Raw genomic sequence first — 60,948 nt, 5'->3', positions numbered from 1 at the left:
ACACGTTCCTGCTGTGTGTCCATGAGAGGTGTGGTCAGTCCTGCTGGGCAGGGAGCGTAATCCCGCTGCTTCTGCCTCTCTGTCCATCTCGTGCCTCTCCATCTCCTCCTGCCTCTCCATCTCAGCACCTCTGCAGTGAGGTGTGAGCTCACCTGGTGATCACCTGGTGACTTTGGGACATGCCCTGCCCATGTTGCCTCGTCCATTGGTCCCCAAGCTCGTGTCCCATTGGTCACCAAAGCACATCCACCCAAACTGTCTCTGTCCATGTTCTCCATGTTCCCTCAGCTCCTGTCCAGGCACGAAGGCCACTGCTCGCCGTGGCCTGCACCACATCCCTCACCTCTCCTTCTTAGAATCATGGAATATCCTCAGGTGGGAGGCACCCAGAAAGATCATTCAGTCCAGCTCCTGGCCCTGCCCAGGACACCCTCAACAATCCCACCCTGTGCCTGGCAGCGCTGTCCAAACACTCCTGGAGCTCTGGCAGCCTCAGGGCTGTGCCCATTCCCTGGGGAGCCTGGGCAGTGCCCAGCACCCTCTGGGGGAAGAACCTTTCCTGAGATCCAACCTAAACCTCCCCAGGCACATCTTCTGCCATTCCTTTGGGTCCTTGATTCCCCCATCCTCTCCACTGTTCTGTGCTTGGGAAGGAATGTTACCTGTTGTTACCTGCTCAGTGCCACCCCCTGCCCCCTCTATCCCACTGCCTGCTCCCTGCAAGGACCCCTTTTTAGGACAACTTTGTGAGAGGAGGTTTAGAAGGCAGGGAGGAAATGAGATACAGAATGAGTAATAAGAAACCTTTAAGAGTAAAAGACTCTGGGGTCAGGCAGACACTGGTGAGTGCTGGGAACAATTTCACCTTCTTTCAGCATTAGCAAAATGAAAATAACTTGTTATGGCTGGGATTCGAGATCAACAAGTTCCAAAGCCTTTACCCTTTTCACAAGTTTCCCATGTGGTGTGCAACCCCTTAGTCCTTTTAACTCAGTAAACTAATTCTTGGGGTTTTTTTCTTCCTGGAATAAGCGGGACGGTGTGTAGGGAAATACTCCCAGCTCTGCATCCAGAAACTTTTCTGGCACTTGCAGATTGTCTGCAATTCTATTCTGGAAGGACCGTCATAAGCAGGAGATGTGCACTGGGATTTCCCAAAACACAACTGCCAGGAGTTTTCACCCAGGAAATTTAAGAGGCTTTGTTGTTTTACCGGCTATTGGGGATTTTTGACAGCCTGTTCAAAGAGGATTCTGTATGGGGGCCCAACAAACTGCTGAGGGGGCAGAGATGAGGATTCTGCTCACAGGCACAGCAAACCCTCCCATCCCAGGCCGTGGGGGCTGGGACATGGGTCCCTGAGGAGCTGGGCTGCCAGGCAGTCCCCTGGCACTCCCCTCTGAGTGGGATGCTCCAGGGTGCATCCCATGGACCGGTGGGGCCGGCTGGGATGCACATCATGTGGCTGGAGGTTCACTCAGGCTGCTTAGTCCAGGTTTACACCCAAAGGAGAGAAGAAGTCCCTTTTGCAGGCAGGGGATGAAGTGCTATTGCCTTCCTCCTTTGTCCTGTGGCTGCTCCAAGGGAGCCCTCCTAATGTGAGACCTGCCTCTCTGCTCTGAGTCCTGCCCCATATTCCCAGCCCTGCAGAAGTCAGGGTAGTCCTGGCTCATCTCTCCCCGAGCCCGGCTTGCTCAAGGTGGGGAGACATTGGGCTGGTGGCAGAGCGGGCACTTCTGTCATCCTGGGATGAGCTGTGCTGCTATTGCAATCCTTGATGGTGGCTGCCAAGACATGACCTATGGGACACTTCAAAACCCATGCAGAACTTAACCCCATAATCCTTCCAAGAGTTAAAGCAGCAGCTGGGGCTGATATTTCTATCTTACATCAGATTATCCTGAGTAATTTACTTGGACATGACACTGAACAACTGTGCTAAAAGCAGGGAGAGAAGGTGGTTTGGGAATACAGCCTTCCTTGGCAGACTAAGCTGCTATGTGATCAGACAGGAATCATATCAAGAAATCCGAAGCCGAATTCACCATCTGTTCCCGCCAGCCCCGGAATGCATCTGACCCCTGCAAACCTCCGCAGGGCTGGCACCGACAGGGTGTGGGGGGGAGCCGAGGCGGCGGCTCCACGCAGGGCTCTGCAGGTGCTCCGCAGGTCCAGACTGCCACCTCCAGGCACACAGAGCTCGCAGAGCCTCCCTTCCTAATGACACAGCCAAATCGGGCCCGGGCAGCTGCAAAGGAAATGCTTCCGAGATGAGTTACTGGAAGCCTGGGGTAATGCTGGGTGTCAGTAGACAAGAAAAGCTGTTTTACCAGGGAAAGACCAGCTGCCAGCGGTGCAAGATGGGATAAAATTCTCTTGGGGGACATTTAAGAAGGTGTGAACATCCTGTGGGCTGTTTTGGTACAGGAAGGGGTTTATCTGCTGGTGTATATGAACCAGGGTGTCCATCACCTCTCCTTGGATGGAAGACTTTGCCTCTAGACCAACCCCTTCCCCAGGATCCTCTTCCCAAGGATCCCTGGGTGCCAGCCCTGGCCCCAGCCTGGCCAGATGGGAGTGCAGGAGGTCTGGAAACATGGCTCTGTGTCCTGGAGAAGTGTCCCCAGTGATGGGCCTCTGCCAGGACTGCAACTTCATGGCAATTTCTTTAAAAATGACGCAACTGTGCCTCATCTTCCTGAGGCTGTGAGCAGGGTGATGCCCTGGGTGTGGTGCTCACAGGCTTTGACAAAGTGATGCTGTAGTGGCTGTGGGCCCCTCCCCACACAAAGCCATGCACCGCAGCCTGGCTGAGTGCCGCTGCCACTGCCGCTGCCCCTGCTCCTGCCTGGGGAAGGAGCCAGGCACCAGCATCATCCATCCTTCCAAATGTTTGGGTCTGAGAAATGTAAGAAAACTTTGTACATTTTGCACAATGTGGACACTGGCTTTATTAATAACTGAAATAAAGTAGTGAAATGTGCGTCCTCAGTGAACAGTGACAGGTCCCAGCATGCCCAGGCTGTCTCACTGTGCACTGTGCTCTGGACCATGAGCAAGGTATGATGTGGTTGCTGTCCCTGTCTGTATGAAGTGATGAGGGTCTGAGCAGAACCTGCACAAGTATGTGCACTGCACAGGCACCTGGAGGGGCAGGATGACCTTCAGAGATTCCTTCTAACCATATTTATCAGGGAATGGTTTGGGTTGGAAGGCACCTTAAAGCCCATCTTGTTCCCACCCCCTGCCATGGGCAGGGACACCTTCCTCTGTCCCAAGCTGCTCCAAGCCCTGTCCAACCTGGCCTTGGGCATTTCCAGGGATGGGGCAGCCACAGCTGCTCTGGATAAAGGAGAAGGGTCTGGGAGAGAGAGTTGTAGGGATGGGAAATGTAAATACAGAAATGGGGTGAAGGTGAAGGGGAATGCAGAGCACAGGACTTGTAAGCTCAACCCTCAGCACAGGGGACACTGACCAGGAGCAGCTTGTCCAGCCTAGGGGCCGGTGCTTCTGGAAAGGGGCACGGGAGAGAGCGGTGAGAGGGGGGACCATGAAGAAGGAAGCTCTGGCTGGGCAGGCAGGATAACCTGACAGTGTGCAGGCAGGCTGGGGTAGGACAGAGCCCCGGGCAGCCGGGCTGGCCTTTCCTCACCTGCGGGATGGGGAGCGGGCTGGGGCAGTGAATGGTCACCTCCATCCTTGAAGCGTGGCAAAGGCAGGGAGCATGCGAGCAGGCAGTGACGGGCTTAGAGCCTACCCCACACTGTGCTGTGGGACCATTTTGCTTTTATAGGGCGTTTACTGAAAACAGTGCTTGCTTTGTCCTGAGACTCATTTGCTGGTAAATCCTTCACGGAAGGGCAGCTGGAACACTGCTAAACACCCACAGGAAGAGTTTTGCAAGCCCACCTACAACATACTTCAGCTCAGACTTCAGGACATGAGGGCTGAGGTTTTACTGGTTGGGTTTTTTGGTGTTAATTTTTCTTTAAAAAAAAAAAAAAATCTGCATTTCCAGAAGAAGGTAAGGCTGAGTCTAGGAAAACCTGCAAGAGACCCCCGAGGTTCAGAGGAGCCTTTGCACACAAGATGTCCTACATGAGATGCTCCTACACAGCAGTGACGTGGTGGTTTTGGGAAGTCCTCTCCCAGCCACAGCACCCCTTCCTTGGGAGCCTACAAACATCCTCTTGGCTCTTCCCTGTCCCTGTGGGCCCATCCCATGGATACTCCTGCTTTGCAGGGAAGCATCCTTCATGTGTGGGAGGCTTTCTGGAGCAAGGGAGGTGGTGACTAGCTGAGCATCCCAGTGCTGGCCCCCCCAAAGCAGCTGCGGTGTCCCCCATTCTCACTGCAAGTGGTGACAGCTCTGTGCAGCCCAATGACAATAACAGGCAAGGAGATGGATCACGGAAAGAGGGGTTTTTATTGTCCAGGAGGAAGTGCACACTCTGAACATAAAAGGCAAACCCTGCCCCACCATCCCCACAGCCAGGAGCAGCCCAGTGACCCCATGCTGCAGGATCTGACTCATGAACCACCTGGAAAGGGGCCATCTGGCAGCTCCCAGCCTCAGATCCTGCATCCCACCTGACTGGGGTTGCCCAGCAAACCCCAAGGACACAGGTGTGGCGCTGGTCTGACCTCTGCTCTCACCAGTGTGTCCATGACGGAGTCCCAAATGTTGGGAAGAGAGGACAGGGCCAGCACCCAGCCCCCTGTGCTGCAGGGCTTGTGTGAGCTCTGTCACGTGCTGGCTGCGGGGAGGGAGTGTGCCAGGGCTGAGTGCAGGACGAAGGGTGCAATACAAATGAAACAACACATTGCATCTATCCCCCTTACAAAAAGCTTCCATAGGAAGAAGTAAAGTGCCCGCCGTAGTCAGAGAATCCATCAGGACACAAGCGCCCTGCATGGAAAGCCAAGCCAGCCCTGGAAAGGCTGGTTTAGCCAGAATTATTGCAGCTGAGAAATGGCTTTAACCCGCCCCCCACCCCCCTTGTGCCCAAACAGGCCTGGCAGGAACAGCCCTCAGGCCAGATCCCGCCAGCACCCGTATTGGAGTGATGCTGGGTGTGCTGTGCCCGTGCGAAGGACAAGGTGCTGTGGGCCAGGCTGGACCCCGGCAGGGAGCATGGCTCCCTCCAGTCCCTCTCCCCTCCTGTCACCCCCCAGCCCAGCCATGCTCCCAGCAGACATTTTTTTGCAGTGAGTTCAGCCCCACAACTGAGGCTTCTGTGCTTTGAGACCATTTTGTGTACTTAACATCCTATTTCAGTAAAACAGTTCCCAAACCCATAGAAAATTGTATTTACACCAAAAGAAACTCCCAGCCCACAGCCTGCCCTGCTCCCCAGTTCATCTGTACCTTGGCATCCAGCTCAGCCTCTTGGACCAGCTCCACACATCTTTGGAGGCCACTGCTGAGCACCAGGCAAGCTCACCCAGAGAAATGCTCCTGTGGAGGACAGACCACCCTCCCAGACACTGGGGTCACCACCAGTGAGATCCTCTGTGCCTGGAGCCCCTGCCCTCAGCCACAGGATGCTGTGATTGAAGCTGGAAATGCTGTCAAGACCCTTCCTCTGCAGGTGACCCTGCAGCTCTGGGCACTGGCAGCCAGGTGATAGCACAGCTCTTGGGTTTCTCTAGGACAATATAAGAACAAAGAATTGTTTCTCTGTCCCTCCATCATGGGAGATGGGAGCATACTCTCCCATTCCTCTCTGTTCTGGGGGAGGCCAGGACAATTCTGCTGGCAGAGAAACCTGAGCTTGCGGCCCTAGAAAACATGCCTGGGCTGCCTGGAGGGCTGTGCTGGATCTGGGGAAGAGTAGTGCTGGTGGGTTAAAGAGGGGGAGAGTGTCCTGCAGCACTCCAGGGCTTCTTGAGGCTCCAGGTAGAAGGCCCTGGACAACTCTCCTCCAAGCTCGGAAGTATGGTCTGAAGGCAGACCCAGCTGTTCCTGGCACTGCCACCTTGTACTCTGTCCCCTGCCCTCCTGCTCTTGGTAGAGGTGGACCATGAAGTCACCTTCAGGCTGGTGCAGTTCAGGAGGTCCAGGCTGGAGTACGCTGGGAGGTACCGGAAGCTGCTGTGTGCAGCCTGTGGAGCCCTGCTAGTTCAAGATCCAAGGAACTCCCCAGCTGCCTGATCCAAAGGAGTTGTGTGCCATGGCAAGCCCAGTCCCACTGCTCCTGGTTATTGCTGATGTGTCTGATACCCCTCCACCTGCAGGAGCAGCTGGACCATCCCACTGGGTGGTGGGGTTGCCTCCTGTCCTGCATAGTTGTGTGGAGACCCCCAGTCCCACAGGGAAAGAGCAGAGTCATGATGTGTCCCCAGCCCACTTGGAAGGCTGCTCCCCCCTTCAGGTGGGGGAAGGAGGCAACAGGACCACCAAGGTATTTGGAATACCATGTTTCCACCAACGCTGAAATCAAAGAGATGCTGGCAGGGCTCCAGCTCCTGGTGCCCCTGTTCCTGCTCACCACCCTGCTGCCCCTTTGCCAGGGTAAGTGTTAAGGAATGCCTGATGTGGCTCTGCAGAGCTTGTGGTCAGAGATGCCTCCTGGGGCCGTTTGTGTTCAGCAGCTGGGATCTCATGGCCTGGATGCTGCTCAAGATCTTCTTCTGGTGGCCCATCATGGTGATTCCCAGGCTCCGAACATCCCTGGAGAACAAAAACACTGTCAAAGACACCTGTGCCAGGCCCCAGGGAGACAACTGCACCCCATGGACCAGCCCAGGAACCTGTGCCTGGCTCTTCTCCACTTGTCCATCAGCACAAGGCTGGTCCTGACGGGGGTCCATGGGCATCCTCCCAGGGACAGAGAGACTGCCATTCCCTTGGGCACGTCCTCCTGACAAGGCCACTGTGACAGCCCTATGGGGAGCAGGATCACTCCTGACAGGCTGGCAGGTGACAAGATCGATGCTCTGAAATTGGATTCAGTTTTAGTGAGATGCCCTCAGATAACCCAGTCAGAAAGATGGATGGATAATGAGCCTTCCCCATTCAAAAGATTCTCTGATGTGCATGAGAAACAGGGATCACTATCAGCTCAATCCCAGAGCAAAGGCCCCATGTACAGCCCCCGATCGATGCAGACGACAACCCTCTGTCTGTGTCTCTCTGTCTTCCCTTTCACTGCCACAGGAACCACTGTCCAGCAGCTCCATGCCTTTGGACAGGGAACAAGGCTCCTTAGAGGCTGCAGAGGTTGTTGCCAGCCCTGTCACTACTGGTAACAGCACGGGATGGGGGATGTAAGCAGGCATAAGGGTAGGAGCTGGTATAGTTGCCTTCTTTTCTGGTACCGCTTGGATGCTCCACCTTGGAAACTCCCTAGACAGGTGGGAGATCAAGTTCCTCACAGCAGGAGGGTAGTGAGACAGATCTTAACCCACCCTTGGTCATGTGTTAATGACCTTCCAGTGATGCCTCCCTGCTGGCTGCACTGAGCAGGGAACCAGTCCTGTGCATGGGGTCTGGCAAAGCTCCAAGGTAATGCCCAGCTATTATGTTTTCCCAGTGATCCCAGAGAAGTTGCACAGGGTAGCACGGCCACACTCTGGTCCAGAGAGGCCTTTTGCAGGGGAAACAAAGATGAGAAGCACAGGGAGACAGCAACCTCCCGCCTGACCCTGCTGTGACCAGGAGGTTGGATTAGGTGACCTCCTGGAGCACCTTGCAACCTGACTTACCTCCTATGGGCCTATGGTGACATTGGAGAGCCACCACAGAGCACTGGAGGTGACTTGGTGCTCACAGCCTCTCAGTACAACTCCCACACCTTCCCTCAAAGCTCAGCACAGCCTTGGACATTGTCCCAAATCTCAACACCGTTTGCCTAGAGATACGTATGGGGCACCAGGGACCAACTAGAATGAGCCAGCCAAGGCAGGACGGTCACTGTTTGGGGCTAGTGGTTTGGTGCAGGGACACCCAGCCACGCCCTGCTACTCACTCGATGTTCATGCGCATAACCATGCCCAGGGAGGAGTACCCAGCCATGGCAAAGTTCTCCCGGTAGTGCCCCAGTCGGATGGAGTCCAGCCAGTCCTCCACAGTCAAGCAGCTGGTCAGGTCGAGGAGACCCCTGTCCAAGCGTGTCTGGGTGAACCTGGGAGCAGGACAGAAGGGGTTAGACAGAAAGGTTGGTCCAAGGTGACCAGGCTGTGAGGGCCACCTGAATGCACCTATAGAATCAGGAAAACATTAAGGCTGGAAAAGCCCTCTAAGATCATTAACTCCAACTGTTGACTCAGCGCTGCCAGGGCTACCACTAAACCATGTCCCCAAGTGCCACATCCACACCTCCAGGGATGGTGACTTCACCACTGCCCTGGGCAGCCTGTGCCAGGGCCTGACCTCCCTTTTCATGAAAAAAATTTCCCTAATTTTAAACCTAAACTTCCCTTGGTGCAACTTGAGGCTGTTTCCTCTTGTCCTGTCCCTCATTCCCTGGGACCAGAGGCCAACTGCTGCCTCGCTGCCCCCTCCTCTCAGGGAGTTGTGCAGAGCCACAGGGTCCCCCCTGAGCCTCCTTTTCCCCAGGCTGAGCCCCGTTCCCAGCTCCCTCAGCCGCTCCTGGTGCTCCAGCCCCTTCCCCAGCTCTGTTCCCTTCTCTGGACATGCTCCAGCCCCTCCATGTCTTTCTTGTCGTGAAGAGCCCAGAACTGCCCCAGGATTCAAGGTGGGGACTCACCAGTGCCCAGCACAGGGAGGCAGTCACTGCCCTGGTCCTGCTGGCCACACTATTCCTGATCCAGGCCAGATGCCGTTGGCCTCTTGCCCACCTGGGCACACAGCTGTGACCCTGCAGATCCTGCAGAGCAGGACAGAGAGAGCCTTCACAGGCAGGTAAAGGCAGGGATGCTGCTGCATGGGCAGGGATGCTGCTGCATGGGCACTGCTGCACTTCCTTGGCCTTGGCATGGGGGTGCCATGGAGGGAGCAGGGGGCTGAAGTGCAGAAGTTCCTCACTACCCACCGCTACCTATGCCCACGGGCCCTGTGTGTGTCCATGGTCCCAAGGGCAGCCATTGGTGCCACAGCCAGTCAGAAATAGCCCTTATTCCTGCAACCCACGTGCCCTGCCCAGTATCAGTCATCAGCCCCTGCTCACACAGGGGTCAGGGAGCCCTCACCTGTTCACGGTGCCCATGCACTTGAGATTGTCAGGGTTGCGGATCAGCTTGTCCAGGATGCCCACAATCTGGGAGAAGCGAGGCCTCTCGCTGCGGTCCTTCTGCCAGCAGTCCAGCATGAGCTGGTGCAGGGTGGTGGGGCAGCCCATGGGGGCAGGCAGGCGGTAGCCTTCCTCCACAGAGTTAATGACCTGGAAGGAAGCCACATGCTGCAGTGGAGCTGCACCCCCATCCCGCTCCCAGCCCCCGATGGGAAGATCCGTGAGAGCTGCTGGGGCCATGGGATGGGGAGCAGAGGGCTGGGCACAAGCTTTGTGCTAAACAACAACTGAATGTCTGCATGCAGGCTCTAAGCAGAGCTGGCAGCAGGCTGGACACCACACACGTACAGGAAATCAATGCTATGACAGCAGAGTTATTTAGTGGTGCTGTGGCCTAAAATATTGCAGCTTCCCTCCAGCAGACAAGCCACGAGGGCTGCACTCACACTCAGTTGTTCTACAGCCAGGGCGTGGCACTGGTCGGCAAGGCTGGAGGAAACCCTGCTTGAAGGAATTGTGTGGAGGAGGTAGTGTAAGCCACTGCATTCATGCCCTGCTGTCACCAAAGCCACCACAAAATAAAAAGAAACCTAGGAAGAGAGGGGAGTCCCAGCACAGGGGGAGATTTATAGAACTCATAGGTTAAAAAAGGAGTCCTGTGATTCTGCAGAGCCAAAATACTCATTTTACTCATTTACTGCCTCCTTTTGGAAATTTTGCCCTCAGGTTGTGGTCAGGATTATAACCTACATTCCCCTTCAGATTTTATACTACTCTTCAGGTGAGAGTGGCTCCACACAACTCAGACAAGCCCAAAGCCTACAGCTGGGTGGGGCTAGCCTGAGGCTGTCAGCAACCTCACCTGGGCACTGGAAGGGATGGATGCCCAGCACTGGGACTGGCAGGCTGGTGCAGTGCGGCTGCAGGGATCCTAGGGAAGCCCTAACCCCTTCCAGGGACTCGGAAAGGTGGCACAATGTGCGGAATCTCTCCAGCCAGCAGAAAGGCAGGACTAGGGACAGCCACGGTGCACACAGGCAGCGTGGCAGCGACCTCCCTGCCTGCATTCATACCAGGCACTTGAGTCAGTGTCCCCAGGACGGGGCAGGACTGAGAAGGGCCAGCAGGTAGGTCAATGACCAGTGAGCTCCGGTCACTCCTGGGAGCCACGGGACTGCAAAGGCAAAGGCTGTGCAGTGCAGAGATGGACTGCTGTCCCCACAGAGGGGACGTGCACCCTGTGCACAGCCCTGTGGGGATGTGAGGAGAGGCAAGAGCTGATCCTTGGGGCCCTGTTCCCAGCCCCCCACCACGCTGGCCTGGGGAGGGCAGGAGGAGGGGCAGGTTTGGCAGCACTCACGTCCCGGTTGGTCATGTTCCAGTAGGGCCGCTCGCCGTAGGCCAGCACCTCCCACATGACTATTCCATAGCTCCACACATCACTGGCTGAGGAGAACTTGCGGTATGCGATGGCCTCGGGAGCCGTCCAGCGGATGGGGATCTTCCCCCCCTGGAAAAGTGAGTGAGAGTGGAGGCTCAGAGCAGGCAGGGCTCAGCATCCTGAGCTCTGCAGCTAGGACAGCTGTTGGACAAGCAATAAGCTGAGGTGGCGTCTTATGGGAAGGACTGAGGAGGCAGTGTGCACAAGATAAGCCCAAAGGTGTGTGTGAAGGACGACTTCAAGGTGTTTCCAGCAGAGCAGGGAGAACACTGTGCTCTTTTACAAGGTCTTCATGGACAATTTGGTCCCCCAGTGCTCAAGAGACAAGGAATTCACAGTGATGAAGAGGACCCCTGGGCTACCAGAGTACACAAGCACAGAGCTGACCCTGGGTGCAAGCAGAGAACCTGACTTGAGCAGACAGGGAGAGTGATGGGATGTGCTCCCTGTCCTTCCCTGCTTTGACAGGCAAACACCGAAAAAGAAGACGCATTCAATTAAAGGACCATGCTGACAAAAATCAGCAATGTATGGACCAAGAATGCTTTTAAGCTGGAAATGTGGTTGCCAGACATCTGAAGAGGAAAGTTGCAGTATAGGGGACATTGGCTGGGCTTCCCAGAGCATCTGGGGCAGGAATGGTGTGTCTGGGATCACCTTCCAGGGATACCTGTATAGGGAGAGTTGCCTCTACCTCTACCCAGCTCTGCCTGCCCTGGCACATGCCTTGATAAGGACTGAAGATGAACAACGTGTCTCTTGGGAGAGTCCCTTGGGGGAAGCAATCTCCTGAGCACGTTGAAGACAACACAGGAGGAACACAAGTTGCTGAACACAACAGAAACCTCATTTGAAGGGTACCCTGACTGAGACCTCACCAGAGATCCTGACTCTGGCACTGCCTCCTTGTGGTTCAGCTCCACCCACACTATACATTATCCAGTCTTCCTCCACAGCAACCAGCTCTGGTGGGTTTCACTGCACTGAGGTGCCTCAAAGCAGCAGAAACCAAGCAGCAGGAACCTCCCCCAAAGTTAAATTATCTGGAATGCCCTGCTACTTCTTGAGATACCAGAGGGAGCAGGTGAGTGCATGGACACACAAACAGTGAGCCCCTCTGGCTCAGCTTCTCCACTTTGCTGAAGCCATGAAGAGCACGAAGGCCACGTTCGTCAGGCTGGGCCATGGTGCACTCATCCCTCAGAGCTGCAGCTGCTCTGGGACATGCTCGGCATCAGCTACCCCAAAGGAACCTGAAGCCCTTTCTGCTTCTGTAGTCTTGGTCTTTCTGAGAAATGATGCTTGGAATCCTCAGCTACAGCTCCAAACTGGCCTCCATCAGGAACAGTCTGTCCTCCAGATATGTGCCAGGGGAGCACACTAATTCTTTTCATGGAGAGAGAAGAGCAAAAAGAGTTCATTTTATTTAACATATTCTATGTATTTCATGAAAATGTGTTTCATTTTGCTTCTGATGACCTCCCATGGAGGAGAACATCAAGCTCCAGAGCTGCCAGGTTGGCTAGAAAAATCTCAACATGGCTTCACAGACAAAAGTGTCCTGCATGAAATAAAAACACAGGTTGCAAAATCAATTCCCACCTTTTCCACATCCATGAATGAGGCAGTCACATGGAAAAACCAGTGTGTGGCCACAATGCTGAAGGGTAGACCAGAACACCCCCCTACGGATTGACGGGTCTAGGACAACTGAAGAGCGGATGGAGCTACACAGCCTAGGGAAGGACTCCAACAGGGACACGTAAGCCACACGTGCCCATGGGAGCAGTTGGTTGGGGATGTTTGATAACTCCCCGCCCTCCCATCCTGCTGCTCTTTGTTCACTGCACACTCAGTTCTGGGATGTCCCTGTGCGAAGGACAACGCTCAGGACCTCTTTGGGTTTGAGCTCTTGGCCCAGATGTCAGCAGGAGGTGACATCACCATTCCTGCCCTACCTGTATTGGCTTGAGTCTCTGACTTTTCCATGTGTCAGTGGCCTGAGGCAACAACAGTCACTAGGGACCAGCACTGTGAGCCACCCACCGTGGTGGTGTACGCAGCATCAGGGTCGTCCTCCAGGACGCGGGAGAGGCCGAAGTCGGACACCTTGCACACCAGGTTGCTGTTGACCAGGATGTTGCGGGCGGCCAGGTCCCGGTGCACGTAGCCCAGGTCAGACAGGTACCTCATGCCCGCCCCGATGCCCCGCAGCATCCCCACCAGCTGGATCACCGTGAACTGCCCGTCGTGTTTCTGGAAAGGAAATAACCATCCTGTTGGTGCTGCTGTCATTAAACCAGCCCCCCAGTGCCTCTCATCTTTGGCTTAGTACCAAAGTGCCTCCAGCTTATGCCCCTGCCCACTTCCTTGCCCTCTCAGTGCCTCTGACACATGCTCAGGCAGTTGTCCCTGCCTTTGCAGTGTCACTCCAGGGAGCCAGACACGATGCCTGGAGCCTGTGTCTGCTGGAGAGGTGAGAGCCCAGCACCCACAGCTCTCTCTAACACAGGGCTTTCAGTGGCTGAGAGGCTGAGGAGCAGGAACCAGCCCCAGGGGATGTGCAGTGAATGAAAATACAAACTCCCTCCTTACCCTGAGAAAGGTGTCTAGTGAGCCGTTCTCCATGTATTCAGTAACAATCATTACCAATTTGCCTGCAGAAGACAAGGGAGGTCAGGTTAGCAGAGAAGTCACCTTCCTCCGGGAAGCCCAGTGCCAGGTTTTTACTGGGAGAGACATGAAACCAGGCCTGTGGGTCTTCTGCAGCCCCTCAGACTGGTGTCACCCCTGCGCTGGGCAGGACTGGCCCAATGATGGGGATGTGGCAACAACCCAGACAGGTACCCCTCCCTCCAGGTGCCATTGATATGGCTGGGTCAGCTTCGTCACCCTGCTGAAATTTGCATGCCATTAGTGTAAGGCTTTGCATCAAAATGTGCCTTTTTGGAGGAAGACTTCAAATTGTGATTCAATACAGGCAGCCTTTAAAGTAAATGCCTTTGAGTAGGACATCTCCCGAACCAACAACAACCTGGAGCACACTGCAGAGCAAGGTGTGGAACTGCCACGGGAACTTTGTCCTGGAAGAGAAGGCAAGGGGGTGGCTGTCCCAGGTAAATGCACGAATCTGAAAAGCCACTGGGGCAGTGAAGGATGGAGTGCACCCAAAGCGAGCCCTGACCCCCATCTCCCAGGCTGCTCACAGGGAGATACATCCCAACTCTGCCCCGCCATACGCTCCCCTCCCCTGCCAGCCACATACTCCTGGTGACCACACCCTCCAGGTGGATGACATTGGGGTGGTCGAACTGTGCCATGATGCTGGCCTCACTCAGGAAGTCCCGCCTCTGCTTCTCCGTGTAGCCTGCCTTCAGTGCTTTGATGGCCACGGGAATCTCCCTCTTCCCTGGCAGCTTCAGGCGGCCGTAGCACACCTCTCCAGACTCCCCTGCAAGGCAAGGGAAAGTGGGGGCATGGAGAGCTCCTCCACTTCTTGCACTCACCCACCAACACCACAAATCATCCAGTCTGTCAGCATACTCACAGCATGCCCCAGCCCCTCTGGGTTTCAGTCTGAATTTCAACCCCCTTCAACCCCTCCAGGATTCAATCCTCTGAAAGGATTGCTCAGCTCTGGCTTCCTGTTCAGGAAGGGTGGGAACATCAGAAACCACCTGTCTCTGGTGCCTTTCACTGAAGGCAGTGGGCCAAGAGCAGTGATTGCAGTGGCACTTGCTTTATTGTTTTTAATGAACAAATTTGAGAGTCTCAGAGCAGCCAGGATGACCCTCATCATTTCTCTGGGTTAAGCCCTTAGGGTGCTGCTCGTGAAGTTCAAGCTCCATCTCTGCACTGTGCTTCCCTGAAAGCCCCTGCTCCTATGCAAAATTCCCTTTTGTTCTGAAAATTTACCATTTCGCTTGCAATTTCATTTGCATCTTGTCACCCCAGGTTTTTCATGGGTGCATGTTGGGGCACCCATGGGGACAGGCTGAGCCATCTGCTGTGCCAGCCTGAGCCACCAGTGCCACACCTGCTGACGAGCAACCCCCTGCACCAGGCTGCTCCAAAGGGTTTATTTCACTCCCCCAAACCCCCACTCTATCCGAGGTTTTGATCTCACAAGGATAAGGAGCAGATGAAGCCCTGCTGAGCACGGCTCTGATCCCAGCGGGCCAGGGGCACGGCACAACCTCAGATCATGGATTTCCCCGAGCAGACACGATCCAAAGAGGCAGCTGGGCCCCAGGACTCACCAGACCCAATGACCTTCTCGATCTTGATCCGGGAGGCCTCTATTTCACGGGTGAACTCATGCACAGCTTGGCAGGGGTCCTCGTACGTGTGGGGGTCCACATAAAACTTGGACTCGGGGAACTTCACTGCCAGGTTTCAAAGTGGAGAGAGGAGATCAGCACTCTCAGGCAGCCGTGCTGGGAGGAGGGACACCCAGCAGCAGGGCAGAGGATGGGCAGGGGCAGGACAGGCTGAGGAGCCACAGAGATGCAGCACAAGGAACCCTAAGTCACTCTTTGGCCCAGCAGTGTCCTCAGAGCAGTTCAGGACCGGGCTGCCCAGGCGTTCTCCACGTGATTGTCCCACTCCATCACTCCCCCCCCCGCCCCTGGCCTGCTGCTCTCTGGGATGATCCTGCTGCAGTCTCAGTGCACCCTGTTCAACCTTTCAACCCCATTACCAGGATGCCCCTGGGATCAGAGCCCCCGCTCAAGTCTCCTAAGACATGTTCCTAGGAGGAGGCAAGATACAAAACCCCTCCCCCTGGAAACCACAGCAGTGTCAGGGGGTAACAGTCCAGCTCTGCCCCTCCGGGGGGCTGGCTGGGGTCCTTCCCAGAGACTGTCCTACCTTGCCCATTCTGATAATGCATCTTCTCCTCATCAGAGTCCTGGAAAGCCTTGCTGTACCCACAGTGCCTGCCACAGGGGGACAAGGGTCAGAAAAAAGCCCCCATCCACCATCCACAAGCATTCCAAGAGCAGGGTGGAAGGCAGTGCATGCCGGGGCTGTGGGCAGCCAGAGAAAACACCTGGCCATCCACCAGCTGCATCCCTGCATCTCGCTGGACTGACACTTTGGTCTGGATCAAAGAACTCTCCAGGTGCTCTCCGAGGCTTGGCAGTGCTAAAAGCATGTGTGCTCCACATGCCTGGCTCAGCCACACTCAGACAGAGCACACAGTCTCCCTTGGATCTGTCTGAGGTAGAAAAGATCTCTCCACTCCTGACCTACCCACCAGTCCATCCAGTCAGCCCTTGTACTGGTACTAGTTCTGGTACTGGAATTGCTATTGCCTGTGCTGCTAATGTTCCATATATCATATATTATAGTGTATATACCAATTTATTACTATTCAGCCTGCTGGCATGAAGAGGGGAAGATCTGGAGACTGGCTCTGACTCAGGGAAAGTGGTGACCCTTAAGTGAAGTCTCTTGGCTGCTTATTAATCCCAGACCTATGGATGCTCTGGACAAACTGAAAGGCGAAAAGTTGTGCCAAAGTTCTCCCGTCCCTCCTGTCCCTGTTGGAGACCTCCAGAAAATCCCCCTGGCCTCCAGAAAACCCTTACCTCTTCTTGCAAATCAGAACTACCAGCAAGGCGACGAGGCCAGTGATGAGTGTCAGGCAGATCCAGACGATCGTCATCGTGTCGTACCGGAGAGACGCTGAAGAAGCAGGGTAGGAAGGGGTGAGCTGAAGTGGGGACTGGAGTGGTGAATGCACTGCTGAGCTCAGGAATGTACCTACCCCATGGTCTTCAAAGGTAAAGCCTTGGGATGACCATGGGGTCATGGTCTTCAAAGATGAAGCACTGTTCCACTTACTCCCAGTTTTAAGCCTCTCCCAGTGTACAGGGACCATTTGCATGTGGGGAAACCAAGCCAAGATCTGAGAAAGCCATGGTGACACAGCAAACTGGTACAGAGAGGAGATTGGAGCCTCAGGACCTCTCTACGTCTTCCCTGAACTAACTGCTACATCCTTCCTCCCTCTTCTTTCTAATGTATAAGCATAGATTCATGGAATCATTAAGGTTGGAAAAGACCTCTAAGATCACTGAGTCCAGCCATCAACCCAGCACAGCCAAGGCCATCACTAAACCACATCCCCAAGTGCCACATCAACAGATTCCTCAAGCACTTCCAGGTGTGGTGATTCCACCACTATCCTGCGCAGCCTGTTCCAATATCTTCTTCCAGTGAAGAAACATTTCCTAATATCCAATCTAAGCCCTGTTTCAATTTGAGTGTTTCCTCTTGTCCCAAACATCTCAGGAGTGCAACCTCAAGCAATCCCTGCAGGCTGAAATGCCAGGGGATGTGCCTCCAGGCCCCCTCCCTGTGTGGTGGAGGAACAGTGGCCACGGAGAAGGGCATCACCAGGGTCCATGCTCTCTGCCCCACACTTCCCTCACCCCACACCTGCACACACTCACCCGGCTTCCCAGTCTCCACCTCCACAGTCTGACTGAACCTCCCACAGCCGGCAGAGGTGCGAGCCCGCACCTGGAAAATGTAGCGGGTTGCAGGCTTGAGCCCAGAGATGGTGGCAGTGGTGCTCTTGGATTTCAGAGTCGAGTAGCTCTGCATTTCCTTGTCCTGGGGACAATCAGCAACAAAACTCTCTCTGCATCAGCACAGCGACCAGAGTCTTCCAAAGAAGCCCCTTGTGCAAGGCTGGCTGATAGCAGGGGCCTCTGAGAAACAAGCTCAGCGTTACCTTCTCGTAGTACTTGATCTCGTACTCCAGGATGATGCCGTTGGGCTGGTCCGGCTCTTGCCACAGCAACGTGACACTGTTCTGGCCTGTGCTCTCCTGGTGCACCACCACCACCTGTGACGGGGCTGGGGACCAGACACAGGGGGTTAGGTGCCTGCTGATGGGGGGGAGCAGGACACAGCAGCAGGGAAGGGTGGAACTGGAGCCCCAGGCAGGACCTCCTGGCTTAAATCAGGCTTCTGGTTTAATTAAAGCCATGTGGAGATGAGTGCTGTGATGGGGATTGCAAACAGGCTTTTCCTTGCTTTGGCTGCCTCAGTCTCTTTCCCATGGAGTGAAGCAGCTCTGAGAAGATGAGAAAGGAGGGCACTGTCCCAGGACAGGCAGGAGGGGACACTGGTGATTTGCTGTGATCTGGAGCCAGAGAGGAGAAGTACCAGTGGGGCTGCAGGTCATGGAGACCCCTAACAGGACTCTGTCCTCTCTTGTTCCACCTGGGATAAAGGGAGAGGGGCAGGGGAAGAGGGAAAGGGGAGATGATAAGTGTGATCAGGGTCTGAGCACCAGTCTAAAAGTGTCCTGGGGGTGCTCTGCCGCCCTGGTATATTTGTCATCTTCCCAGGCCTGAGCTGGGAGCCTGTGAATCAGTTCATGTACCTGTAGCCACGCCTGAGCTATTGCTGTCACAGCTGGAGGAACCAACTCACCAGCCTCTTTTCCCACTGGGAAAATACCCACTGGAAGTTCCTCAGAGTGTGATGGCCAGGTGCAGCCATTGGGTATGGCTCATGGGAAGTTTCAGGCCCCACTTGTGAGCTTCACTGTCAGGTGAAAAAAGAGATGTGGCAGCCCTGGGGAAGACAGCTGCTGTGGCCATGGCTGCAGTGCAGGGGTGTCACTGGAGCAGCACAGAGACCAAAAGAGGCCACACAGGGGCTGCAGCGGCAGTGGGGCACCCAGGGACTGAAGGGCAGCAATTAAAGCTCAGTTCATCTTTGGGGCTGGCTCCTCTGAGAAGCAGAAAATGCTGCTGGTACAGAGCACCCTGGGGAGATGGGACAGGATGGGATGCTGGGAATCAGTTAAACTGCATGAGCATGGGCAACGCCTTCGCTCCAAGCAGCCCCAAGGAATCTGTGCTGCATCTGCCTCAGCCGTGCTCAGCCTTTGGGGCTGGGGGGACAAGGGTGACCAGCACCCAGGAGGTCCCCCCATGCAGTGTCAGGGTCCCTCAGCTCTCTGGAGGGCAGGGGGCTCTGTCACATGCAGCAGCTGGAGCACAGTAGCTGAACTACCAAATTCCCAACCCTGCTGCTTTCACAGCACCTGCTCAGAATCCATTTTGCGGCTGAGAAGTCAAAATGGGAATATTCAGCACTTCCTGAGAGCATCTCCATCTGAGGCATCAGGCTGAGGCAGCTCATCAGCACTTGGAGGGATTGTGAGGGATCAAGCCAGCAGGACTGAGCCACTTCCACGTGCTGCAGAAGCGCTACAGGCTGGCATTAGTGACAAAGGGACCTGTTCTCATGCCAGCCTTGAGCTATCCAGCAAGGCTCCCCAGGTTTCTCCTGCTGGTACCCCTGCCATGAGAGCAGAAGGGGCTCAGCATCATGGGAAGTTCTTGGGGGCTCATTTTAAACTGGGAGGACTGACAAGGAAGGTCAGTCCCTGCTCTGAACTCTCTGCCCACAGTGTGCTCCACGGAGAAGTGCCATGGAGCAAGGTCCTGTCCTACCTGGGCTACAGCACTGCTCAGTGGTTTCCTGGGGAAAGAGCATTTTGCAGTGAGGAATTTGCAAAGGTGAGACATGCATGGGAAAGACTTTTCCCAGCAAACATTGCTGTCACTTGCTGGGGCCTGGCATTGGTGTGAGCTAAGAGCAGAGCATGAACTGCTGCCTGGCCCTTTGGGAAGGAACAAAAGGCTGGAGGATCAGCCTGAAACATTCATGCTCCACTTAGTGTTCCTGTCAATAAACGAGTGTTCTCCATGTCCCCCGTCTCCTGCAGAAAAGGAGCCTCCAACAGCGGCTGCAGGCTGAAGTGAAGGGAAAGGAGGAGGAAAAAGGACACCATGAAGCAGAACCAGAGAGGGATAAGAGTTGCCTTGGGCAGCAACTTGTCCCCAGCCCATCCCAGCTCCCCGAACCCACCTCCAGCAGCAGAGAGGACAGGGGTCACATCTGGCTGTCCCAAGCCCATCACCAAACCAGCCCTTCACTGCTAGAGCAGGTTCTGGATCCCATAGACACTGGCTGGAGCAACGTCGGAGCAACATCAGCATCACCCCCACAGGCCAACCCTGGAGGGGGGTCTGCTCCTCCTACCTGCCTGGTTTGTCGTGATGTTGGCGACCGCGGCTCTCCTGGACTCCAGGCTGAGGTCGGAGACGCCGTTGACGGCCTCCACCCAGAAGGAGTAGTTGGTGTGTGCGAGGAGGTTGGTGACGGTCAGCGCTCCCTGCACCAGGCTCATCTGCTGGGGCACGAAGCGGATGCTGCTGCCGCAGGCCTCGCACGGCCCCGCATCGCCCGCGCAGCGCCGGCACAGCACGTTGTACACGATGTCCGCACGGCCACCCTTGTCCAGCGGCGGGCCCCACTCCAGGGTCACAGAGGTGCCGTTCACACTGGAGATCAGGTTCACAGGAGCAGAGGGGGGCCCTGGAAGAGAAGTAGGGATTCAGACAGAGCGAGGGCTGCTGGAGTATTGGGAATGGTGGAGTGTGGGACCGATGGAGATGCACCTTGGGCAGCAGGAGCTGAGCGCACAAACACTGCTGCAAGGGACACAGAACTGCCCAGAGCAGGGAATGCACTGGACACGAGACAGCAAAGACTCAGCAGGGCTTGGGGTGAAATGCCTTGGAGGTAAAATGGTCTGGATCAGGATGCCAAGTGCCAGATGTTAGTTTTGGGAGAAGCAGGAAGCAATGGTGAAGCATGAAGATTTGGGGGAAGAGCCACAGTGCTGATGAGCTGGATATGCTCACCTAAAGGGAAAGGTAAACCCACATCTCCTTGGCGAATTAATAAACTTGGGTGGATATTCCTTAGGGAAACACAGGTCAGATGCTGCTGACCCCTCTTTCACCCTGGCCTCAGCTAGCAATGCCATGCCTGTCTGTCCTCCTGGACCAACTACAGAAAGGAGGACTCCCCCTGGGATGCCCTTGTCCCCTTTTAATAGCACTGGGCCCCTCAAAGCAGTCTGTTGCAAAGCTGAGCTGAGACCATATGACAAACCCTGGTGTCACTGTCCACCCACAGAGGAGGAGAGCACAGCAACACTTGCACTGACCCCATGGCTGCCCAGGGGTGTCTGACCACCCGATGCACTTCTGGGAAAGGAAAGCTGGGGTGGGGCCAATCACTTCTCCCAGGTAACAAGTGATAGGACAAGAGGAAATGGCCTCAAGTTGTGCCACGAGAGGGTATTAGAGAAAATTGCATCACAGAAAGGATGGTCAGACATTGGAACAGGCTGTCCAGGGAAATGGTGGAGTTACCATCCCTGGAAGTGTTCCAAAAAATGTGTGGATGTGGCACTCAGGGGCACGGTTTAGTGGTGAACATGGTGGTGGTGCTGGGCTGATGGATGGACTTGATGAACACAGAGGCTTTTCCAACCTCAATGATTCTGTGACTCTCTGATTCTGGTCAGTGGTGTTTGGAGAGCAGCAGGATGGGGGGTGACACAGAGGCAGTGAGGGAGTGCAGCTAAGGGGGGCTCCCAGCTCACGTGCCAGACAGAGACTCAGGGTTGTAGGGCTGGAGGAGCACCTTGGGCATCAGGCCCAGGGCCAGGAGAGAGTGCTGGGCTCAGCCAGGAGCAGCTGCCAGGTCCAAGGATGTGCCACGTGCCCCAGTGCAGCACGGCTGGGCACAGGGCAGCCAGGGGTGCTCAGGGGGTACTCAGGGGGTACTCAGGGGATACTCGGGGGGTACTCACGTGTGCAGGCGGCGGAGGGGGGGTCCTGCACGGCACGGTAGAAGCTGCTGTCACAGCGGCACACGCGCGCTGCCCGGCTCTCCGAGTGGCTGTGCAGGGGACACTTGGCACACAGCTGGTCCCCAGGGGCTGCTTTGTAAAATCCCAGCTGGCAGGCTGCAGAGAGAAGGACCCAGGTCAGAGGGATGTGCCTGGATGAGGATCATCCCACGGCTCAGAGGATCCCACCAGCACAAAGCTGGGCTGTGCTCACACATTGAGCACAGGAAACCAGCCTTCTCCCCTGCACCGGGGTGAGTCCCCTCCAGCTGCCCACCTGGAAACTGGGCTCTGTGGAAACTTCTGTCTGTTCCCCCAGCTGCACTTACTGCCATCCTGACACCTGTTCCCCACTCTGCTGTTCAGGAGCTGCCTGAAAAGCTCCAGCTGTTCTCCTCACACCTGTGCCTGCTGTCCAGCCACTGTCTGCCCTCAGGACAGAGAGCACTGCAGGGATCAAACATGCAGCACTGGAAATCTATTGGCACCTATTCCAAAAAATCATTTATGGAGCAAATTTACAACACAGTCCCCACTTCAAGGTGGTTGCCACAAACACTGGCTTGTGCCCAGGTTCCCAAAAGCATCCATGTGGGAGGTTTCAGAAATTAAATCTCCACACCTGGGACATGGTACATGTCCCTCCACAAGACCCTGGGGTGCTGCCACACAGAGCAACAAGTTCCCTTGCACAAAACTCCAGGGAAAGAGCCTCTCTTGCTGCATGGCACAGCAAAAAGGCACCGCACGCCCACTGCTCTCTCTCTAGAGGCGGAGGGACATTCAGGCCAAATGAGACAGCCTTGAAAAGAAGTTTTTTTCTGACAACACAACCTGCCTGCAGTTCCTCTGCCTCCTCCTGATGCAGGAGCTCATCCCACGCCAGGTCTGGCATTGCTCTGCTTCATCCTCCCCCCTTCTCCCAGCAGCCCCTCGGGTGGATCATTTGTCACACAAACAAACAGCTCGTCTCTTGTTAGGAAAATCGATTTGTTCAAGAGTGACATGTGGCATGTCAGGTATCTGTCTGGGGGTGGAAGGATCTGCCCTCTCTTGCAGGCTTAGATTCCAAATAAGGGAGAGCAGGCTCTGTCTGGGTCCCTGTACTCCTGAGGTACTTTTAGGACCACTTGCAGTGATTCAAGGATTATTCCTGGCTCTGACTCATCTCCGTTTTTCCCCCCTGAGGTAGTAATACCTTCATTTTCTCATCTTTACCTCCAGTGGCCAGATCTGCATACAGCCTCAATCTTTGCTTTCAGGCATGTAAAAGGGTTTTGTTTGTGATCCAGCATCCTCAGTGGGCTGGGTCCCTCCATGCTGTTTGCTCTGTTGTTTCAAGGTGCTGATTTGTTTTCTATTAATAACACTCTTTCCTTGCCACAGATCTCCCTGGACTGATGCTAACAGCATATTCCACCTATCACACACTGCACAGTGACACAACAGTTTTATAACTGAGCTACTCTAGCAATGGCAGCTGAAGGCAGTGCTCCAGTCACACATCCCTCATGTGGAGACCACTTGCTGGTCCCTCTCCAGGCTCTGTCACCAGTTTCTGTGGCACTTTTGCACCAAACGCTCTGTTAACAGCAGAGGAGTGATACCACTGGCAGGATTGACATGTGCTGCACGTGACAGAGGTGGTACCACAGGCTGGTGTCACAGGCTGGTGTCACAGGTTGGTGTCACATCTTGGTACAGCAAAGGCCAGCAGTTCCAGACTTTGTTCCTAAATTCCTGCTCCTCCACTCCCCAAAGGGCATCAGGGCAAGGAGCAAAAATGCCCAAACTTGGGGATGCAAGGGAATGCAGATGTGAAATTGCAGCAGCTTGGGGCTGGTTTTGTTACCCAGCTCTTCTGGCACCTTTCACTTCCCCAATGGCATCAGGAGAGGAGAGAACACAGGGGATGCAGATTTCAGGGGAGGTTTGCTGTCCCTTGCCGGCCGCACCAAGGACAGCCCAAGACATTTGGCAGGTTCTGGTGCTGACTGGTGCTGATGATACCAAGAGATCAGGGACTCTGCCCTTGCCAAAGGCCGCCTGATGCTGCAGCACCCTCCAGTCTGCAGCCCTTTGGTTTTGGGTGTAAGACTGAGATGAGCACTGATACATCCTGTTCTCAGGTGGGGACAAATCTGGGAGGCAGCTAGCTGGTGAAAAAAAACCCCAACCAAACTCCAAAATAAATTGGAAGAAAGAAGATTTCCCAGTTTTTCTATGTGGGAAAGGATGAAGACACTGCATGAGCACGGCTGGGAGGTGAGCAATGGGACAGCCCCTGTCGGTGCCGGGCAGGTGCAGGTCAGGAGCTGCTGCCTTTAACTTGTGCAAATGTCCCTTGGACCTGCAAACCACCATCATCTCTACACATGCAGCAACCAGGGACTTGTGATTCCAGAGGCATTGGAGTGGCTCTCTCCACCACTATTTAATTAAGAGCAGAGAAATCAGTACTACCTCAGGTAGGGAGAGGCAGGCAGCAGGAAGGATGGGAACACGAAGCACAGCAGATTTGCACAGAGCAATTGTAATCACTTAGCATTTAATGCTGTAAAAAAGCCATTAATTACCTGTAGCAATGAGTCACAATTATTTCAGATGCACTCAAGGGGAAAATTATACTAAATGACAAATTACAGGTGAATTTGTGCACCAGGGCAGAGCCATCGGGAGCCAGCTCCCGGCACATGGACAGCATGAGCACACAGGGAGGGCTGGGGAGCACCTGGTGCTGGGGCAGGCACTGCCTGGGGGGTCATGCACCTCTGGGTGTCTCAGTGCCCACTTTAGAGGGAAGCAGGACACACGTGCAAAGCCTTTCACAGGCACGGGAGAGGGCACCAGCTTGAACCTACACAAGGTATAAAATACCTCCAGTACAGGACGCCAGTCATGTCCTGCTCCAGATTGAGCTCTCTCATGCCACACCAGTGACATGCGGAAGACCAGGACCCCCAGGTTAGTTCTGGGAAGAGCAAACAGCAGAGAAGTGCCCAGCAGGAAAAATTCAATCAAATGCACCAGGTCTAAAACACACAGGGCTCCAGAGGTGTGGCTGTGGCACACACAGAAGCCTCCCAAATCTGCAGCCATGCAGCAGAGAGGTGCGAGAGTGGTTGTTCTGCTGTCTTCACTGCAGTCAACTATAGCCACCTGCCAGAAATGCCCTCCCTGGAGCCCTGGGGAAGGTGGGGTTTCTTTTATTCCCATTATTTGATGTAATTGACACCCTTGCTCTGAGTCTGAGGATCCTGCCACTTTGTGAGCCACCAGAAGTGCTGCTATGGAGTGCTCCTGTCCCCAGTGCCACCCCCAGTAACAGCCAGCCCCGCTGCCTGTCCCAGCAGTTTGATCTCACATGACGGTGTGGTTTTGCAGTGCATGTGGGACAGCAGCACCCCTTCACCTGCCACTCAGCTCAAGATTTGCACATCTATGTTCTTCCTGCAGCCCAAACACCTGGCTGATCCCAGTGTCACCAGCAGAGCCTACAAAACCCAGCACTGAACCTGTGCTTGGCAGAGCACATCTCTAGCCCTGTATCACCCCAGACCTGTTTGGATCTGTTCCATGGGGCTTCCGCTGATCCCCCCACCCTGCACTGCACACCTTGCCTGTTTGCCCACACCACCAGCCCCACTCTCATGCGCCGCCTGCCCAAAGGACTCCGGAGCAGCAGGTTTGCCTCAGGAACAGTGAACATGGAGGGATCTGCCAGCCATCTGGAGTTCGGTCCATTTGTTTCACTCCCCCTCCATCCTCTGGGGACAGGACAACATCTGCTAATAAGCTGGCAGAGCTCAAGAGATGATGGATGGACCTGTCAAGGATACGCTAGCAGGCAATGAGCTGCTCCTCTCCCTCTCAAGTGGCTGCCTGGGAGCAGTGCTCTGCAGGTGGCCCTGGTGGGACCACCAAGGGCTGCTCCAGTGGGGCTGCAAATGTGAGCACTGCCCCCATGTCACTCCCTCTTGGCTCTGTCCTCAGCCCAGGAGGTTTGGGCGGGGTGAGGGCATGGCTGAGAAGGTGACATGGGGCAGCTCTGTGACACTGGTGCCACAAATTGCCCCTTTTCCTGACCCTTTGACAGATCTGGGCATCCACAAGCACCAGAAGAGCAGTCATGTATCTCTCTTTGGCCATGCTAGGAAGAGATAGAGATGGAAATAAAGGTGTCACAGCCACTGTGACAGCCAGAGACAGGCACCAGTCCCAGAGCCCCCCAGGCTGCACAAGCCAGCACAGAAAATCCCAGCTCCTTTCAATCCAGTTTCAGCATGATGCCTCCAATCTCAGCTCCCATATGACACAGACACTGAAACAGAAGCAGGTTATTCTCAGCCCTGTCTTAAAATGAGGCACCTGCCTCATTGCCCAAAATCTTCTGTTTTAGCAGGGCTGTTCTCCTCCTCCCCTGCAACGCCAGGTCAGTCCTGGCTCTGGGCTGTTCAGTGGCCTGGAGGGAGTTTGGGGGTCTGGCTGGGCTGGTGCTCTCAGTAATCTCCTAGTCCTGACATCATGCCTCACCCCACAGTCCTGCTGGTGCTCACACACCCTCCTTGTGCTGCTTGTCCCTGCACTACCCCAGCCCTGGTCACCTCTGGCCCCTGAGCACCACATTAGCCTGTCCAGAGCCCCACTCCCACCTTGCAGCCCCTTTGCACAGTTCACAACTCTTCCCACCCTCAGTACAACCCTCACACCAGTACACACCCCTGAATTTGTCTTTTACCACCCCAGACTCCAGCTCACATCACCTCCCTGCTGCTTGGCCCTTCTTCCCACAATTAACCCACTTCACACCCCATTGTACCCCTGAGTCTTTCAGAGGGGGGAACAGGAGGAGTTTTTTACCCATGACTGCCTTGCAAAGCCAGCAGAACCCTGTGCTTGAGGCTCCCAGCAAATGGCCCACACAGCAAAGGACACCCTGAATCCCTCTTGGTAACACCCAGATTTCACTGCCACCAGGACAAGCTGTATTTAGGAGGGTCCCACCCTTCCAAGTGGAGTAATTTCACTTGAAGTGCTGGGAAAACTGGAACCATAGTTGTACAGACTGGCTGCATCTCAAACTGGAAATCTGCATGATGCTGCCATAGAAAAATCAGCAGGTCTTAGAGTCACAGAATCACTTAGAATCAAACCCCCAGCCTTAGAATTCCAGAATCCCAGAATGGTTTGGTTTGGAAGGGACCTCAGAGATCATCCAGCTCCCCTGCCCTGCCATGGGCAGGGACACCTTCCACTAGACCAGGTTGCTCACATCCCCATTCAGCCTGATCTCAGTACTGCTGGACACACACCTGACTCTCTTCTGCTCTTCCCCACATCTTAAAAAATGAAAAAATAAAAGCAGGAAACACCCAAATCTCAGTTTGCTACGAGTGCTGCTCTGCTGCCTGGTGCAGACATCCTTATGTGGGAGTGGAGGTGACGCTGTGCAGACTTGTGTAGGTGAGACAGCCTGGCACGCTCGGAGCAAAGGCTTTTTTATAAAGCTCATCCAGGGAAACGCTACAGCTTGCCGGAGTCAGATGGAAACAGGCAGCCTAGTGCCAGAATTAGAAAAAAAGCTGTTTCCCAAACTCAGTCTTGTCAAAGAGTTTTAGATAAAAGTATCCAAAGCTTCTGAAAAAACCCCACAGATTTCACCAAACCATAAACAAACCCAGAAAACAGAGTCTGGAGGAAGGGGTGGGGCCGAATGGGGCACCCCTGAAGGGGACAGTGCTGGAGGTAACCCTGTGTCCCTGTTGCAAGGCATGAAAGAGGAAAGCACACACAGAACACCAAGAACTTCATCCCATCCCTGGCAGGAGCTGGAATGCAGTTTGGGGGGGCCCTCTCAGCACATCCATATGGCTGTGGATGTGTAGAGGGGCTGAGCTGGAAAATGAGGGTGCCCAGACATCCCAGGGCCAGCACAGCCCTCGCCCCCACACAGCTGAGCCCCACCAGCCTCTGCAGAAGTGTCAGCAGCAGCAGCTTGTTTTCAGAAGGGGAAGAAGTCATCACACAAACAGTGACATGGGTGGCATCTGGAGCTCCTGCCAAGGGCAGAACAAGTTTCTGGCAGGGCCCTACTGCTCTCACCAAGCCTCTGAATGTGCTGGTGGGGAATTTGAGATCCCCGCCCCCCATAGTTGTTACACTATCCCCAGGGCAAGGACTGGTGCAAAATCCTGGTCTTTCCTTCACTGTGTCCAAACCTCCCCACAACAGCTTCTAAGGCACCTGCACACTGGAAACCCAGAGCAACAGCCTGTGTTCACCACCTAAACATGGCCAAATTTTGTGGAAGAGTTCAAAACAAAAATCCCCAAACAAAAAAAAAACACATTCCCAAACTGGTGAATGTCTTCATCCATCACAGCCCAGCTGCTCTTCACCACTTCTCAGAGGGCCACAGAGACCTGGCTAAGCACAAATAAAATTTGATTAATCCCCATCACTACCCAGAACTCCAGCTCAGGATCATTCTCACCCTTCATTTCTGTCAGTGCTGAAACACAGAAAACTCAGAGGAAAAGTAGCACACAATAAAATGATCAGCCAAGGACAAACCCCCTACTGTTGTGTTGGTGGGACACAGTGCTGCTCTGCAGGCACCTCCATCCTTTTTGTTTGTTCCTTAGCAGAGAAATAAATAGATGGGTTTAGGTGCTGGGGTGCTGCTTTGTTTTGTTTTCCAATTAGCCATTGGATTTTAGAGGAGGGAGTGTTGCTGGAGATCCTGGGATCACCCTGTCCTGCCTCCTGCCCTCTCCAGCGATCTCACTGGGCTGAATCAGCCACACACACACAGCCCAGCACCCCTGGGGTCCAAGCCTAGCAGCCAGGTCTGAGACAGTGAGCTGGAGGTCCCGGTATGAGACAAGTGTGAACCCAAGGATCCCACCTCAAGGTTGGATAAGCCTCTAGGGGAAGAAGTCCTTGCTAATGAAAAAGGAAAGAGAGCAGGTTTAGATGGCATATTGGGAGAAACTCTTCCCTGTGAAGGTGCTGAGGCCCTGGCACAGGGTTCCCAGAGAAGCTGTAGCTGTCTCTGGATCCCTGGAAGTGTCCAAGGCCAGGCTGGACGGGGCTTGGAGCAACACGGTCATGTGGGAGGTGTCCCTGCCCGTGGCAGGGGGTGGAACAAGGAGAGCTTTAAGGTCCCTTCCAGTCCAAACCTTTCCATGATTCTGTGTTCATACACAGTCACAGATTATGTGTCTTGGAAAACAAACTGTTTTTTCTTTCTTTCTTTTTCTGGGAGGATGCGGAGCTTTGGGATAACCAGGAGGTGACGTGGTCTCACCAGCCAGTATTCCCTGTATTTTACAGAGCAGCTGGTGGCCTTGCAAATCACAATGAAAATCTTGTGAGTCATCAACTTTTTTTGATTCCCGTTTCTGGCATCACGGAAAGGACTTTTGCATAACTCCCACAGCACCACTTTGGAACTGTTTCTGCCCCTGCCCTCGGAAGCTTTGACTTGGTGTCTTGGGGTGACTCTATGATGTGTATCCCCTATCGCTGCTCTATGCCCAGACATAAATCCTGTGCCTTTGTGTGTCTTTAAGCTGGATTTGTGAGAAAGGGAGGAAAAAAAATGAGCAATTTTGTGTTCAAGGACACAGATACACACCGCCCTGTGTTCCTAGCTGCGACAGAGCAGAGGAAAGCACCTTCCTGCTTTTCCCAGCTCTTGGCTCCTTTTCTCAGGAGAGAGATGGAGAGTTAAACTCCTTTGCTTTTCAGCTAGTCTGCAAGCTGAGGCAAGAAAGTTTTTTTTCCCTGGGACTTTGGCTTCTTCTTCTTCTCTTCTGGAACTGTTCAGAACTTTCCACCAAGGCCTGGAAGGGGCCCAGGCCGACCCAGATCCGAAGAGGAGAGAGAGAGACCACGCCCAAAGAAAGGACTCTAAAATCTTACCAGGTTTCTCTCCACAGAGAGAGGTTTTATTATTTAGCATTATTATTCTTTTCCCGTGTGTCTGTTAAAGAAATAGGTTTTTTTCCTTTCACTTTCCTCTGGGGAAAATTTTTTTCCCCCTGAAACTTGGTGGGGGACGGATGGCTGTAACCTGCCTTCTATCAGAGGACGTTAAATTTGGATGTTCCTCCAAATTTGTCTCGAACTGGGACACTGGGTACACTCACGGCAGAACCCCTCTGTGGGGGACACCTGGAGCATTGGTGCCACCAGCTCTGAGTGTGACAGCCTGGTACCCAGACAGCAGGCACAGGATGCTGCAAGCGCTTAAGGCTGTGGCTTGGGTCTGCCATGTGTGTGCTGCGGCTTGCACAGAAATTCCTCTTGAAATCCACACCAAGAAAAGTGAAACACCTTCCAAGATGTTTGCGTGGAGCTGCAGTAACAGGGTATTCTCATAGAATCATGGAATCACCAAAGGGTTTGGACTGGAAGGGACCTTAAAGCCCATCTCGTTCCACCTGTGGCAGGGACACCTTCCACTAGACCAGATTGCTCCAAGCCCCATCCAGTGGCTTCACCTGGAACCTTTTTCCCAGGTGTTTCCAGGGCTTTCCCTGCCCCTATGCCAGGCTGTGCCCCCAGCACAGTACATTTCTCCTCCTCTCACACAGCTCTGCTCCCCCCTTGCCCCACCAGCTGTGGGACTTTCTTCATAAATGCCCATGGACACAAAACTATTCACAAGCACATAATTACCAAGCTGGGTATTTTCTCCTCTTAATTAGCAATGCCATGGTGCTTTAATTGCTCGATTAAAGTTGCCCACAAGGAAGGTTTAAGGTACATTAAATCTGCTGATTGGTTCATCAGCATGAATCCCACCAACTGGAAAAAATTAACTGGCTTCCAGATTGCTAACCAGACTCTCCAGATCCATTTCCACCAGCTGTGTCCCACAGGAGGAACGAGAGAGCCCAGCAGTCCTTCCTCTATTCCCACCTCTCCTTCACTTTGGGGGCTGGAAGGGAAGGGTTCCAGCAGGGGCAGTGTCCCTCTCTTCTCTTGTCCAGAGGAAAAAGGCCATCTTTTAGCTGAAGCAGAGCTGGGTAAAGTCTAACCCAGGGCCAGATCCTCATTCGGCCACACACAGCAAACCTGAGTTTGGTGGCTGTTCTCACTCAGGCTACAAACACTCATCTCGTGTGCACATGGGCTGCTGGAGCAGGAATTAGGAATTGCTCAGTTCCTGCTCTCTCATCACTGTTTTCCATCTAAAGGGAACAGCCAAGCTGAAGGTCCCAAGAACAGTGGAGGATAAGATGCCTGTTCCCAAACTTCAGACAGAAATGTCTGAACGGCTCCTGAAAGCCATGGATATTCAACAAAGAAGCTCTTTGGGAGTGGCATTTCTGCCAAAGGCTCATCCACCCACTCTGACAACAGGGAAGAGGGCCCATCCTCTTTTCCACTTGTTTATTAAAGAAAACCCTTCCTGGGAGATTCTCTGCTCCTGGGGGTCCCCGTGGCTGGATGCTGGATGGGTTTGTGTCAGCTCCCAGAGAGCAGCACCATGATCCACAGCCATGGCACTGCTGCTGATGCTCCAAACCAACTCCCTCTGCATGTACAACCTGTGAGCAGCTGAACAGATTTTAGCCCAACTTGAAGTTTTGCTCACTGATAGCTGGTGAGAGATGCAGCCCAAGAAATAATTCAGACCTGACTCAAAAGGGGGACCCTGATGCAAGGACTATGAATTTACATGGTCCAAGGACCAAGGTCTATCCACCAAGGACCACCACCACAACCCAAGGTCTTGGTGGCTCAGGAGCCTGGCAGCCCTCCCCAAAGAGGGGCTGACTGGGGCTGGTAGGAGGGATGTGGTTGAAGAGCCACTGTCCTCACCTGCCTGAGCCTCCATGTCCTCCTCTTCATCCATCCATCCATCCATCCACCCACAGGACAGGGTACTCATGTCCCAGCTCTCAGCCTTCCCTGCCCACAGAAGCACAACCAGGCTCCCCTTTCCCATCCCTCTAATTGCACTGACCTTATTGAAATGGGTCTCTATTTGTCCTGCACAGCAGCTGCATATCAATAAGGTGAATTATGCTGATTGTCTCCTTATCTGATAAATTGCTGGGACAGATCCTTTTCCCTCCTGCTCTTGCTTATTCTGCTGTTTAGGCAGAGCAGTTGCTATTTGCTGTGTGTAAGAGATGTTAATGTGTCATGTGTGGACTGATGCGTTTCAAGGAGGAAAGAGCAGCACGTCCAAGGCTGTGGGTGAGGGGGTGAGGGAAGAAAAGTCTTTCAGAACCTTGAAAACAGAGGGAGAAGCAAGTGGGCTGTGCTGTCCCAGGAGGGGTTTCCTCCTTGGGGTGGCTGTGGCACAAGATGCTGTGGGACTAAATGCTGGGAATGTTAGGAGCTGGCAGACCCCAGGATGCCATCAACAGATGTGGAAATTCCTGCTCAAATCCCATTTCTGCCCAGTTAGGAACTGTAGCACACGTGCCCAGTCCCAGCTGGAGAAGGGGATTCTCTGGGGAGGAACCTGGCAGAGGCATTAGGCATGGATACAGGGACAAATGTCTGGTGTGTGGGGGCTGTGACACATCTGATGCCAAGCCAGCTGGCATCTCAGATGGCCCTGATCCCAGCACCCCTGGGCTGAGATCTGGCCCCCTCAATCCCATGGAAACTGCCCCTTACATCCTTATGGCAAACAGCAGGACATCAAAGCAAGGTGAAACATGTGGATCCTGCTGGGATGAGTGCAGGAGTAGGAGATCCCAGCCACCACCCTCCTGCCCCAAAAAAGGGCAGCAAAGGATCCAACATGATGGATGACAGCAAAGCCCCATCCCTGCAAGTGTCCAAGGCCAGGTTGGACAAGGCTTGGAGCAACCTGGTCAAGTGGAACCCCATGGCAGAGGGTGGAATGGGATGAACTTTAAGATCCCTTTCAACCCCAGTCTGGGATTCTACAACTCTGTAATGGGGATGAGAGGCAAAGAAGTTCCCAATGTTCCTACACGTCTTTCACCACATCCCACCTCATCCCTTTCTTCCCAGGTCTGTGGCACTACTTTCCTTCTCCTCTGAAGGGCTGGGAACACCTCTGGCCATGGTCTGGTTTCCTGAGCTGTCTTCCATCACTCTGGCAGGCCCTTAGAAAAATGAATGTTAAAGAGGAGGGGGAGAAACCTCCACTGTTCAAATACCTTTAGCTTTGACAAATAAGGCGTCCGGCTGTGAAAGGCAGAAGGAAATTAATTTGGAATCATATTTTAAACACTGCCATAGAGGCAAAGTATCTTCTCTCTAATTTCTCCCCCTCCACACCTCCCCTCCCCAACCAAAAAATGAATTTCCCTGGTATTTATAGAAAGATTATTAGGGCCACAAGGAGTGATTTATATCATCTCATCCCTGTGACCGAGAATGAAAAATTGCTGGGGCGACAGCCACTGGAATCCTGCTTTTGTCCGCCTGACAATTAAAACGGCTAATTTCCAACTCCAGCAGATCCATCGGGGTTATAAATCATCCCCAAAAGGCACTTTTCATCCTGAAAAATGAACTCTGCCCCAATCAGGCACAAGATCAGAGATTAGCATCTGTTTGCCTTCACGTGTAAATGTATGTCCTGCTGCCCCACCAAAGGAGATGCAGGCAAGGAGGTGCTGCCCCTGTTCACTCGATGCTGGGTCAGCAAACTGTGCTGGAGCCAGAAAAATGGGACAGGGAAGGAAGGAGGGTGAGACAACACTGAGGTCAGAGAAAGTCCAGTGACGTTTCTGTCCTGATTCTGATGCCACAAGGCTTGGAGAGCTTCACCAGAGAGCACTGCTGGGTCTGAGTCCATCTGCAGGGCCACCTGGGAACATATGTTGGACCACGCTTCCTCCTGTGCCATGCCTGTGGTTGGAGCAATCCCACCAGAAATGGGCAGGAGGGCAGAGAAGGGGCCCACAGAGCAAAACTCCCACAGTTTTGCTGCAAAGAGAGAGCAAACCTGTCCAAGGAATCACATGAAAATGAGGCAGGCAGAGCCCAGCACCAACGCCACAGCCTTCGCTCAGCCTCCTGCCTTTGGGGTGGGGATGTCCTGGGGCAGAGTGTGCAGTAGAGGACTGCTGGAGGGGAATACAAGGAAGGGCTGTTTGGTCCATCTGAGCCACCTTGCAGCTCCTTGCAGTGGTGGGGCTGGCACAGCCAGCCAGGAGGCCCATGCCAGTGTCCCCTCCTGCAGTAGCACATGCCTGGCCCCACATACATCTTGCACCCACTCTTTAACATGCTGGAAGACCTTTTCTGAGTTATTAGATCTATCCCAGGATGACTTTCACATCAACTGCCACAGACAGGAGGAGTTTCAGATAAAAGCATTTATTCTGCCCATCCTTCCCACTCTGTAGCTGGAGACCTGCAGGAGCCCCTGGATCCGTTCCAGTCCAGTGTCGGACGTCCTAACCTTGAGTCAAGTCTCCCTAAGACAAATGCTCCACTTGACGTTTCCTCACTTGACGAAACTCAAACAAAGGCCCCGCACTCGTATTTGTGCTGCTCCCCCTCACCATGTCCCATGAAGAAACAGAGAGCAAACAAATCTGTGTGGAGGGCTCTCCCGGGGAGCCTGTGCTCTGTACACACACATCCCTGTGCCTGCTGCTGGTCACCCCACTTCCTTATCACAGTTTGTTCAGTTGGCAGCTCGAAGCTGCCCAGCAGCACTGAGGGCCCCTGGGAAGGCTCCCCACGCCCGCGGACAAGGGCCTCTGCAGCAGCCCCGGGAGGTGAGGCATGGACGCAATGACCTTGTTCCATGAAAGCTCAGTGTTCTCCTTTTTGCTTTCCTCTCTTTTAAGCCCCTGCCAGCGGTGGGTGTTTCGGTGAGGGCAAGTAGTGCCTTGCTGGAGCACACCAGAGATCTCAGCACCAGGCAGAGCTGCTGGGGGCACTGAGCTGGGATGTCTGGGCCAGTGATCCATGGTAGGGAAAGATGGAGCCAGAGCAGCCCCTGTCCTGATGCCAGCCAGTCCCCATCCCAAAGCCATGCCCTGTGCACCAGGACCTGTCAGAGCCACAGGAATCCCCAGGGAGTTTGGCAGTGGTACCAGCCACACATTTTGGAAGCATGAAGCCAGCTAGCAAAGGCATGGACAGCCTCCACAGAGACTGGCTGTCCCAGCTTCTGTGAGCAGGCTTCTGTCCTCAGCCCTTCCACAAAGAGGCAAGAGCCCCTTGCAGCCACCCCTCCCCCTTGGAGGCACTGCAGGCAAGAAGTAAGGACTCACCCATGCAGGAATCCCGCTGCTCTTCATAGCCAGCACTGCACACGCACTTCCCGATGGGCACCAACCACTCTCCCTCGGCACTGCAGTACATTTTGGGGGTGTCTCTCTCCTCCGAATGGCCCACGCATTCTCCCCGCACTTCCACCAAGGAGGACGAGTCTGCCCCAGTCACAGCCTCGGAGAAGGATGCCAAGTTCCTCACTGTAGCTGGGCACTTCTTGTAGTACACCCGCACCGAGACGATGGCAATGCAGGCACCTATGTCCTGGAAGGCCAGGTAGAACCCTCTCTTGCTCAGCGGTCCCACACCCCGCACCTCTGTGTTCAGCTTCAGGCGCCGCACACCCAGGTCCACATTGGTGAAGCTCTCATCTGCTGCGATCGTGTCAATCTTCAGGAACTGGCTCTCCCGGGTGCTGGTGCCCAGCTCCCGGTCAGACTCCATGTAGTAGAGGTTGAAGGTCTCCTTGCAGGTGCCCAGCACACCTGGCATGCTGTTACAGTCCCTCAGTGTGAATTTGATCTCTGCATATACCCGCCGCGCTCCATCCCGCTGGACCCAGTTGGTCCGGAGCCAGTTGTTCTGGTTGGGGGTCATGACGTTACAGACCTGGTAGGTGTGGATGGGGCTGAAAAACTCATCCATTTCATTGATCGAATCCCACTGCAGGACAGAGAAAACAGGTCACTGCAGATGTCCCCAACCCCTGGGGGAGCAGGGAGCATGCAGGAGTGTGTGCCATCTCCCACCCCGCTCCTCCTGTGTCTGGATGGGAGGTCACTGGTGCCACAGGGCAAAGGGAAATGAGGAGCAGTCGCTAGCCACACCAATTTGGGCAGTGACACCCGGTTGCAGCACTGTGGGAGATGCAGCCCTGCTTGCAAACGGGAACACTTGCTGATGTCCTGGCAGAAGGTGAGGGCAGTATGTGTTTGGGAGGGCGCCAAACCCTCCAGGTCATGTTTGTGAGTCCCTTTTCTTGGTGCTCAGCCTGTCATTTGCAGCAGCAGCAGGAACCACCTGCGTGGTGCTCACCTGGGTCTCCTCTGGCTCATGCACTGTCCACGCACAAACTAAACTGGGCACTTTCCATCTGGAGGAGTTTCAGGGTGGATACCAGAGGGTGAAGGGGAAGCATGTACTGAGCACAGGACTGTCAGCAAGAAATGTGGGCCCATGGGGGCTTAGAGGTCCCTTCTTCCCTGCAAGGTGATGCCAGTGTGGCTCCTTGGAGTGAGCCCACAGTGCCCAACCCAGCTGAGAGGCTGGATCACGGCTGGTTCTGGGAACCTGGATGCTCATAGCTTGACAGCTCAGGGGTGAAAATTCCACATACCAGTGAAAATTCCACATACCATTACCAGCTCAGGGTGAGCCTGAGGAGGATATGCTGGCAAAAGTAGGTTGCAGCAAGCAGGATTGCAATGGAGGGTGGTCTGGGTGAGGGACAGGGACATGGGTGTCACACAATGGAGGGATGCTAAGTGGGTTTAAGTGATAAGAAGTGAGAAGTAGTGATATTTTGGATATGAGTTCCATAGGTGAGGGACATGTAGAACTCAGCTGTTTGGGGCTACATGACACTTCTGGGGGCTCAGTCTTGCCTCACGTCTCCCTCTCTACTCTCACCAAATGCCTCACCAGGACTCACAGACTTTCGCTGCGCTGGGGGCTTTCCACCACCTCTTCAGCTCAGATTTCTGCTCAAACCAGATACTCTGATCACACCCCCATGGACGGGTCTGGGACCCCTGATTTTTTATGAGAGAAGGGGAGGAGGAAGAGGAGCAGAGGAGAACTTCAAACCATCTGGCTTTTCCCTAAACTTAGAAACAGGCTTTGAAGTTCCACCCCCATGCCCAAGTCCAGCTGTAAGGGACAGCCCCAGATGCAGTGCTGCAGAAGCTGGGGAAGGTACTGGCACTCCTGCTCCTCTGCCTTACAAATCATCACTACCATCCTCACCCCAGCCTCAGCATTCCCCTCCTGCACCTTCCTGGGGTCCTGGCTCTGCCTGGAAGCTGGCAGGGAGCAGCCCCCACTTTGGAACCTGTGTGTACCCAGCTGTCTGTGGGGGTTGGGGGAGCCAAGCAGATCCCCAGCCATGCTGCAAAGAGCAGGAAAAAACAAATCTTTCAGGCAGCATTATAAGTACATTAAAATAAACCTCTAGGCTTGCTCTGACAGGGCAAAAATGTTGTTTTCTTATGTGAGTGGTGACTTGGTTTCATTAGACACAAAACCAACAGCAGTCCCAAGAGAAGGATGCTCAGCTCAAAGGGGGTGAGCCTTCAGCCCTCACCCCAGTGACATGGGAGCTGACAAGGATGCAGATCCCTGGGATCCCTGGGACAGGCACCCTCCAGCCTCGCTGTGTGGCTGCCAGCAGTGCAGGGACAGGGCACAGCTAGGAGAGGGCAGCACACCTCCAGAGCATGAGAGATACAGGAAGGAGGTATCAGTGATACCTGTAAGACAGCCCACTCCCTTCTCCCCTCTCCGATGGGAATGTCCTTCCTCGTTTGACCTCCCCCACCCGCTGCTCCTGGGGAGGTGGTGTGGTGCCTTCTGCTCGTGTGAGGGTGATCAGAGCAGTCACTGCACTCGTGTACATCTTCAGTTTTCCCCAGAATCTCCAGTTTTCTCCTGTATTTAGGAGAAAACTCTGCTTCTCTGTCCTATGCAGCTTAAAGCAACCTGGAAAAGGCAGCAGCTGCAGGTGCAAACTACAATGGAAGCTCATTTTAAGGGGAATATGCTAGCAAAGGGGGTCAAAGTCAAGCCACTCCCTGGAAAGAAAAATGCTTGTGATGCATTTTAAAAAATTATCTTCTGAATTCCAGAAATGTCCAGGTTTGTCCTGGGATCACTGGGAACATGCCCTGCACTCCAGTGCTCAGGTGGACAACATGGAAAGGGGCCAGGCTACGGGTGTGCTTGGCTGGAGGGATGAGGGCAGCACCCCTCAGCTTCCCAAGCCCAGGGACGAGCCTGTCGAAGGTGCTGTGACACGCAGGACACTGTCCTGCCGCTGGGTCAGGGGCACAGGGGTGCTGGGCAGTGTGGGCAGCACCAGGCACAGCCCAGCCCCTGCCGGCGCTGCGGAGCAGAGAGCTCCCCGCTCCTGCACCCCACTTGTGCTCACGCTGCTGCGGCGCTTCCGAGGGGTGGAAGTCGCTGTCGAAATTAATCGAGCACAAATTAACACAACATCTGTTTCCTGTCTTTTCCCTGCCGAGTTTCCCGGGGGAAGTGAAGCAGAGCTGTGCACAGGAGGAGACGCACGGGGTGAGGGCAGAGCTGTGGGGGTGAGCAGGAGTGTCCCCCACGATGCACAGCCAGCTTCCCTCGGCATTGCCTGTGGGGTCAGGGCTCTCCACGAGGGTCTGGCAAGGGAAAGATGAGGTTACTGTGCGCACCAAGATGCTTTGGCTCCAGCTCATCTGGTTGGTTTTGGTCTCCAGACATTCACTTCTCTCCCAAATTTGGCAGAGGAGATGGAGCTCACTACTGCTGTGTCCCCAAACGCTTGTGGCACTGCCAGAGCTGGCAGCATCCTCCCCGTTGACAGAGCAGGAGATAATGCCCACCTCCAAGCACCAGCAACAGTCGGGATCAGCCACACCTCCACCCCTCCCAGGGTGAATTTGAAGAGTTTGCATTTGCACCATCACTCTTTCAAACTTGGTGCTTTTTTGCACAGCAGCTGCACTGCCAGTTCTGTTCCAGGGTCCCTTGGGATCCCAGTCTGAGACCAGCCTAAAACACCACACTTGGCCTGCACAGAAAGTGCTCTAAGAATGGGGCAGGCAGGCTACCTGAGCTCGTGGCTCAGATGCCACAGATTCATCTTCCCAGCGTGTCACAAGGCAACCAAAGTCCCATAGGCTCTGCCAGGTCCTGGGACTCGCAGGGCATTTGGGATCACAGAATCTGAGAATGGTTTGGGTTGGAAGGGACCATCTTGTTCCACCCCCTGCCATGGGCAGAGACACCTTCCACCATCCCAGGGTGCTCCAAGCCCCGTCCAACCGGGCCTTGGGCACTGCGTGGGATGGGGCAGCCACAGCTTCTCTGGACAACCTGTGCCAGGGTGTCACCACTCTCATAGAGAAGAATTTTTTCCCAATATCCAATCTGAATATACCCTCCTTCAGCTTAAAGCCATTCCCCCTTATTCTATCACTGCTTAACCTTGCAAAAAGTTCCTCTCCAATCTTCCCGTAGGCCCTTCTAGGTACCAGAAGGGGGATGGAAGGACCTGCTTCAGGAATCCCCATGACTGGAGGGGTTTTCTGTTTCACCTTAGTTCCAGGTTCTGTGGGCAGGAGGGGACATCTGTGACACTGGGTACCACTGGCTCAAGAGCGCAGGCACCGTGCACACCCCAGGCACTGCTGGCTCTCAGTTCATGGGTTGAAGTGGTTTTATGAACCAAAGCTCAGCTCAGCCCCACCAGTGTGATAAGATCCCCCAGCGAGACAGAAATGAGGACATCATAATTAACGTGGTGAGCGCACACGCTGGGGGAGGATGTGATTGCATCTGCATTCAGGAGTTTGCCTAATAGTTTAAATTAAAGTCAACACCAGTTATAAAAAATTTTCCAGATTATGAAAGGCAAGAGATGCAAACACCAGATATCTGGGCAGCTGAGTAAGGTCTTATAAGTCTCCCAGGGCCTGTGTGGAACAGCAGAGGAGAAGGAGGAGGAGCTGAGGAGAGACTGTGTCCCCCTGGAGCAGCAGATCAGCCTCCCACCACCCTTGCAGTGCAAAGGAACGAATGTCCCCAGCCCTGAGACATCTTCCAGGAGGGATGCCAGGTCTGCCTGGCATAGCAAAGCTTTTGTGGCCACAGATATCCAGCACTTTCCTTCCCAGCATGCCATGGCACCTCCTCGCACCATTGTCACTGGGAGAGGAAAAAAAGAGAAGGCTGTTATTGCAGCTATAAATCATTAGATGGGAGGCCTTAATGGAGATAATCCCCATGAAATCAGTCACTGCTGTGGCTAAGGAGGGATTTGTCAGGCAGTTAACTACCCTGAGCTTCACTGCAGGTGATTAACTCCTGGTAGTGACCAGCATCTGGGGAATTAGCAATAACCCAGCATTTACTGAACAAGCACCGGGAGATGAGCTTTTATCTCAATTACCAGTCTAAATCTTTATTTTCCAATGTTCCATTCCTACACCTTTTTTTTCCCAAAGAAAATTAATTTCACCGCAGCTTGAGCTGTAACTTTCTGGTATTCCTGAATCCAGGTAGAGGCTCCAGCTTGGAAGAGAAACCCAAGAAATACAACACGGACATCAAAGTGAGGGAGAGCAGAGACATGGCCTAGGCACATGGGAGAGCCCCAATATCTCTTGGTGCTCTGAGAAGAAGAGATGAACCTGAAGCGGGGTGGAATATCAAGGACACAGCACAGCTCAGACTGGGGATGGGGTTTTACAGGGTGGGCTTGGGGCAAAGGGAGACCCCGCTCCATGACACATGGGGCTTATCCAAGCCATGAACTCATTGTTGGCTGAAGGACCAGACCCAGGTAAAAAAAGTCCCCTGGTGCATAGGCATGGCTCTGGAAATAGCTCAGTCCCAGGGCTGGAATCCCCGTTCTTGGTGCACAAATACTGCTGGGAGACCATCCTGTGGGCACGTCTGTTCTTTCAGCTGGGGGTTCCAGCAGATCTGGTGCCTTTCTGACAGCATTCTCTCTGGGTGCTGTAGGATGAAGGAGGAGCACCCTTGGCCAATTGTGCCCAGGGGCCTCAGGATACATCCCTTTTTGAGGAGCCAAGGGGCAGGGATGGGGAGCTGCAAACCTCTCTGAAGGTATCTCCTGGTGTGCCCACCAGCAAAGCCAACATGAAGCATGCCAGGTGGGATTGTTGGGGATTGTACAGGGCCAGGAGCTGGACTCAATAACCCTTGTGAGTCCTTCCAGCTCAGGATATTCCATGACTCTGTGATAGCTGCTGGGGCAGCTGCCTGGGTGGCAAGGCCCAGCAGCTCTCTGGGCTGACCCCAGCCCCTGCAGCACGGGGGAAGCTGTGGGGCCACCACAGGAGGTGCTGGTAGGGGCGGATGGGGAGGTCGTGAGCAGCATGGGGGGCCTTTCTCCAGCACTCAAGGTGCTCCCATTCTAATTAGCTTTTGCAAGGCATCATTCAAGCTCCTTAGATACCCTGTGTCTGAACAAAATCATTTCCTGTTTGACTTTGTAAATCAAAGTAGACGATACAATAATTATTAATAATATGTTGACTTATCTCATCAGTGTTTTAATTAGTCAGTAGAAAGGCAATTTGCAAAGGGGCCGATCAGGCTCCCTCTGATCCAGCAGCTCTCGTGCCAAGCAAGCAGAGGGGAGAGAAGGGCACTGGGGCACTGGGGCTTTTTGCTGGGGAGAACTGGGATACAGGAGGCATGGCAAGGGAAGGGGTTGACCACACTGATAAGAACTTAATTTTCAATGCAAAGGGAATTGTTCTGGGAAAGGAGTGAGCTGCAAAGCTCCTGGGAGCCCTTTGAAGTTATAATTGAGAGGAACCGCAGCCTGCGGGACGGGGATGCTCCCGGTGACCCTTCCGCTTCCTGCACGTGTCTCTGGGGTGGAGGTGAGGGGGGGGATGCAATTAAACCCCTGAGCAGCAATTACAGCCAATTACCCCTCAGTTAATTGTCTGGCAAGAGAAAATGTCAAAACAGGCGAGGCATGGCTCCCTGATGGCCTGACACTCCCCAGGGCCCAGGGCACTGCTGACCCTCACCGTGCCCACTGCTCCCAGCTCCGGCTCCTCTGCTCTTGCTGGCCGTGGCAAAGCCAGAGAGGGATGCAACCTTCCAGTGAGGCAAGTTCACTTTGCCCACAGGTGTGATGAGAACATCAGGACTTTGCAAGTGGTACCCATCCAGTTTTGCAGTGCTGATGCTTTGGACTGTTGCCCTGGCTGTGCAGGCAGCTCTGGGATCTCCCAGTCAGAGGAAGAAGCCTCTGAGGCTGCTGCCTTTCCTCTGGATCCCCAGGTGTGACAGGACCTGCAGGTGCTGGAACAGCAAGCCATAGGGCACTAGGCAGTGAGCTAGCAGACACATGTCCCCTCCTGAAGATCCTCAGGCTGGGGGCCAAGGCTCTGTGCTGCTTAGAGACATGAAAAGACCCAGGCAGAACAACCCACCTCCTACTGTCACCCATGTGGTGGCCCTGGGGGGAATGGAGATGTGGGTAAAGCAAAACAAACATGACTTCAGCCAGCAGTGCTTGGCAGGAGGATGCTGTGCCTGCCCAGGGATGGAGCGGATACACTGTGGGGAAATCCTGCACCCTCCAGCACCAAGTGCACGCTCCAACTGTGGTCCAGGCAGGACAGCTGGCAGGCAGTAGGGATGGGGGAGCACTGCCACCAATCTTTCAGGCAGAGTATCTAAATAAGAAAATGGCAGCAAAAATAAAGGACCTCAATGAAAATCTGGCTTCACAATACAGTGCCTCTATACAACCCCAGCCCAGGCCTTCCAAAGCCACAGCACAGGGCAGTGGGCAGGGACAGCCCCAGGGACACCCAAAGCACTGGGCACAGATGGTGACCAGCAAATGGAGTCCCTTTCTAAGAGCAGGGATCACACCGGATCTCCCCCACCTGAGCCTGAACTGCGCTGTAGGGGCTGCTCGGGAGGCATCTGTCTGCTCAGAGCCAAACCATTGGCACTGAGAGTGAGTATTCTACCCCAGCTTCCCTGAGACACCAGCACCCTAATCCACCTCCTGGTGGATCCAGCAAGCAGATCCAAGGGCAAATTTACTACTCAGAAAGGACATGGAGCTGAAGGACCAGCAGAGAGGCAAAGGAATGAGATGCTCTTTCCGGATGATATAATGCAATGGCCCTGGAGGAAGAACTATGGCCCCGACAAGCATTTAGAGGAGCCATTAAAACATCCAGCTGGAAAAAGATATGCAAAGTTGAGGGTGTTCAAGACAGTTTCCACACAGGTGAGTGGTCATCCTGTTGGTAACAGGGCCACAATTTGGGCAAAAGCACAGGGTAAGTGCACAGAGGAGTTACCCCATGACTGAGGTCCTGTAGGACTCAGCACCATGGCCAAGAGGTGGCTCTGGCATTGGGTGCTACACAGCACCTTATGTTGTGAGCCTTTTTGGTCTTCTTTTACTTTCTTGGCATCCAGTATTATAATTTCTTTTTATTCTTTATTATATTTATTATTTACTCTTTATTTAATTTGCTTATAATTTTATTTATTATGTATTATTTAATTTATTATACATATTATTTATTTTATTATTTATTTTTAATAAACATCACTAATAACATGGAGAATTCAGATGTATTAGTGTTCAAGAGCTGCTGGTGAAGGACTGCTGGGCATCTGCTGCAGAGAGCCCTGAGAGCCGGCCCCAGCCCCCGCGGTCACCTGACAGTCACACCTGACAGTCCAAATGCCTTGGGGCTCTGGATTCATCCCTGGATTTGTGAATGTCCAGTACAGGGTGCTGCACCTTAGCTGGCCATGGAAGTCCCTGATGTGGTGAGATTGAGGCTCCTGTAGGCTCAATCCTTTGTCTGCTTTGGGAGTGCAAGGCCCTGCCCAGCACAGCCGGCTCAGGTGGATTCATCGTCACCCAAGTCACCTCAGTGATGAGGTGATCTCGCCTGCGTTCCTGACAGGGAGCAAGGGCCTGGGCATGCGGTCATCCAGAAGGAGAGTCTTGGGCAGTCTGTGGATGGTCTGACTATGGGGAGGAATTGCCTAGGGAGGGATGAAGGACAGAACACTGGATGTGGACAATGGAAAACAGCCCTGACTCCCAGAAAATCCCAGAAACATTCTCCCTTGCAGGAGATCAGAGGAAGCCCTGGTCCCTGATTCCCTGAATGTGTGTCAGACCCCTCCAGGATGCCAGGATTTGGCAGCAGGGCTGGGATGAGATGACAGCTAAGTAGTGACAGGACAGTAGTGACAGCCAAGGGCAGCCATGAGGAGGACAACATCTGCCTCAGCCAGGCAGAGGCAGAAGAAGGTCCCCTGGCTGGAGACCAGAGCCAGGCAAACCCTTGATGGGTTTTTAACAGGGGCCCGTTAACAGTATCGCCACAGGACCTGGAGGATTTACCAGCACCAGCAATGTTGCAGCCAAGGATGTTTTTTCCTCAAAGCTGGGCTGCTCTGAGATGTGAATGAATTGACAGGTCTGAAGGCCCGTATTTATGCAGGAGATCACATCACATTAGTTCCGCGGTCCCCTCTGACCTTGTACCTCTCAATCTCTTGCATTCCCAGGATACTCATCATTGCAACAACTAACTGCTAAAATTAGAGCTGAGTTAACAATTTCATATATTTACCTATATGATAAAGTCTGATAGAAATCTGATCATTGGTATTATTATGAATTCACCGTTCTGATCACTCCTGCTCAAGCAGCGTGGGGATTGAAAGTCTCAAGCAACAGATCAATGAAAATTATTAGAGGCCTGGGAAGATTTCTGTGGGAGGTGGAATTGAAAAGATTAGGACCGTTTAGTTCAGAGAGAGGATGAAAAAGAATGGACATGAAAAATCAACACAGCAGCAACAGCCAGGTAGGCACCCTAATTTTGCACATTCTGTGCCTGCAGAAAGCCCCACTGTGCGTTGCAGTTGGTCCTGTGGGTATTTATGGGATTGTTTCTGTTCGCTAAATGAACGAGCAAAATCCTTCCAGCCAGGTCACCCTGAATCTGAAGCTCACTATTTCCAAAAAGCTACTGTGTGGGGAAAACCTGGCATGGAAATGCAACTGAAGGGAACGTGTGGAGAGGATCCAGCCAGTGGAGATGGCCGGCTCACGTGGGGGTCACCACCCCACCATCCCTCCTGGACATGCCGCAGGGCTGTGAGTTTGCATCCCCTTTCCCTCCCCTCCACAGGAGAGGCTCCCCTGCCACTCTTGCCCAGTTCCCACAGAAACTCCTCGGATTACAGGTTGTTGGGAGCTCCGTGGTCATTTGGGGCTGTTCCCCCTGATGCTCACCTGGTGCAGTGAGGAATGAGACGCTTCTTAGCACGTCCCAGCTCTTGAGTCCCCCCACACCAGACCTGGTGAAAACCTGGTCCCTAGCAGGGGATGTGGAAGGTTAAATGGCATTTCCAAAACAGCTGTCAGGCTGGCATTTTCCCAACAGACATGGTCTGTTTGTCTCATCAGCAATGACTTGGGGCTGAGATGTCCACTCCCTATCCATCCCCTGATCCCTGCCACAGCGACCCATGGTGCCCCATCCCACTGGGGTCCCTCAGTGCCAGCAGTCACTTCATACTCACCCCGTGTGAGGGATAAGTCATCCAGCCCCAGTCTCCCGGGATTGTTGACGTGTCTAGCAAGTTCACTGGAAAACACAGGAGCAAAAGCTGTGTTAGAAAGCTTTGTCCCCATCCCCAAGGGGTGAGGAACAGAGCCACCATGAAGAAGCCCTCCTCACAGGCCACTTCCCTGAAAATGCACCCCCCCCCCCCCCCCCCATCAATCTTTCACCAGGGACTGCCTGGCTGGATATGAGGCAGGTATTGAGTTTGGGATGGCAACAAGCGATGCTCCCCAGAGCTGGTGGTTCAGGGTAGAGTTGAGTTCTGGCCCAAGCACTGAGAGCAGTGTGACCTTTTGGAGGAGGCTGCAAACAGCCGGTTGGAGGGAATGCAAAGCAAGGAAGGGCTGTGGAAACAAACTCCCAGCACCAGGGTGTCCACCAGTCCCACCTTGGGCCTGGTGCAACTGGAGCATCATTCCTCAGCTGGACACTTCTCCTCTGGAAGCCCTTTAGGCTCAGCTCCCTCCCAGCATCACTGGTTTGAAGCCTGCACTCCAGCAGCTGCTGTAATTGCACACTGCAGTGCCCAGCTCCAGCACAAAGAGACTCCCCATGGTCCTGGCTGACACCCCACTGGAAAAGTCCATCAAAGCCAACCCCTCCAAATCCCTGCCACCACCAGGAGCCCAGCTTAAAGAGGAGACAGAGGCAAACTGCAGGAAGAGGGGAGCAGATTGTGTGGGGGGAGAGGCGAGGATGCTTTCCAATGTGCTCAGGAGCTTCCTGTGGAAACCTGTGCAGTGGCAGCAGTGGAGGAAAGCAGGATGCCATGGCACTGCTGCCTCTGAGCCATCTGCGCCCCACGCCCAGATCCTGCAGCAGCAGGCAGAGGAGAGCCTTGCCCTGCCTGATAACCCCGACTTGCTCAGCACCTGGGGAAGGAGCCCAAGCCCCAGCTCCATGGTGCAGATCCAGGGGGATGGAGGCTTGGGGGAGGGTGACAGCAAGGCACCCTGATCCTGGGAATGAGTGCAGGGGGCACCAGCACCTCGATGCCTCAACCTCAAGAGCACCAGGCTCCCACAGGGACCCCCAGTGCCTCCAGCTTTCCCCATTCCCTTTCTCCTGAGGCCACCCAGTGAGGTCAATGCCTCCAGAGGCTTCATCCTTGCCTGCTGCCTTTCCTCACCCTTGAGGAGCACTAAACTGGACTGGAGGCACTTTGTCAGCATCCCTCTGCAGCACCAGGGCTGGGCTGGTCCCTGGGCTTCGGAGGGACAGTGGTCTTGTTGCCAGGACCAGCTTGTCATAGCAGGGACAGGGCATATCAGGACAGTGGCTCCAGTCCTGGCATAGACTGGGCTCAGCATGAGGCTGGTCCCTGTAGCCCGAGGAACGGGTGCCACTTTCATTTACTATTACCAGGCAGGAAAGGAGGGGGGGAGAGAGGAGCAGAGACGTGAGCTGGCTGTGAAACACCCGGACGTCATGCTCCTGACAGAGCAGATTAGGAGCTTTTGAGGCATTTATTAATGTTAGCAGAACAATTTGAAAGAATTTCCAGGGTTTCTTGTGTGGTTCCATTGGCCCAACAGCAGGCCAAGCCCCTCCACTCCCTGCGTGGCGCTGCTCCCACTGCTGAAGAGGCCCCTTGCCCTCAGCACAGAGTAATTACCTCGGAGATCTCAAATCCATTTTTATTTGTTATTGTTAATCTGAAGATTTTCTGCCTATTTTCCCTGGGTAATTCGCCCAGCAGGAGCCCAGGCTTGGGAGTTTCCCTGCTCACAGTGCAGGAGCACAGTCCCGGTGACCCTCAGCAGGCAGGTTGCAGGGAGGGGACAGCTTTCGCAGACCCTCTCTCCCCCCCACCGTGGTCTCTGCACCCTCTTTCCCACGCTGGGATGCTCAGCAATGGATGTGGCTGCCTCACACTGCTCTGCAGGCAGCAGGAGGAGCCTGCATGGACTGGGGTCCAGCGGGAGCATCGTGTTGTGAGGAATGATGCTGAGAGCAAATAGAGGGTGTAGCCCAGACTTGTCTGCCAACAGTGTGTGGGACCTGGAATCAGCTTGCTACACCCCATCTCACCACGCTGACCATGTGGTCATCACCCAGTCTCACAGAAATGTCATGACGACTTGAAGGAGCCATCTCCTTTTGGTTGCTTTGGTTCCAAGACAACCTACGCCAGCTTGCATCCCTGCATCCCACCCATGGTCAGATTCCTCTTTGCAGGAAGAGGGATAAGTTATTTCTTTTATTCCCTCTATTCAGCCAAGTGCAGAGAGCCCTGCGTTCTAAGGCCACACAGTGGGCACTGCACAAACACAAAGGCATTGCGCGTCTGAGAGCTCCCGTTAACTCATGGGATAGCACACACGCCTGTGGATCCCAGTGTCCATCCAGCAGCACTGCGACATGCTCGGATACGGGGACACCAACGCTCTCCCAAAACCCAAGCAGTTACAGCCCAGGTTACAGCCCAGCTCCGAAGGGAACCCGCCACACCTCATGCGACAAGTGCCTGTCCAGCCCCATGCAGGTGAGCGCGCGGCTGTGCTGCTTCTCCGGGGGTGATGCTCAGAGCCCGCCCTCGATGACGCAGGGTGAGCAAGACCACCACAAAGGACCCCTTTCAGCTGAAATATTTTTTCAGAAAATGTGCCGGTTTGGGAGACCTCTCTCCTACAGCTGGGTGATTCTGTTTGATGTTATGGACTGTCTGCATGTATCAGTCTCAAACCGCAAGCTCCATTTTGTTTTCCTTAGCACCATTTTGTCGTTTCCCTATTCTGTGCCTTGGCCTTGACTCGGCGTATTGAGCCAAAACACCAGGAGGTGTCAGGGGAAATTCTCACCCTGGTGGAAAAGCTGTCAAGCTTGATTGCCTGTTCAAATGGAAGCACCTAGGAGCAAGCAGGTCGCTTCCCGGCACAACTGGGGTCTGCAGACGGAGCCTCACATAAGGCAGACCCTCTTGCTGCATAAAGTTGTATCGTGTAATGGTGCATGAGTATTGCACATTGCAGCCTCATAGATGCAGACTAGGCAGGAGTCAGTGTGTGAATCAGTATATGATGTTTGTGTATATTGTATTTATACCTATATCTCTATTTTTGGATCTATATCTGTATCCATTTCCATACCCAGATCTACCAAATTCTAAACCCTGCTTGGGAAGAGTGAGGCAGCTGAGACTGGGACTAACATCCAGAGGATGTGTTTTTCTTGGGACCACATATCTCTTGCCATCTATCTATATCTGTGTCTATATATCTCTTATATATATATTTATATCAGTATCTGTATCTGTATCGTGTATATGTATATCTATATCTGTATCTATATCTCTATCTATATCTGTATCTGTATCTATATCTATATCTATATCTATATCTGTATCTGTATCTATATCTCTATCTATATCTGTATCTGTATCTATATCATCTATAAAGACTGAGTACTTAGATACCCTTCCCAACTCGTGCACTGGTGGCCACAGCTCTGCAGGGATGTATTGCATCCCTATAAACAGGTGTGTGGGCACCTTGCGGTCTCACATCCAAGCATCCCGGGCTCAGGAATGAACTCACGGTATTTAGGGGAGCCTGTGCATCCTCAGCCCACCCTGGGTTCATGGTGGGGTGGTGGAACAAGACTGGGGGTGACACACTGATGGATGTGCTGAGCCCCAGCCTCTGGAAGAGCAGTGGGGGACCAAAGAGGGCTCTGAGCACCCTCACTAATTGTTAACCCACTGCAGTCCTCCCTCTAATTACTCCACCATCTCCCTCTTAGGCAGGGGCTTTGTAGCGCAAGCATGGGGAGGAAGGGTCACTGGGAGCAGCCCCGTTCCCTTGGGCTTCAGTTCCTCTCCATCAGAACTTCAAAGGCCTCCCAAGATTCACAGCAAGGCTCCCCCCCATGCAACAACGCCTTTTGCATCGATAATTAAACTCTTGTCAGCGCAGTTTGGCTGCTCTCCACTACCCAAAGACCAGCAGGCTCAGCTCCACAGCCCCAGCAGGTCTGCACACCCCACACCGTCCCCACAGCCCCAGCCCCTCTTCATGGGGGAATGACACAGGGAGGGTTATCCACAGTGGGAAGAGAGTCTGAGAAAGGGGCAGCAAGAGGCTCCCTGAGAGGAGGGGAACAAGAGCCAGTGGCATTCATTTCCCATCATCTGGCGCAGAACTTTGAAGGGGCAGGTGGGGCTGGGGTGGGTCAGCTATTTGTGTCTCACCGTTTAATCCAAGGGCCGGCTGAATAGGCAGCTGTGACCTTTCCAACTCGGGATGCAAAGCTGAGACACAAAGTTGTGTCTTACTGGCCTCGGAACATGGTGAGGGGACAGGATGGGAAGCTTTGCTTTCAGCATCCTGATCCCTGGGACAATATTTATCCTTAAGGAATGAAAAATAGCCATTTATTCCCCAACGCACGAGGCCAACCGTTGGGGCTTGGGAGGGAGGAGCAGCACACCTGGAGGGCAGGTCAGCTCTCCCCGGTCGGGAGCTGTGTGCAGGGATGTTCCCCACGGATCCGGGTCAGCAGTGGGGTGCTGCTCTGCCAGACCAGCAGCCAGATCCAGCCAGGATTTGTCCAGCAGCTGCTCATCCCCAAGGCTGCACATACTAAGGACACAGCGGGGATGGGGCTCCCCTCGACACTCGCCAGCCTCGGCTGCCCAGAGAAGGAGTTTAGAAAAGCACTGCGGGTAAATCCAGAAAATATCATCAAATCTGGCAGGAATTTTGGATTTCCACACCTCTGGAAGTGACAGAATCAGGCTGGAAAACAAAACAAAAAAACCAATACCCAAAAAAGGGAAAAAAAAATAAAGAGAAGAAAAATCCCAACCAACCAACAAAAAAAACAACCAAAAAAAAAAAAACCAAAAAACCAAACAACCAAAAAAACCAAGCTAAAAAGAAACATTTTCAAACTAAAGCAGTGCTGCTTTTTGGCTGTGCCCTAATTCCCACTTCAGGATTTCTTCTCAGACCTCCAGATTGTTGCTGTGAACCTTCTGTATTTAATTTTATATCATTTTGTAATGCATCAGGAGCGGCAATGCCCATAAGGACTGCCCAGAGGGTCACCCCTTTTCACTACACCCAGAGCAGGAGATACTTTGATGTAGGAAGAAAGCTTGTTTGTTCAATCAGTGCTAACAAAAAGCCTCAGTTCAGGTTTTAAAAATAAAATTATCAACCTGATCCTTCCAGCCCCTGCATGATATGTAAGATAATGTGCAGCGCAAGAGCATAACCTGTGGTAGGACTGAGGTGTTGTGAAATAATGCAAAAAATGAAACAAAACAAAACAAAACAGAACACCCTGAATAAAGTATTTCTAAGGCTAAAAACCTTGAAATTATAGGGCAGGTTTTTTCTTCCCAGAAAAAAAAAAAGCACATCAAAAGCCAAACAACAAAAAGCTGTTCCCTCTCAAAACTACAGGTGAGAAAATAGAGATGTAAAATGGTCATGTTTCCTGCTTGCTTTGAGACCCCCAGTGCTTGTGTGCAGTGAGACAGACAGGGAGAACCGGGCAGGCTGGTGTAGGAGACTCAAATTAAACATGCTACCCACCACTAGGCAGGGTGTTACGGTACTGGTGTGCACCCATCCCCAGTACAGGTGTGCAGCCCCGCACTGTGGCACCCACTGGTTCCAGTGCAAGCTGAAACTGGAAATGTCAGAAACCCCCGGGCTGTGCCAGGGCTCGAGCACGGGTGTGTGGGGCTGGACAGGGCTCAGAGTGAGGGTGAGCCCACACTTCCATGTGCCTGGTCCCAGAGCCTGTGGGAAAGGAACTGTTTCAGGCTCTAGGGGTGACTGGGCTTGTTGTAATTCAGGACAGAAGCCAGAGGAGGAGGTGGGAAGGCTCTGGGGATGGGGGATTGGAAAGGTCAGGGAGGCAAGAAATTCCATGGAAACCAATCCAATGTGAGCAGGGGAAGAAGCAAGACTGTGGCGAGGCTGGGGAAGGTGCCCCGGGGTCCCTGTGGCCCTGGAGAAGGCACAACTGGTGCCCCCAGGTCTGGATTTGGCCATCTGGGAGTCACATGAGTTTTTCCACCACAATGTCCCCAGCCTGAGGGACGGCACAATGACACGGCCCTGTCCATCAGCAGAGAGGAGCTCATGCCTGGCACAGCCACTCCTTGACATGTCATCTGGCTAAAGCCCTGTGAGAACTGATCCATTCAACCCCCACACCACCAAAGGGCAGCTCCTGGCATCCCTGACCACTGTCCCCAAAGCCAGAAGCTTGAGGAACAGGTAATGGGCCCGCACCCGAACCGGGACTTCCCACTTCCCGCTGAGCTGCAGTCCAGGTACAGGGACAGCCTAAACACCTCATGGTACCAGTAATGCAGTATCATGACAGCCTTTAAAAATGACACAGGAGTTTTCTAACACAAAATAAATGTCTTCTGCTTGCAGTTAGCAACACTTCTGTGGTACAGACTCCAAGAAATGGGAGCTGTGTCCAGAGGGGTTTGTCCCAGTGTCCTCACACCAGTCCTGACTCCCTCTTCTCTTTTCTCACATCTGTTGGGTATAATAAAATAGACACAAATGTATTTTCACCTTTAGCCACCGAGGTTTCCAACCTCTGCTGCATTTTTTGGACATTGACGCTCGTGCCAGCTAAGCTGCTAACACTGTCCCAAGTCCTTTTCCCAGAGTATCTCACTCCCTACATGTAAGCTGCGTGCCCACTCTGTTATCTCCTGCCTGTTTGGGATTTGGAAGATTTCTTACCCCAAACTGCCACTTTCCATGCCACCCACAGTGACTCAGGCAGACCTGCCACTGGAGATCTATGCCTGTATCAGAGCCAGGGCAAACCTTGCAGCACCCTGAAAATGCCACCCTGCCCTCCCACCAATCCCTGCATCCCAGCAGTCCTGGCAAAGCTTTGAGTGTTATCCTCTCTGGAATCCTCACTAGGGAAATGTGGGTTTTGCAAATGTGCTCGCTTATCTGGATTATCTGGAGGGGCTTTGCATGGCAGCTTTTCAGGCTGTCGTATGATTTTTCCCTAATTTCTCTTAGGACGTTTTTGCTCTCACACCAGTTGGCCACCCTAAACCATGCTGAGCTGTTTGTACCCCGGTGACATTTTTAATGCAAGATAATTTCTTTTAAAGGCTTTTGCCTTTGCTCTCTTAAAAATAGCTTTCTAAAATGAAACATTTTCACAGACAAAAATACCAATACTAACTGCATTTGAGGGGACAGCCTGAATATCTCATACCACTGGTAATTAAATATCACGGAAGTCCTTAAAAATTGCACGGAAGGTGCATAACACAGAAGGTATTTCATCCAAGGAAAGACCCAGGAACTTGGTGCTGGGATGGAGATGGAATGGAACTCATCTATCCAGCTGCAGCCAGCACTGTTGCCACTCACTAATGTGATTAAATAAACATTTTAAATATGAGAAATTGGACATAGAGCAGAAGATAGCACAGGCACAAGCATGATAACCAGGGCTGGAGGTAAAGGAAAATCACAGAAGGGAACCTGCAGAGCCCAATCTGCTCGTGCCCACAAGGGTTGCGAGGTGCCCAGGTTGAGTTTAGCACTTCCACAGCCGAAAAATATGGACTCTTTAATCCTGCAGGAAAAGTCTAACAAGAACAAATGGCTGGAAGGTGAAGCCAGGAAAATTTGTATTAGGGAAAGAGGAGGCCGATTTTTAAAGGCTGGAGCTGATGAGCCCTTGGAAGGGATTATTAAAAGCAGCGGTGCCTTTGTCGATGTCTTCAGATAAACAGTGAAAACCTTTCTGGACACTATCCCTGGGCCAAACACACCTCATTAGGCTTTATTGGTGTGCCTGGATCTGATCCATTAAGGAGTTACATCCTTTACATGGTTGTTTATGACACCGACTATCACGCATCGACATGGGCAGGACAGGAGGGTTTTGTTTCATTTTGAAGGAAATACAAGTGCCTGATTCCACCATGCACTTTGGAACTGGTAGGGCTGAAGGGGTTAATTGCCTCTGTGACAGAGGAATCATTTTGAGTGTTGGCCAGGCAAAGAGGCTGGGTTAGGAGAATGAACTATCAAAAACTGTCAGGGTATGAATAGAGTTATCATATGAATGGATGTGCCCCTGGAGATAAAGGCAGCACCGAAGACTGCCAGTGAGGCCAGCAGGGACAGGCAAAACACAGGACCCGACCAGAACAAAGAGCAGAGGTGTGGGGACGTCTCCATGAAACCGGTGCTCCCCCAAGTCCTGCCGCCAGGACCCAGCACCGATGCCGGGATGTGTGGGATGAGCTTCCACCCTTCCTGAGCATCTTTGGGGCCTGGGGTTCACTGCTGGGTTGTTGGGGGTTTTTTGAGTAAAATATTTTGCTAACCATCTTTCAGCAATTGAAAAAATAAGGAATTCTTTCCTCACTGTAGCAATTCATCGGGTTTTCAGTTGTACTTAAATTTGGCTTCATCAGATCCATTTCCACCATCACCAAAATGGGTGCTCATTTATTGTCACTGGAAACAACCCCTTGCAATTTCAGGAAACAAGAATTCAAGGAGAATGAAAAAACCTGTCAAAGTAGGTGTGTATTGTGCACTGGTGTGTTATTTTTCTGCAAATTTTGGAGGTTGATTTTCCAGAAGTTTTATACGTTATTAATATAAGAGAGATGGAAATGAAGATGGCACCAGAAACATACCCCCATAAACCCACCTAAAATTATGCAAATATTTGCTTTATTTCAGCATTTTGGGAGTAATAAAAAAATTAAACACCCCCCCCCATTCTTTTTTCACTAATGTAGCCTAAATCAGCTCCCTGTTTCAAACCAATGCTTCTCCATCCCCCATCACCAGAAGTCCATATGCCTAAACGCTCGTTTCCTACCCTTACAGAGGAACACATATCCCCACAGCCTTTTTAAAACGGAAAAGGTGATTTCCTCTCCCTTTCAGTGCCTTGCTTTTCCCGCAGCCCCGACTTCGGCATTGCTGCAGAGGAGTAGGAAAGAAGGGTTGAATAAACATGCAGATGAGTTTTTACCTTTTTTTCTGTTTGAGCAGAGGGGCAATTAATGAGATTACGATGAGAGATTAGCAGGAGAGACCCCCATGAACCCTCCCTGTGGCCCCTGTTTCAGCAGCGCAGCAAGCGGCTGGGTTTTCCCAGGGATCCTGGTGCTTTCCCGCACCCCATCCCTGTTGAGTGGAGGAACAAAAGCCCATCACCATGGTACGAGGAAAAGATGAGGATCCCCTCATCAGCTCTGCATCCTCCCCTGTACATCACCCCATCCCCATCACCTGCTGTTTGCCTCAGCCAGCCCGACATGTCCCAAAATGCTGGGGGAGATGGCCCCAAATCCCCCTTCCCTGCTTCACGAGGTCGCCACAAGGACACCCCCAAGCTCACCTGCGGGTCATGGGGTCCATGCTGTGATGGGGAGGAAGGTCACCCATCTCATGGACGGAGGGCAGAGCTGAGCTGGGGGCATCACCCGGGAGGGAGCAGACCCCCAGCAGCAGCATTTGAAGTGCCGTTTTTGGGCAGAAAATACAATTTTGTTACCCTCCACCTGAGCCCCAAATGGGGTAATTTCTGCTCATCTAATTTTCTTTCAATATAACAAAGATATTTCATATTTTATTATTGAACTTCAATTCGCGCTATAATATAAAATACCAGCTTTAATATTTTCACCTATGCAACTCAGAGTGCAATAGTGTAAATATTTTAGTCTCTCATACTTCATATTATTGAAAATAACTTTTCTACCTCCCTGCTCTAAAGCAATTTAATAATTTCAGACAATTCTTTTTTCAGTGCTCCAAATAAAAATCTTCCACATCTTGCAAATTTTTACCCCTCTAAAAAAAAAATCTGAGTTTTGGCTTTCAATGCATTTCGCAATGGCTGCCGTGCTGAAATGGGGGATTTCCCACGGAATGGCGAATCCCTTTTCCTCCTATTTCTCAGGTACCCCTGCACACAAGACTGAAAGGAATAAAAAATATAAGCTTAAAACTCCTCGGAACAAATATTTCAGGAAGGAGAAAGGCACTGGGAGCTCTTGGAAAGAAAAAACCTAGGATTGAATCTGGTTTTTTGGTTAATACATGTTTTTATACACCAATTGCCTCCCAATACATGCAGGCAGAGTGTAGCTCATCCCAGCCTGAAATTTGCTTTGCGGTTGTAATTTTCTACCCTGCAGTTCCCAAACCAGCACTGGGTTTGCTCGGGAGCACGGCCAGAAATGCAGGGCACAGAGAGGCTGTGGGAGCAGGCAGAGGTGACGGGCAACAGGGCTACACCCTCACACCGTGCCCGCACTCACTACACGCTCTGAGAATGGGGCAGCCAAGCCTGGCACAACTGGAGTGTGGCACGCACCAGGGCCAGGCTGTCCTCTGCGGCATCTCCCACACTTCCAGTCCCATCCCATGCCATGGTGCTCAGCGACCAGCACCACAGCCGATCCCAGCGTGGACGCCGCTCCCAGCCCAGCCCATCCCAGCACCGGGGACACGGGAACTGGCAGAGCCCACAGCCACATCCCAGCTCCACTGCTCATGCTGGAGACCCAGCTGGCACTGAGTGCCCCATCCCAGGGCACAGCAGAGCCCCAGGATCCGCGGCGCCATGAGCATCATCAGAGCAGTGGATGGAGCACTGCCGGCTTTCTGCAGGCTCCCACACCTTTTCTTGATGCCACTCAGCACCTCCTGTCTGGTCTAATCCAGATCCAGCCCTCTAGGTCTGCCCCAGAGCCTGGATCATGCCTAGCCCTGTGCAACCTCCTGACCAAGGCTGTAATTGAGGATAGCTTTCTTTTCCATCAAGTCTTGTGGGAAAGCCAGGTCTTTCCTAGCTGGTGACAGACAGACAGCAGTCCAGGGCCTGGCTGTCCATGCAGACACCATAAAACCCAACCCAGCATCCAGCGATCTCCTCCGTAGAGGACAGCAAGGAGGCCCTTGCCTCGCTTGTCAATGCCCAGGGTGCGCCAAGTCCAGGCAGGGATGTTTGGCTTTGCGGGGCTGCAGCACTGAGAGGCTGGTGCGGCACGGGCAGAATCCTGCATCACTCCCTACCCAGGGCACGGGGCACAGGGCAGCAGCAAAGACCGGGCAAGGACTGGGAGTGTTGGGGCGCTGGGGCCCCATTCCGCACCTTCACAGCCCATCCACAGCAATGAGAGCCCAATGCATCCCCCTGCATGGGCAGCAAAGCGGACGGGAAAAGGAGCAGGAAGAGGGGCAGAAAGCAGACATCAGGCAGAAAATAGGGTTAGGACCAGAAATAGCTGGAAATTGGGAGTAGAAGTGAGGAAGATGCTGGTGGGTGTTGGACGATGGCGGTAAGCACAAGGACCCAGCCCAGCAGGATGCTGCAAAGTGCACGAGGAGCAGCGGGGGCAGCCCTTGGGCCTCAGCATGCTGGAAGGATGGCAGAGATGCAGGGGCAGGAGAAGGGAGAGATGCCACCGCCTCCACGGGGCAGGGACACCGGCCCCAGGGCTCGCTGCAGAGGCTGTGCCGTGCTGGTCGTGGCTCTCAAGCACAGCAGAAGGGAGGAAGGATGCTGCTGCCGGTGCCAAGGACACGCTCGGGAGCGGGAACGGCAGATCTCTGGCGATGAAGATCAGCAGACCTGGGAAGCAGCCGTGCCACCGCTGCCAGCGCAGAGGGAGGCAGGCGAGCAGGTGGGTGGCAGGAGCAGAAGCAGCACTGCCAAAACCGAGGAGGGCCTCAGATATCGGAGTAGGGACGCGGACAAGGGCCAGGGATGAGGGCAGCTGGCCGGGTGGAGAGAGCAGGCCTGACGTGGCTGGCACCAAGATGTCGGGAGAGGATCCCCAGCTGCATCCCTGCTTTCCACTTCAGAAGTTTCCAGCCCTTTCTCTCACGAGAAGTTTCCCACCTGAGTGCCCTTTCTAGCTCCCTTCATCCTCTGCACACTTTCCTGTGCCCACCCACTCGCTCCATCACAGCCCATACTGCTTGGCCAACGCGCACAGCCCCGCGCTGCTGCCTTCTCCGGTGATGGGGATCACCACGGCTGAGCCGGTGGCAGTGTCCCTGTCCCCTCTGCAGCCACCCCTGCATGCTGCAGCAGAGCCCGGGCAGGGGAGGGAGGCAGAGCTGCCGGCATTGCTGCAGAATTAGGTTCTCCTGACCAGCTCCGAAGTTTTGCCTCTGGTGCAAAAGCTCCAGGATCTGCAAACTCAGGCAGGCAGGAACCTGGAGCTGCCCTCCCCTGGGAGCACGGAGAAGCCAAGCCCAGCAGGGCTAAGCCCATGTGGACACATCCAAACAGACACAGCGATCCCGCGGGTCCCCCCAACACTGCTCCGTCACTCCAGGACCACCCCGGTTCCTACCTTCGCTGGTGGTGGCGGAGAGGCAGGCAGCCAAGGTGATGACGATGGAGAGCGAGGATGTCAGATCCCCCTGTGCCCATGCCATGGTCCGAAAGGGGCCACCAGGCGCGGGATAGGGCCACCTCGGTTGTCCCAGCACCTCTGCGAGCGAGCTACCTACCTCTGCCCACAGCTACGGCACTCGCCGGCTAATGCAAAGGCACTTTGCGCACATTGCTCGCAGCCACACAGGCGAGCGAGCAGGGAGGGAGCAGCCTGCCCGTCACCGCTCGCAAGCCAATGGGCTGGGTGGGCTCTGCAGTGAGCCCCCCTTTCCGCACCACACGCGCTCGCTGTACCCAGACCCAGCATCCGGACTCAGGCTCCCACTCCCCACTTTCCCCCACCCCCCCGGCCTCGGGAAGCTCCAACAGTCCCCCCTGCATCTTGTGCCCCCCATCCCTCTTCGCTGTTCTCACTGGCCGCGGCGAGAGGCAAACTTGCAGCCCTGCGGGGAGCTCTGCGCTCAGTCGGGGTCAGGTGTGAAGGGGATGGGGTTACCCGTCCCTCCCGATGTGCACAGAGCGGAAAACCCCTTGTAAGCGCTCCACTTGCATGTCTGAAGGAGACAGGCGGGACACCCCCATCCCGATGCTTTCCATGCCACATCGTTCTGGGATAGGTACTCCGCTCACAATTGACCTGTGGCAGTGGGAGCAGGGGACAGCAGAGCCAGGGCTCACAACGCCCTGTTTACTGCCACGTTGGTCACCTGAGAGAAGGCCAGCCCTTTCCAAAGCAGTTTGGGAAGACACAGTAGTTGTGCTAAGGCAGAAAGGCTGGGCACTGGGCAAGGGTGTCCTGCGACAGGGGCCTGGGGCTACCTGGGAAACACAAAGCATCCTTCCCCCAGCCTCTGCATCCCTCCTGCTTGGATCCACCAGAATCACCGAGCCAGGTGAGTACCTTGCTCAGCATTAAACACTCGACATCTGTCAACAGATGCCCTACAGCCACAACTGCTTCCCCATCTAAATGCTGAACAATCATTAATACCTGCCTGTGATAACCACAGATGCTAACTCCCATCTACACCACGTGCAGTGAGTTATTTGCTCCTTCATGCACTCGTGGCCAGTGCATTGTGACTGCAGCTCTACCCCACCCCAGGAACTATCCCTGGACAAGTCACACAGGGCAGGCTGGGCATCTCTCTGTTGTCTGTCAGGCCATCCCTTGGAAAAAGCTCAAGCCAGACTTGCTCAGTGGGGACAGGGAGGGAGAGGGGGTGTTGCACTCTGTGCACCCTGTGTGTTCCCTAGAGATGCTAGACCTCATGCTGGGGCACCTCACGGTTCTACCAGCAGCTTCCTGTGTGGAGGGGTGAGAGGAGCTCCCTGCCCAACTCCCAGCATGTAGTGGCAAAAGATCCTCATTCAGAACAGATGAGGACTGTACCTGCAGGGACATGTCTGCACCACTCATCACCAGGACCTGGGAACGGCACAGAGCCTCGGGTCCCTCCAGGTTTTTCACCCTGCCTGCCTGGGAAGCCGTCCATCCAGAGACAGTGCTGGAGAGATCCTGTCATCAGCGGTATCACGGGATGGGCTTGCAGAGCGGCTTAGGCAGGGACACAGCTGTGGCTCAGGAAGACGCCAGACGTTCCCAAGGCAGCTGGCAGAGGCCGAGCAGTGTGGTAGGGCAGGGGATGCAGCTACACAGTGGCCTTTGCAGTGGACCTTGGAGCAAAGGGGTCAGGGCTGATGGTCTCCAAAATGGCACCAAGCCACCAGGAAGCCCCAGATGATGCCAAAGTAGTTGCACCCCTGCAGCTGGTGAGAAAGCAAATTTTCTGCCAGCTATCACATTGCTACTCTGATCCAGACATCTCCATTTGCTGAAAGGGCTTGTCACAGCTCAGTGCTGGATCCTTCAGCTCTCTGTCCCCCAGTGCCCAAGCAGAGCCAGGCATTCCAGAGGGACACCATTCACACTGCCACCATCTTCAGCTTGGCTCTTGTGCAGGGGGGCTCCCCTGCAGAGCTACCTCCAGCTCTGGGGTCCCCAACATTAGAAGGATGTGGACTCATTGGAGCAAGTCCAGAGGAGACCACAGAGATGCTCCAAGGGCTGGAGACAGGCTGGGAGAGCTGGGGGTGTTCACCTGGAGAAGAGAAGGCTCTGGGGAGACCTCAAAGCCCTTTCCAGGGCCTAAAGGGGCTCCAGAAGAGCTGGAGAGAGACTGGGGACAAGGGCTGGAGTGACAAGATAAGGGGGAATGGCTTTGCACTCATACAGGGAAGGGATAGATGGGATATTGGGAAGAAATTTCTCCCTGTGAGGGTGGGGAGGCCCTGGCACAGGGTGCCCAGAGCAGCTGTGGCTGCCCCATCCCTGGGAATGTTCAAGGCCAGGCTGGGTAGGGCTTGGAGCAGCCTGGTCTGTTGGATATGGGGTGGAACAAGATGGTCTTTAAGGTCCTTTCCAACACAAAAATTTCTATGATTCTGTGATCTCAGTCCCAAACTCTGGCAAAAGCTCTGAGGAGGCAGAAGCCAGCTTTTGCCTTCCAGCACTGAGTGATTCCATTCCCAGTGCCATGCCCCTACCCTGCAGACCTTCAACATACCCCAGCCACCCACATGGGCTCTCCAGTCCCCTGGTGCCATCCCAGCCCCATGTGTGACAGGAATGTGGGTCCTCTGGGTCTTGCAAAGGTGCCAAGAGCTACCAGCTATTGCACATCGCCACAGGTTTTGGCTTTGCTGAGCCCCAGGATCCCAGAGAAGCTGTGCTGGCTGAGCATTGTTACACACTGTAAAGCAGCTTTGCAGGAGCCAAGACACAGCCACTCCAGAAATGCCCCAAAATCCCTTCCAGGGAGTGGGAGGCCTCTCAGATATGCTGTCAGCTCTGGTGAGAGGGGATGGTGTGTAATGGGATGCCTGCAAGCAGTGGTGGGTGCAGCAGGGTCAGTGTGAACTCTGTACCACAACACAGTGCACACACAATGGGCACTGAAGGGCTGTGGGGGTAGGGGCAGACATCCTGGTCTCCCTGGACACCTGGTTTTGCGGTCAGAATGTGCCTTGAGTGCATAATCAATGCATGTGCGTGGAGGCTGGGCACTGTCAGGGGCGTTGGAGCTGGTACAGGGTCAAACAATTCTGGGGTGCTCCTGACTGGGAATGCAGACCCCTTCCATACTAGGATTCATGTGCAGCCACAGACACGGTCACAAGGCATCCTGGGAACCCCAAACAGACCAGGAAACAGAAGCATGGAGGGCATCACACCAGGATCCCTGGCCCTCTCCCTACCTGCAGCCTTCCCCAGGCTCCCATTCAGCTCTCCCTGGCCTGAGCCCAGCTGCCTTCCCCTTCTTGCTGAGTGCCCCTGCCTCCACTCCTTGGTGAGAATCTTGCCACGTCCCTCAGCTGTAGTCCTGCACCTGGCTGTCATCGAGATGGGGAGGATATTTATAGATGCAGCGGAGAGAGGAGAGAGCAGCTCAGACAGGGAGGATCAGCAAAGGAGGGAAGCAAGCCTGGGTTTGCCCCCTTTTAGCAGCACCCAGGTCACTGTGCATTTAGCAGGGAGGCTACAGCCTCCTCGCTAACTCGGTAGCTCAAACTGAGTGGTTGTTG

The 60,948-nt window shown here is 53.8% G+C and overlaps 1 protein-coding gene across 1 annotated transcript; it reads right to left on the bottom strand.

Annotated features, from left to right (window-relative positions):
• Nucleotides 1-4,401: 4,401 nt before the first annotated feature.
• EPHA8 (EPH receptor A8) lies at nucleotides 4,402-57,570 on the bottom strand. Its single transcript, XM_048326177.1, has 17 exons — nucleotides 57,320-57,570; nucleotides 44,933-44,997; nucleotides 34,603-35,266; nucleotides 21,332-21,487; nucleotides 19,708-20,043; nucleotides 17,378-17,502; nucleotides 17,094-17,256; nucleotides 16,227-16,323; nucleotides 15,505-15,572; nucleotides 14,895-15,020; nucleotides 13,901-14,086; nucleotides 13,231-13,292; nucleotides 12,682-12,891; nucleotides 10,555-10,704; nucleotides 9,154-9,344; nucleotides 7,971-8,126; nucleotides 4,402-6,673 (listed from the first exon to the last, which is right to left on the bottom strand). The coding sequence occupies exons 1-17, from the start codon at nucleotides 57,402-57,404 to the stop codon at nucleotides 6,559-6,561; spliced, it is 2,955 nt and encodes a 984-aa protein (XP_048182134.1). The 5' UTR covers nucleotides 57,405-57,570; the 3' UTR covers nucleotides 4,402-6,558.
• Between the last annotated feature and the right edge of the window lie 3,378 nt (nucleotides 57,571-60,948).

Source organism: Corvus hawaiiensis, chromosome 22 (assembly GCF_020740725.1).
Source record: "Corvus hawaiiensis isolate bCorHaw1 chromosome 22, bCorHaw1.pri.cur, whole genome shotgun sequence".
NCBI classification, from domain to species: Eukaryota; Metazoa; Chordata; class Aves; order Passeriformes; family Corvidae; genus Corvus; species Corvus hawaiiensis.
Note: the sequence above shows the minus strand (reverse complement) of the source record. Positions and strands in the feature narration are given on the sequence as shown.

Excerpts from the sequence above, each read along its gene's own strand:
- EPHA8 (XM_048326177.1), bottom strand. The coding sequence starts at position 57,404 with ATGGCATGGGCACAGGGGGATCTGACATCCTCGCTCTCCATCGTCATC. Across the intron at positions 44,998-57,319 it reads CTCCGCCACCACCAGCGAAG|TGAACTTGCTAGACACGTCA; the intron begins GTAGGAACCGGG and ends TGTGTTTTCCAG. Across the intron at positions 14,087-14,894 it reads CGAGAAGGTCATTGGGTCTG|GGGAGTCTGGAGAGGTGTGC; the intron begins GTGAGTCCTGGG and ends CTTGCCTTGCAG.